Source organism: Rhagoletis zephyria, unplaced genomic scaffold, assembly GCF_001687245.7.
Source record: "Rhagoletis zephyria isolate East Lansing unplaced genomic scaffold, Rhagoletis_zephyria_1.1 Rzeph_scaffold_01340, whole genome shotgun sequence".
NCBI classification, from domain to species: domain Eukaryota; kingdom Metazoa; phylum Arthropoda; class Insecta; order Diptera; family Tephritidae; genus Rhagoletis; species Rhagoletis zephyria.
The window spans coordinates 66,963-134,451 of NW_016158424.1; the positions used below are offsets into that span (position 1 = coordinate 66,963).

A 67,489-nucleotide genomic window follows, 5' to 3' on the forward strand; every position below is an offset into this window, starting at 1 on the left:
TTGAGTTAACTTGTACATCCTTAAAAAATATATTCTGGAATAGAATAATACGCAGCAGTGATACGGAGGTGAAAATTTAGGATATTGGAGGTGGTATTAAGATAATGAATGAGTTCTTTGCTGTTGAATGTTGTCTTACCCCTAGGCTGTAGTAGGCCTGAACAGTGCTGCATTCTTACAGAAGTCTCCAAAGCGGACTTTGGGTTAGGATGTGGAGTCTAGGACGAAGTTAAGTGTTACACTAGGTATTTTTTGACTACTTAGCTATCTGCTCTCATTGTTCAGAAGGGAATTGGACAAACATCCGTTAGGCCACTTCCCCTTTGTCTTTGGAGATAGACCACAGAGAATTAAATTACCAAATCTACTTCGATTTATTTATTAATTGATCATATGAGGCTTCTGGTTACCGCATACGTTGTTTGTATCTACACAAAGTGGAATAAGTATACGATATTTAAATTTTCTATATGCTTATTTAGCGTGAATATTGTTATTGACTTAAGCCTTTTTTACTTTGTTTTTGTTTTTTCAGTACATACATTCCAAAATTTTAAAACGAAAACGCAATTATTTAAAAAAAAATATAATAATAACGTCGAATACATGTTTTTGTGCAAGCCCACTAGCGGAAACAACGTGCCTATGTTTTTTGTTCCATCCGACAAGTCACAAAAGGAGTAAAAATGGGTAAATGTGTGCCGCGTGGAACTAAGTTTGTCGTCAAAATTATGTGCCCTGCATTTGGAGACGGAGAAAATACAAGAATCTCCCCAAATAAGTTTGGCATGAAATATTGAACGGTCCGAAAAAAATACCGGGGGAGAAGTCACGGAAAGTGTCGAGAAGTCTCGAAAAATTCGGAAACATTTTTAAAAATAACAAAAAAAAACATCTGACAATTCCGAGAAGTAAAAAATTAATTAAAAGTCGCGAAGAGTATTGAGAAAATGATTTTATTGTATTTTTGCAAGGCAATTTCGAAAAATATAATTATTTACTTGCCTCAAAGAGAAAATTTTTTTGTTCGAAAATTCATTGACCGCAAGTAACCCATTCTAGCACTTGCCCAGCAGATCTCAGTTGCTAGCACTCTAGCGTGCCACCCTAAGGCCAGTAAATTAAAGCTCGCCAAAAAGTATTAACGTTAGCAAACTGAGTATTTCTATTCGAAGATAATTTTAATTTTTTCCGAACGCTATGGTCACCTATTTAAATTTTTCGTTATATTTTAGGCATTTACAGTCGGTTCTTAAAGTACGATATATCATGTCTTTGTCTCAAAGAGAATTTTTGTCTAAATTTCATTGACCCCAAGTACCCCTCATTCTGCCACCCTAATATACCACCTTAATATCAGTAAATTAAAATTCTCCAAATAAGCATTAAGCTTTTGCGAAGCAACAAGTATTTCGATTATTTCAGCAGATGTATTTAAACAATTTTTTTTTTTGACTAATACACATATGTAGGTGTCACTGAATAATCTCAAAAGACCCTAGAGGTTGTCTAAAAGATATTTTCCGAAATTGCCTCGCAAACATACTTTAGACTTAAAGGTGGACGGCGAACTTTTTGTTTGTACTTGTAAGGTGGTATGGTCTAGTGCACGTGCAGTGGTGGACCTTAGGCGACTCCATGACAATTATTCGTCAGAATACTTATTTTCGTTTTTGTTTTGAAAATTTAAAGGAATAGCGAAGATTTATCGAATGGTAATTGTTGGTGTCAATTATAAAGTATCCATATAACCACATATAAATTAATAAACTAAAGGGTTTTAATCAGGGACGTGAACCGCTTTTGAACCGAACCGGGTTTGAACCGGAAAACCGCTTTTTTCTATTAATTAACTGAACTATTAACCGAACCGAAATTTTCCACAATTGTTTGATCCGAACCGAAAACCGAACCACTTTCTGTAAAGGTTTAAAGGTTCGTTTCAACCAATTTTCAGTAGATAAATGTACCCACTTTTTCTTCATTTTGTTAAACATGGTAACACCTACCATGTAATAATATCAAATACAAAGGCAGCCCATCTCAGTTGACCCTTAACCTTGCGCGTTGTTGCACTTGACACTTGACACTCAAATTTGCGCCTTATTTTTTGGTTTTTCGAACCGTTGAACTGAACCGAAACCCCGGTTCAAAGACCAAAAAAACCGCTTTGACGAACCAATCCAAAAGTGCAACAACGGTTCGAACTGCTGAACCGAACCGATCAAATTTTCGATCCGGTTCACATCCCTGGTATTAATCTATTCCTCCACTTTAACATTTATAGACTGGTTTGGCTTTTCCCTGCAAAATAACATTAAAAGAAAATCTTAGCAGCAAGTCCTCCACTTTGCATTCGTTTTGTACTAGGCCGGCATTAGCCATGATTTATGTATGTATGTTTGTAGGTGTGCCATGTAAAATCAGCTCCAAGGTGACTTATTGTCCTCAGTGTTGCCGTTGAGGATTTTCAGAAAGTCGCAAAAAGTCAAAGACCCCATTGACGGAAAAAGGGTCACCATATTATTTCTGCTTTTCTTTACTAGTAGAAGAATAAATCTGTTGAATTTAAAAATAAAATGGCGGGACAAGCTTTACACAAAACAGGGGTGCAAACATACACATAAATCTAGTTGCTGCAAGGAGAAGAATTGCGTTTCCTTTAGAAGTTTTAAATGATGCATTTTTTCGTACTAACAGGAGGAAATATTTTCGAATACCATGGTTCTGTTGACATTTCCTAAAAAATTTCTGAAAGGGGGCAGAATTCGCACATAATTTTGGAAAAGGGGTAAAAAAACAAAATTTTCAAAAAGTCGGGTCAAAGGGTACTGGCGCTTAAAAATTGTCAAATTGGCCCTTTAGTCGCACAACGGCAACACTGATTATCTTTGACTGTAAAAAAATGCTATTTAAATGAGGTTTTGCTAGTATAATTTGCGTTTGTGTATATACAACAGGGTGGTCCAAAAATGCATGTGAAACAGTAAAGTCGGAATTTTAATGATCTCACCCACTAGGATTGTTCTATAAGAAAAATTATACCAATGTTTTTTATTTTGAATTAAAAAAATATTAAGAATTCGCTCGAAGTTTTCCATGAATTTTATTTATGGAGAAAATAAATTTTCGATAGGAAAACTTTGTTTCTCTTCACGAGACTGCCAGTTATAAACCCCCCTTTTTTTTGGACCACCCTAATGTAAATATCTATGTGTTCTTCTGTGCGCATGTATGCCAGATTTGACGCAGTTGTCATTAACTACACTTCAATATCAATTAATGTTGATGGCGAACACCAAATAGCAGGGAATACCATAAAAGCGAAGCCAAGCTAACGCGATTGATTACGCCATGAAAGAGCACTTTGTCGCGGGCGACCACTTTCTTTTCCTCTCTCTGCTGTGTTTATTTTTTTTTTTTATGTGCTTAAAAGCGAGATGAATTATAAAAACAACAATTACCCACACAATCGCAAATAATTTAACAACATAAAAAGTTTAAAGAAACAGCAATGCTGTGGCGCAATTGCGAGGCAAATGTCTCAGCAATCTATTAAACAACGATCTGTCGTGACAATCAACGTACCACCACCAGCTGCATAGTGATTAGTGAAGCTACTCCTGGCACAGACAGATACACTCAAATACTCTTATTCGTATTTGAAATTTGTATGCAATCAATGTATTTGCACTCCTTTTTGTGCTGCTTGAGTGTGTTTGCTAGCTGTAGCTTGGTCTTGTCTGCCACATGCCACAACAATCTAGTTTCCATCACCAATTCCACTGAAGCGAAGCCACCAATCGAAACTACCAGAATTGTCTGTATACTTGCTATCCGCCAATCAACCGTTCAATTTGTCTGTTTTTCGGTGGTCAACCTAACGTAACGAACGTTGCCTTCGCCTTAAAAATTTGTTGTTATTGTTGGCGAATGCCATTCGTTTTCAATTCCTCCTCTGACTTAGCCACTTGACTGCAGTGTCCACTGTTTGTCCTTAGCAGGTTGGTTTTTTTTGGTTAGATTTCCATTTCAAAAGATTTACATTTTTAGTAAAATTGTTCGCCATATCCACTCAATTTATTCACTTATCTGACTCCCTACCCACCACAATGATGGACATACATATGTACCTACATAAATATATTTCTTCGTATACAGATTACACTTCGTAATGTACATATCAGTACGGATCAGAAAAATTTGTTCAATTTTACAACTCCCACCGAAATATCGAGCCCTAACCGCCAAAATAACGTAAGCGACACTTTTTTCAAAATTTTCTTTTTGATGCAGAAATATTGCTATAACATCTAGATGCATTTCTGCATCAAAAAGAAAATTTTGAAAAAAATGTCGCTTATGTTATTTTGGCGGTTAGGGCTCGATATTTTCTCAACTCAACGTCATTTCATGAAAATATCCTTAGAAACTACGTTCATATGTATTAACTTCCCAAAAAAAAAAGTCTGATAAAATAGAAAAATCTTATTACATTAAACGAGCAATTCTTGCTCAATATCCATAGCGTTCTCGGAAACAGCTCTAACGATTTTGATGCAATTTTGTACACAGATAATGTTTTGGATTTAAAGGTTAGCCGAATAGCCAATATCCATGAGAAGACTCGTATAAGGTTGCCACTTATTCGCAATTAGCTACAAATTAGTTAAAACATCATAATCAACTGGAAGGTATTTTAAAGATCCCTACCTGAAAAATATTTTTAATAGGGTTGCCACTTATTTTGAATCGCATATTTATTAAATTTTTTGTTTAGAAAAAGTGGTAAAATATTACTATTCATGGGTACTAAGAAAAGGTTTTTAAACAATGCTTTCCCTATACACAAAATGTTATCCCTTAATATAATAGTGTAAGGTTGCCACTTATTTTCGATTCTACACAATTTATCTAAAACTTAGCAATATGCATATCAAATGAAAGGTATTGTTGAGAACTTTCGATGGAAAATATTGTCCATCAGAGTTGCCACGCTTCTATGTTATACAAATTTTTATTTTGTTACTTTCAATAATCATTTTTTTGAAGTATACATACTACATATATCGTCGGTACATCAAGACAAGTACCATTCATTCCAGCATATTTCGCAATAGGGTTGCCACCTAAATTTTGGAGTGAGAAATTTGTTTATTATTTTAAAGCTGTCCAAATCTTGAAAACTTTAAAAAGTACGTATATGCACTCCGGGAAAAGCTCGGTCTACCTGGTACTAAACACGAAAGAATACATAACAGAATAAAGTTAAGTAATTATTTCAAAATTTTAATTTTTTGCGAAAACGCAATCCAAATTTGATTAATTCATAAAGGTGGTATCCAAAAAATAAAAATAAAAAACCGATAGAAACACACATATCTTCGCTATTTTTGGGAAGTTTTGGGAATCTATTAGCTGTCCCTGCGGAGAACGGGGCTTGCGATATACCCGAATGGACCGAACGAATCGAAGTTTTTGTAATTTTTGAAATATATCCTGCTATCGAAATATCAAAGTTATAAAAGTTTATCGAGTTATCATTGCTTATTTTATCTTATCACCAGAGTGTATCGAGTTATTAAAGTTTGTCGATAGCTTTCGAAAAATATGGAGCTATCGAAACTAACCAAGTTATCGAAATTTATAGAGGCATTCAAAGTGTAACGAGTTATCGATCATTCAGTTATCGAAATTTGTCGAGCTTTCGAAACGAACACTTATCGAAAATCATCGAAGTTAACTGAGCTATCAAATTTTGCTGAGGACTTCAACATTTTGGAAATACATCGAATATTTCAAAAAACTTTGGACCACTTTGTAATTACGGATTCGTAATTAGCACAAAACATCTATTAAAAACAGCTTTAACATTGTCGCTATTTTTATTTATGTTGGCCATTTACTGGCAACACTGGTTTGAAGCCCAATTCCGACATTTGTCAGAGGTACACACGCAATCTGTTCCACACAAAAGCCAACTGCCACTTCTCATAGATAGATAGATTCTATCTTCCTTTGACTATTGAGTGCACGCTGTCTAACCTTCGCTACTTTTCCAACGACTGCTTACCACATGCCTTGCAAATACTACAAAAGTGTGAACTTAAGAGCGACTTCTGCGGAAAGAGAATTTTCAATTGACTATCGTCTAGTGATTAACTGATTTTGGTCGCAGCACACCCATGTCATGGCACAATATTGACATACATACAAACAGATTACACAACATGCCTCACCACCGCATGCGACTTCACTTCATCAGTCACGTAACGACGGGGCTTTCAATTAGTCAATCGCACATTGAACCAACGAAGCAGCGAACTAGCGAACCAACAAACGTGCCAGCCAACATACATACATACATACTTACTAGCCACCACTAATCGCCTCAATTTGTCAGCTGGCAATAGCGAAGTGATTAGTTAATAAGTTGTGTTGGCAATTGAAGCGATTAACATCGTAAACCAAAATCATTTAATACAAGTGCCCTCGGAGCTATGTATGTGTGTACAAACAAGCCACCACTGCCACAACAGGTAGGTGAGTTAGGTAGAAAAGCGCACTGAAGTGTGTAGTGCACAAATGTGCGACTCATAAGCGCGCACGCTCCCCCCACTTTTTACTTTCCTTTCAAATTATTTTCCTCCGCGTTTCTATTCATTTATTTACTTATTTACTCCCTTTAAGCAGTTTAAGTCATTCGTATTTTCTTTTAAATCGATTTTCCCTAATTTAAAATTGACCCATATTCATTTCAATTGCTATTTCGCATCAACGCCCAAATTCAATGGGCTTCACGCCTCACGACCAATGGCCCTGCTCTGGCCTACCCTGGCGGCACTTACGGCTGTGCCGCTGGGAGTGCGACGAAGATTTGGCTGATAAATTGGTTTAAAAACAGTTAAATGCGATTTTTATTTATTACCATTGGGGGGATTGTCACAGCTGCTGCCGATATGTTTTGGTGTGGCCAAGCCACCACGGTCATGGGATGAGTGTTTTGGTGTAGTAGACCGACCACTCGACTCGACTATTGATTACGCTGTCGCTTTAACAATTTATGTTTTATTTTTTTCTTAGCTATGCTGCATCGCCTTCATCGACTTAATTCCCAACAAATTCTTGCTGTGACGGCGACAAGTTTCCATGTTATATGTAGACACAATGCCGTTGGCGGCTCTTCCACTTTCGAGTGGCTGGAGTCAATGTGATTTACCCACAACCGCTTTTGCCACACTCAACCTGCTCCTTCAACAGCAGATTTCCTTGCGCCAGCAACCACTTTAGCAGTGAATACGTTGTGGCAGGCAACGGTGTTGACATGATTTGTGTTTACTCTCTGCAGACACTATTTTTCTGTGAATTTTTCCCCCTTTTATTTTTTTTCTGTCATCCGCGAAAGGCGGTTGGGTTTTGGAGGTTGAGGAGTACATATATTTGCACCGTTTTCATGGACTATTAAATTGCATATCAAGAGGCAAATCGAAGTGTTTGCATTTGTGTGGATGTGTGAGAGAAAGGGAGAGAGAGAGAAGGTATGCAATAGGGTCGCCATTGACCCGATTTTGCGGCATCATTAACCAAGTGAATTATTTCGCAGGTTGACGGCATTGAGCTAGCAAACATAAATTTATGCATATATATAGGCATACATAGTGGAATTATAGCAGAAGCACACATATTTACTATCTTCTAGAAAATTTATAAGGCATACATATGGGGTAATCAAATCTTCGTAAATCGATTAGGAAACTTTGCGAAGAGGGAAAGTCTCGTCTAAGTTTGCGAATTCCCCGTCTCCCTAGGCCCAGCTTTGGTATAGCCATGACGCAGGATGCGAACAGGTGGCCACCCAGCCTCCACAAAGCGTACTTACTCTTGTACACAGGCAGTCCAACTAAATACTGTAAATAGGTAATAAAGGCCTAAATGCGGCACCTACAGAAAGCTCTGTGAGGGCATCTCCCCGACTGCCGGGTCTGCTCTGCTTCCTAAAGCCTAAGCGAGGGATCACATAGAAATCAGACTAGCAAATCGGTTAGCCCATGGCACTTACTCAGTTAACGAAAAGGAGCGGTCACTCTCCGTGCTTGCTCTCGGCCCACATTCCAGCTGCAGCGTCGATTTGGGAGAATTTCTCATGCCGACGGATTAAACTATTACCAGCGGACTGGAAACTGGCTGCTGATAAATTCACACACTGTTCAGTCCGCTGGGGTTTGGACTCCTTCGATCGGTGCAAGTCCCTTTTGGTTGCTGAAGCAGGGAAAGGAGCTCCTATTTCATCACTACGTTAACATCATGTGGACTAGTCTAGCCGCACATCTTCGAGGTGTGGCGAAAGGCTCGGGATATTTTTGTCCCTTAAATAGCAAAGAGAGACTTCTTTCTTGCTAAGTCCTTCAGTCCAAGAAGTCTAACCTCCTTCTTGCTAAAGACAATGGAGAAAAATATTAATTTTTACATTAGAAACTACACTCTGAAGCAGACGCCTTTGCATCCGGACCAACACGCAATACAGAGTGGTAAGGTCCACGGACACTGCACTGTATGCTCTGTCTACAAAAATTCATGGCTTCTTCGAGTATGGTGAAACATTGCTCTGTGCCTTCATCGGTATTGAGGGGCTTTTGATAACACATCTCATGTTGGTATCGGCCGGGCAATTGAGGAACGGAATATGTCGGAAACTATCCGTAGATGGATAACTCTGGATGGCTTCCTCACACCAGAGTAGCTGAGACCGATATCGGGGACAGCGAGGTAGAGCTGAAAACAACAAGAGGCGGAGTAATATCACCTCTCTTGTGGAGCTTTGTTGAAGACGAAGTCCTTTAGGCTCTTACTGATTATCGCTAGAGCTCGTCAGTACTATATATCTGTGACATAGTTCAAAGCGGACTAAATTTTACAAGACCTTGATGTGTTGGAATGGTTCTGAACATCAACCCTACCAATAATTTTCTGTCTTATTTTCTAGGAAAATAACAGTTCTAGGTATGGTTTGAGGAACGTTACTGTGAACGGGGTCGCCGTAAAGGTCACCACCATTTCAAAGTGGGACACGCTAATAGCTAGCGATAATTTCAATAAAATACATTGCACCAATTTGTTACAATTCCAAATCGAGAAAAAAAAATCTTTTCGACCCTATCTACAATAGAGCAGCTTGAACGCACGTGGCTGCCGAGACACTGTGTTTTTCAAAGTATGTGACAGATGAATTAGTTGCTTTGAACCAATCGAACCGTAACCAATTATAGCATCAATCATAGCGGGAATCCTTAGATGCATCAGAAATCTCTTGAATAATAATTCTGGGCGCCGTTTGTGCTATGCTGGCAACTGCAAAGAAATCAATAGTTTTCTGAAATGGCCTACCTGGGTAGTGCCAAAATTTCTTGGGGACAACATATGACCTTGCTTGGAGGGCGAGGATAGTACTGAGCATTTTCTCCGCAGCTGTCCTTCCTTGGCTAAATTGAAATGGTGTAGTTTTGGGTCAGATATATTGAAAAATGACCAGTTTTTTTATCTTCTTTCTCAATAAAATACATAAACCAGGAACTTTATATCTCTACTTGGATACATCATATGTACACCGATGGCTCCAAAATGGAACGCGGAGTTGAGCAGGTATTTACTTTGGGTCCTTGGGGGTAAAAAGATCAATTCATCTGCCCGATTTTGCGAGTGTTTTCCAGGCAGAAGTATTCGCTATAGCCGAAGGCTGCCGTCTCTTATAACGTGGTGGTTTACGTCACAGCGTATTAAGGACTTGGCGTCTTATACAACAAGGTCGAAACTAATCAAGGCGTGTAGGACGATGTTAAACTCGGTAAGTACTCAACTCGATTTAGATTTCGGTTGGGTCCCTGGTCATCGCAACATTACCGGAAACGTGGCTACAGACAAGTTAGCCGGAGAGCGATCCACATTGGTGTCGATCGAGGACCGTATCTCACCTGCAATTGGAACCTTATATAGAGACATCTTTCTCTACAATCTCCAGAAATCGGATCAAAAGTGGCGCACTGCGGCAAGCTGCCCTATATCCAAATTCTTGTGGCATGTAGGCTTTTTGCGACTCTTACGGGTCACTGGCCGATTGGTATCCACGCGAGAAGGCTGGGAATCGCCTACAACGACTTCTTTTGAAGCTGCAAAGATGAGCACGAGCAGGAAACAGTAGAGCACCTACTTTGCAAATGTCCAGCTCTAATGAGGAGCAGAAACACCATACTAGGAGCATAAGTATGAGTTCACATCACTAGCTGATATAAGTCTCCACCACATACTCAACTTCATCAACCACGCCGGTTGGTTTTAGTATATTCATTTGAAGTATATGGCATCAAAACTGGCACTTAGCTGCTACTTGGGCGTAATAGTTTTTCCACCACCTTTCTAACCTAACCTAACCTAACATAAAATTTACTTGCAGTTTTATGCTATCAAACCCATGAACTCTACGATAACAATCACCACACCAAGCACAGGCAGGTATACATGGTATTTCTTCTTTAGAATATTATTAATGTGCCACTGTCACCACTTAAGTCTGTCAACGCCAAATTATACTTAACATTAAACCAAAATTATCTTTCCCCATTACTAAAACGTTCAACTTCCTTATTGTTGAAGTAATAAAAACGACAAGCTTTCTTAAATTAATATCCACTTTTCAGCGAAATTGTTTGCTTAACTGCCGTAAAAGCCACTCGAAAGTTATGTGTACGCCTATTTACATATATACGCACTGTAATTTTGTGAATCCGACTCCCTTTCTGTCCTTATCGCTAAAAATTCACTAAACAACATTAAACTCAAGTGCAGCGTACAGGTGCCACTGACACCTCAACCTCTTGATAAGTTCATTGTTATCCTAATGTCACTAACGCGCTCCAGCTAACATCCAAATACACAAACATAATTCTGATTGCATCCCAGCACTCGTATTTTCTCATTACCTCTTGCCAACTTTGTTGTTATTGTTGTTATCGCTTTAAATGTATTTCATGATTGTGGTTGAAGACTTCAGCAGCAGCAGCAGCAGCAGCGTAGCTACACTTCCGTCAGCTGGTTACGGCCAATGTGGCATACATAAATGCCACCACAATACCATCACCCTCTGTATCTTTTCGATGCCGCATTACCTACACGGTTTATTTATTCAGTTTTCTTTTCCCAAATAACCACACTACACTGATGTCATTAAGCTGTTTATTGTTATTATCGTTACTCGAACATAAAATAAAATTCTTAAAACTTAATCGCGATCGAAGGAGCGTAAATTATTTGCGAGGCTTTGGAGAGAATTTTATAAACTTCTAACAGAGCTAAACACCAGCAGCATAGAAAGTTAATCGTAGTAGCGGAGGCATGAGGCAATGTTTTTTCTAGCGATGTTTCGAATGTCATATTTTTTACATTCACGAATGCGAATGCTAACTTAAGTCTCGTTTTTATTACTTAAAAATTTTGTAAATTATTAGAACATTGAATGAGGGCTTATATTATACAGTGCTTTAATTTAGTGGTCAAAGTTCAAAAGGGGCATATTATATTTCAAAAAAAAAGTATTTTTTTCTGCCTTTTCTCCCATGAGGCGATTTCTTAGAGACTCGTATTTAAGTTCGGCTACAATGAACATTTGCTCACTTGGAACGCTGGCGGGTGGAGCGCTCCAATATTTGCGGGCCAGATCTGTCAATTTGTCGTATTTTAGTTTAGTTTTCCACCAAGGGAGAGGATTTTAACCGAGATGAACTCGTTTTTCTTTCAGACAGGCCTTCAATTGAACTTTAATTTAACATTTTTTAATGTCTCCCTGGTTAGACAGACTTGTAGCCTATTTCCACCAGAGGCTTAACTGCAGTCAAGAGTCAGATAAGTTCCAAGAATTTCAACTTTTGGGTGATAAGGATCAAAAATTTTGTACGCCCAAGTATGATATACATTAGACTGGGTCGGTCCCCATACAAAAAAAAAAAGTTGCTAATGTCCGCCCCTAAATTTAAAGATTATGTTGAGAGGGTTCTGGAAAAATTTTGTTTTTTTTTTTTNAGAACCCTCTCAACATAATCTTTAAATTTAGGGGCGGACATTAGCAACTTTTTTTTTCGACCCAGTCTAATATACATTTTATTTTATTATATTTACATATTATGTGTTGTTTATAAATGAATTATATTTTTATAAATTATATGTTTTGAGTCATATGTTTTTGTAGTAATTTGAAAATTTCAAGATTACATTTCTCGACTGAAAAATAAGAGATTCGAGCTAACTCGATGGCACACAGTGTGCTTTTTTAACACTGCATGCGAATTAATTGTAGCGATTTCGACAGAAGCTACATTTTGATATAAAACAAAATGGCATTGAAAGCTAATGCAATTACCTTTCACGAAAAAATGTTGCCATTAAGCTACAATTACTTCTTCACCCTAAAAAAATTGGTCAAAAATAGTGTTCTTCGAGAAAAAAAAACATGCAAAATCCACCAGATTTATTCCAAAATAAGAAATTTATACATTTTTTATTATTTTAATATTATAGACTTTGAGATGAGACACACGATTTCACTGTTTAAAATATTTTGAAGGAGGTTGAAAAGAACAAAAGTGAAATTCTCTTATGTGTTTGGCTGAGTTTAGATATGTTGAGTTTTATCGAAATAAATTTCTACTTGCGAACTTTTAATTAACAAGCTACTTTGTGTAGCAAACCGAGCTTAGTCCTTATGGGACACAATTTCATGGTCTCACATGAAGCCAGAATGCTGTTATTTGAGAAGAATTTAGGTAGATTTTGTACTTTTTATTTTTTAATTTTCAACAAGTAAGAAAGTCTAAGTTCGGGCGGAGCCGAACATTAAATACCCGGCGCAAGTATTAAATATATGTTTTCCTCCTTTCCGAAAGCTACCGTTATATGGGATGTGGGCGTGGTTATTGTCTGATTTTAGAAATTTTCAGCCATTTGGTATGCTGTACCAGGACCAACAACTGTGCCAAGTTTGGAAGAAATTGGTGCAGCGGTTACCAAGATATACACATGTAACCATAAGTGGGCGTGGCTACGCCCATTTGCCAAAATTTTGTAATATTCTTATTTTTCGTCTAAAACTCATTGTAAATATCAATTTTGAGTGAATTATCTTCAGTAGTTACTAAAATATCGCAGTTTTCGTTTTTCTTAAAATTACCGTTATATGGGAGGTAGGCGTGGTTATTGTCCGATTTCGCCCATTTTCAATACCATCCGTCCTACGCCCAAAAGAAGTTCACGTACCAAGTTTCGTTAAGATATCTCAATTTTTACTCGAGTTATCGTGTGCACAGACGGACGGACGGACGGACGGACGGACAGACAGTCACCGCTTAATTGATTTCTCTTTTCATTCTGATCATTTATGTATACATTTGTCTATATCTATCTCGATTCGTTTTGCCTGTTACAAACAACCGTTATGTTAACAAAGTTATAATACCCTTGTGCACAAGTGCGCTCGGGTATAAAAACCAGTGGTAGTGCTGAGACGAATCATTACTCTGCATATGATCCCAAGTCTTTCAACCACTGCTACTTTCAGAGTAGCTCAGAGTAGTAGTATGCGTGTATGTATGTACATACATGTATGAACTTGCATGAATTCATTGTTAAGTGCGCTTATTGCTTATTATCTCACATTTTAAAGGCAGCAATCAATGTAATTTGGTTTATTGTCTTGTCAAGCCTTGCTTAAAGCACAGAATGCACACACACACTGCAGCTTCTTTAGTTTTTTGTCTTCGCACATTTGGTGCGGCATAAGCCTGTTAATGATGTCATCAACAGTGTAAACTCATAATTTACGAGCTCAACACAACAGCAATTTTCCCCCTCCCTTTATTTCATCGAACAATCAGAACAACTGCACTATCAACTCGAGGCGTCCTTGCAATAATTCCTTATTGTTCCTCTGACCGAGCAGGCTGAAGCTCAGCAATGCAATTCATTCTGAATTCTTGCGTCCATTTAATCATTCAATTATACAATGTTGGTAAATTTTCAATTAATCAGCATGTTGAAGCCGCTAACAATAAAGTTATACAGAAATAAATAAATTTTCATCGCAAGCGAATACAATTATCATCAGTGTTTTAAGAGCAATTGTTGTTCTTTGTGGCCATTATTATGTTTGCCTCAGCATGTACGATATACATATGTACATTTGTAGGCATACATATGTATTCGAAAACCGTAATGATGTATTTTAACTGATTTATATACTCACGAAATAAGGTTTCATTTAATTAAAGGACATTCACTTAAACTGTTTGCAGCTATAGAACTTAAGAGAAAATATAAGTGTTTACATACATATTATTTACGACTAACCATACACATGTACATATCTATAAATACCTATAAGCTCAAAATGTTTGTCTTTAACGTTACAATCGGTATACTTATTTCTCTACAAAGCCTACATTTTATATAGGTACATAAACTTCTTCCCTATCTTTTGTTGCTTTTAAGACATTTGTATTTTTAAGTAGTATTTAACGTTACATTTGTTGGAGGCGAATTATGTGATTATGTCAGGCACCGTAACATTTACAACTTCTATTATAAAAATCGCTCTTTAACAGTTATTTTTAGACTTTTATTTAATTAATCCTTATTTCTGATTCTTATTCTTTAAATCCAAAATGGCTATTAGTTTTGATGTTTATCTAAATAAATAATAATAGATAACAGTTATTGAAGTCTTTTATTTATAAAAAATCATCAATATAAATCAGTCAGTGACTTTTCATTCAAAAAAAAAAAGTAAATAAATAAAAAAAAGTAGGTGCGCCTGGGCCACACTGGAGAAGTGAAACTTACGTTACATATACATATATCTATTTTGTCTTATAACCAATATACATATGTACATACATACTTCTGCTTTTGCTTAAGGTCATATTTTTTCTATTTTCTATCATAATACATTTATGCTACTATAGTGAAAAAATCGATAAATATCGATAACAAAAACGATAAATATCGATAACAAAATAAATAAATATCGATAGAAAAATCGATAAATATCGAAAACAAAATCGATAAATATCGAAAACAAAATCGCTAACAAAATCGATAAACTTCGATAACAAAATCGATAAATATCGATTACAAAATCAATAAAAATCTCGATAACAAAATCGATAAAAATGTCCATAACAAAATCGATAAAAATATCGCTTACAAAATAGTTAAAAACATCGATTACAAAATCGATAACACATCAATAAAAATATCGATTATTATATTTATAACTGAAAATATCGATAAAAAAATTGATAACAATATCGATAAAAATTTATATAAAAAAATCGATAAAAATATCGATAGCAAAACCGATAAAAATATCGATTATTTTATCGAAAAGTCCCGAAAATCTCTAAAATCCCAAAATAGTTCCCAGATTAAGTCTCTATGTCTCTCTCTATATCCTTTCCTCTTTAATTACCTTTATTTTAATATATCTTCCCCTATCTTCATCTTTACTTTTATCGGTATCCTCATCCTCCTCTTTGTCTTTACTTTTACGTTTATCATTTTCTTCATCTGCATATTCCTCTTCACCTTTGCCCTTATATGTATATATAAGTAAAGCGTTTAAATTTACCTCGGTCTTCATTTCTGCCTTTATCTTTACGCGTCTTTGTTTTTACCTTTGCCTTTAGCCTTTTCTTTATCTATGTACGTAGTCACCTTTACTTTTATTCTTGTATTGGTCTCTTTCTAAGTTTTATTCTTTAACCTTTTATTAGCAAATTTTTGTTAAATTAATACCATATATATAAATACAAGAAGCACTTGTTTCAGCCCCAACCATTTCCGTTGCATCATTTCCGTTGCATCATTTCCGTTGCATCATTTCCGTTGCACCATTTCTGTGTGCAATTTCCTTTGAATTTGCCAATTTACTCCCAATCAACCGACCGCCGCTAAAGAAGTTTCACTTCAAAAATTTGCAAACTCATTGACTTTTTATGCCTTAAAACCAAAAGCCAAAAAGTTATCGACATTTCTCAAAATAATGTACACATGTATGTATGTTTATATGGAAGTCAAAAGTTAACTTAAATTTCAAACTCTTCTTAGGGTTCCAGTAGATTTCCTCTTGATTGGCAAATAAATATTAAATCAGTGGAATTTCTTAGTAATGTTGATGCATATCGTAATAAGCACTATTCCACAAAATCACTTATTTGTTTAGGACAAAGCTTGAGGTGTAACTACAAATTCAATTCTATGATATATTTTAAATTAAATGTCACTATGGAAGTCTGCATGGTACCTACATAGGTATATATGTCAGCACAACACCAACATGCACACTAGATCGGGTCGATATTTATAAAACTAAATAAAAGAAAGGATTAATAAGAGAATAAGGTGTGCTGAATGAAACTCACAGATTTACTTCAACCACAGAGTCTTTGCGAGAAAGCATACTAAAAAAATGCGTCTAATGGGAAGATAGGTCATTCACCGATAGCTACAAGAAAGCTCTTAACTTGCTGTGCCGTGTGGTGAAAGTTTATTTGTACAAAAAACTTAATATATATATATATAGACGGTAAACTATGTTTCCCTATCTGCGCAATGGTAGAAGCTATAGCTACTATTTCGGAGTTCACCAAATCTTTTCATCAGACATCTTCATCTCTGGCACTGGGATTCGACACAGCGACCCCAGCTTAAGTTGATTGTAGTTGGGTTGGCATATGAAAAACTGGAAAAAACAACAACAGTTTATAAGGCGAACTTGGCGTATGAGTAACATTATTTCCTGCACCTACATATTTCATACAAAAGATTATTGCACATTTGGATCACAACCTTTTTATTTATCCATCAACTTTCATCGTTAGTATGTAGCTTGAATTTTTGACAAAGAACAGGTCTGAATACAAATAAAAAAAATATATATATAAGATTTCTTGTCTTCCCTGCAAACCAAAGTTTCCGAAATCTTTAAGAGTTTCCCATTTCTGTAACGATTTTTCACGAATCTTCAAAGAAAATTAAATGAAGGGGTTGACACGAACTCGTAAAGAAATTTCTGAACGAAAATTAGAGAAAATTCTGAAAAAATTCTGCAAGCAATTTTTCATATAGCAGCATTATTTTCATTGCTTTACCGATTTTCTTCCGAAGTTTCGTAAAAGAATAGAAGTGTACACAGTTTATTTCATTTTAGAAAACTCGGCAAAAATCGGATGAGATCTTTACGAATTCTTTAAAATTTCTCTATAATTCAGAATACTCTTAAAAAAAATAGTTTGCAGAGTTTCCAACTTTTTCCTTGCTAAAGTTTGAAATATTCCCATGAATGAAAACATCTTGGGAAAATTACGTAATTGACATTTTCAAAGCAGTTTCCAAAAATAAAAACGTACCATTAGGGAAACTTCATTAGGGAAATTTTAAACCAAATAACAATGTAAAGAAACGGTTTTAAATAATAACCCGATTCGGGAATCCTATAAGATCAAATAAAGAGACCATAAAGAAGATACGGTTTCGATTGTGTTTGATTCTTGGCTAGGGCGTGTATTCTTACAACATCTTAAATTCTCTCTCACGAAGTTATCTTTCAGAGAATAGTTAAAAACTTTCTGCTTGTGATCCTGCCTACTGCATACTCCTCCTCGTCCATTGAACTAGATTTCATGATAGGTCAAACTATACATTAATTTTGGGCACTTCTTCGCCAGCAAGTAAATATGTAACTACTTAAATGAATACTCGCACAAGCAGGCGCATACGCTAAAGTTTATACATCAGATTACATATGGCGGTATGTATGTAGATATGTATTTACATATGTGAATTTAATCAGCAACTAAATCACAGCAATTATTTGTTTGTGCAGCATTATTTGACCTCAGCCAACGCCATTTCAATTGCGTTTAAATACTAAATGTCGAATAGCAAATGCCAAATGTAAATTTCCTGAATTTACTTTGATTGTTCTCTGTACGCATACACTCGTTAGTTATGGCGTTTTTGTTTCTACAAAAAATGTTGCCTTCTGATCGCCCTCTTCTTGGTGTGTTGTGCGTACGTATACGGCAAAGAGAAGGTTGCATTTTTCGGTAGAAACGAAATCGGTATTAGTTAACATGGAATTTTAAACCGGCATAGAAATGTCTACAAACGCACATATCTACAAATGTATGCATTTATGTAACTGCCCATTTATAAGTTTGTACAAAAGTTCATGTGCATATGTAGGTACGCATTTTGCACTGTTTTCATCAGTAATTTGCTTTGTTCGAACGAGGTACGATTGGTCGATTCGATGTGTTTGTAGATAATTTAAATTGTTTGTGTTGCCACTTAATGCCGTCAGCAGTCGCCGATTTGGTCCAGCTCAATATTGGGCTATTGCACGGCACGTGTATGTACTACATTAGAGCGGTCCAAAAATGCATGTGAGAAGTAGAATTGGAAGTTTTATGCTCTCACCCACTACCAAAAAAAATATACCCGTATTTTTTCATTTAGAAATCAAAAAATATTTAGAGGTCAAAATTGTCCATGTATTTTATATGCAAAGCAGTAATTTTAGCAAAAAAACCGACTTCAATTTTAATATAAAAAAAAAAATATATATATATCCAATGATCCAATGATCGGATCTAAACTGGATCAGTATGGACCACCTCTGAGTCACTACCTTTCCGATGCAAAAAGAACTATCGAAATCGGTTGACGTGGTCCAAAGTTATCCGGTAACATACAAAAAAAAAATAAAAATATTCCGACGAACTGATAACCTCCTCCTTTTTTGGAAGTCGGTTAAAAATTAAAACAAAAACAAAGACGCCCAAAGATAAAGGCAAAAATGAAGACCAATAATGTAAATTAAAACACTTTACTTATATAAGAGCAAAGGTGAAGGGGAATATGTAGATGAAGAAAATGATGAACATAAATGTAAAAACAAAGACAAATATAAAGAAAAAGATGAGGATTGTAGTAAAAAATGGAGGATAAAAGTAGAGATGAAGATAGAGGAAGAAAGGTTTAAATAAAGGTAATAATAGAGAAAGAGATATAGATAGAGACACAGAGTCTCAATCTGGGAACTATTTTGGGATTTTAGAGATTTTCGGGATCCTCATTTCTTATCGATATAACTATCTATATTTTTATCGGTTTTGTTATCGATATTTTTATCGATGTTGGTATAGAAATTTTTACCGACACTGTAATCGCTTTGGCTATCGATATTTTTATCGATTTTGTTATCGAAGTTTTTAACGATTTTGTGATCGATATTTTTAGCGATTTTTTATCGTTAGTTTTCATCTATATTGTTTTTGGTTTTGTAGTCGCCATTGTTTTCGATTATGTTATCGACTATTTATCGATTATTTATCGATTGTTTAACGGTTTTATTATCGATATTTTTATCGAACTTGTTACCGATATTTTTTTCGATTTTGTCATAGATTTGCGAATCGATTTTTGGTGTCGATTTAGTTATCAGTTATTTATCCGTTTTGTTATCGATTTTTTTATCGACAATTTTATCGATTTTATTTCCGATATTTTTGTCCATTTTGTTATAGTTTTTCGAATCGATTTTTGTTATCGATTTAGTTATCGATTTTGGCATATATATTTTTATCGATTTTGTTATCAATATTTTTATCGATTATTTTATCGATATTTGTATCGATTTTCTAATCGATTTTGCTACCAGTATTATTGTCGATTTGGCTATCGAAATTTTTATCGAATTTGTCATCGATTATGTTATCGATACTTTTATCGGTTTTGTTATCGATATTTTGTTGGATGTAACATGCCAGAAAATACAAGGGTGGCTAAATAAAAATTTTAGTATTATAAAATGGTTAAATAAACAATTGGGTATTGTTATTGGAAGTCTCGAGAAGAGAACCAGAGATTTCCGATCGAAAAATATTGATTTTCAATAATTCTATATCAATTCTACGATAAGTTATTTTTCCCCATATAAAATAAGTAATATTTTATGATTTCAAAATAAAAAATATGGATATTTCTTTTAGATATAGAACAATCCTAGCCGTGCAGCTTTAAAATTCCGACTTAACTTATTTTGGACCACCCTATTGTACCTATGTATTTATGTATGTAAGTATGCATTAGCCCATTCAATGCTACATACGGACTGTGGATGCATTGCGCGCACTGCTAAGCGGGATCACACGTCAATGTCCTTTATTTAATTGTAATACAAATTCACAGCACAGTGAGAAATTAGTTATGTAGCCTTAACGTTGTGGCAATTTTAGTTAGTTAAGAACAACAGGCATAGAAGAACAGAAGACACTGCGACGATGAAGATATTTTTTTGCTCAGCTGATGAGGTTCATAACCCTGCAACTCAAGATAATGCCAGCTTGCCTAATGAATGCTAAATGTGGTTTAATAAGCGGAAGATTTTCTCATGCTTAAGAGATCGACTTTAGGCGAATTAGTTACGCCTCGGAATTTGGGAATTCCCCTAGTCAGAGATTTTTGTACTTTCTTTTAATGAGAACCAGATCTGTTTTGTCCATCTCAGGCCTTTCCTCTTGGTCCATCTTTCAATAATTCTTAATTAGTCCTACATTTTATCACACCGAGTTTGAGGAAATTTTCAACTTACAACCACCGCAAGGTCGTTAGCATACGGAATGAACTTTGAGCTCATTCCAGGGCCCGTAGCAACTCATAAAATGCCATAAGCCACAGAAGGGACGAAGGAACCCTATCCTGCGGGATTCCTCTGCAAACGTGTCCATCCAGCGATACTCCTAATAGCCGTTGTCGTGCGGGCCACGCTAGTTACGGGTACATATGAGTAGATAGACAGACCCATTGGAGCTGACATAGAAGTCACTGCTTTGCTGTTATTGTTGAAATTTCATCTCTCGCTTTCTCTATAGTCTATCATCGTTCTCTGTCTCTTTTTATACTTTAAAAAATATACATACATACATATGTATGTATATGCACTCTTAACCAGCTATCATCCTATTTTCCTCCCTGTGTATGCCATTTGGCTCCAAGTGTCGATTGCTTTCGCACGCAATGCACTAAAACCGAATGAAATCTGATTTTAATTAAGGTCAACGAGCAGACTATTTTCATTTATTTGATGTCCAATACAAGTACGAAAATATTCTTAACTATCCAAAATGGTGCAAATGACAGAATAATGGGACAAAACAACAAAAACATGTACAAATGTGAACACAAATTTTATACTTTTACGGGTAGATATACAAACATACATACATGCCAAATTGAAAGCCAGTAAAGGTAATATAAGGGTTTTCTTTAGTAAAGTAAAAATTTAAAAACAATTTTTCAAACTTACTTTTTATTTTTAGACCCTCGGATGGGGACAAAATTTGTATTATTTATTGTAACAACTGTGTTTGGACAATGAGCTTTGTGACAGTAAACGTAGGAGGATAGTTTGAAAATGTTGATTAGTATTTACTACACAAATTTGTTGTTGCTGTTAGCCTAATATTTTGGCTATTTCCAGCACCCCATCCAACAGTATCAAATTGATTTGATAATGTTTAAGCAGCAAACTGTGTGTGTACGGCAATTCGATGGCGCCAAAATCAACATTTGTAGTTGTGCTGATGGTGGTAATTAACAAATTTTAGTGTTTATTGAATGTCGTTTCAGTAATTACAAACAAAGTCAACAGAATTTGAGTGGATTGTATAAATGGTTACATGGCAGACCGCAGCAATTGGAAAGCAATGAAGTAGTGGTGGTAGGAACAGAGTGCGAGAGAGAGAGAGAGAGAGAATATAAGCGGGTACATTGAAAGCGTTCATCAAGAACAGTTGTTGATGGTGTCGTTGATTGTTATTTAACGTTATTTTTTCTTAAAAATATACTACCAATATGAAATCTTGTTGGAAGTACGTTTCCCTTTGGTCTTAAAAGGGTTATAACACAACGGCTTCGCCGGCTTGGCCAGTCCCACTGCTGGCGACACGAAAAAAGGAATTTCTCCTTGAGATCGAAATACCAGGTGGAGAAGGACTTGCCGTCACTTGGAACTGAGGTCAATTGGAATATAATAGAAACAAATGGCGTGCTTTATTGGACTCGGTCCAGTCGCTCACACGGACATAGGGCCAACCAAGAAGAAGAGATTAGAAATTTTTACTTAGAAGGAATTTGGCGTTATTATAATTTTAGCGCACACATTTTATCGAATGTTCTACATTCCTTTTTCAGTCAATCTAAACTTTTTAATTTACTCGAATTGCAATGCGTGATTTTCCACAAAGAAATGTGTTTGTTTGTATATGTAAATGTTATGTGTATGTGCAGTCTTATATATGTATGTACATACTATACACATATTTGTATATGTATTCTCAATTCAAGCATTCTTCGCAGTAAATATTCGTGCCGTGTTCCACTTGAACGAATCAACACTATGCGCGAAAAGTAGTAAAACTTCGCATACAACAAAGCTGAAATGTTGAGAATGCCAGAAAAGTCAGCAAAAGAAATGGAAAAAATTGAAATAGTAAGTAATAAAACAACGTTATAAACAGCTAAGATAATAAAAACTAAAGTTAAAATTAGAACTACTCGCATACCAAAAAAAATAAAAATAAAAAAAATAAAAATACAAATAAACAAGTAACAAAAAAAAAACCAAAAGTTGTGAGTAAGAGCGAAAGGCTGTGAAGCGAGACGTCTGTTTGAAACAACGCTGCTGGCACTTCCGGTCCCACTTTCTTTTGCTGTGCATTTTATTTAACGTTTTTTTCATACTAGCACTCGCAGTGTTTTCTTTTCTTGTTTTATTCGACTAATGCAGTGAATGTGAGTTATTTTCGAAAGCTTGTTGCATACTTGCAGGCGCATGGCAACTATAAATAAACACTGCGTGTTCTTTTACAACACTTTTGACGCGCAAAGAATGTTTACTTTTTATTTTGTGCATTTTTTTTTTGCTTTTAGTTTGTTATTATTATTGTTGTCTACTGGCTATTCGGCATACATAAATAAATAATTAAAAGGGAAAAAGTTTTTCGAAAAAAATCACAGTGGTGCAAGTGTACTACTTTGAAAGCTGTGAAAATGAATGCGAAGCATACATAACAAATACATAGACAAGTACTTGTTTGTACAAGCAAAACGCATACGTATTAGACGTCTGCATGAAACGATTCAAAACGGCAAATGAATCATTTATGTATGTAGAAATTATTGAACGAGTTGAATTTGAAATTTTACTGAATTCTACTGAATGTTGCTATGAGTGGCGACATCACAGCATTCAAATAATATGCAAACAAATTTAATGAATATGGATGATAAGTTTTTTTCGTGATGATGTGTTCTCAGTGTGTAAGTATATTTAGTATTAAAGTGCATGCGTTTGCCAATGATATTCAAGTGTAGCTACTTGTCCAGCGCCGTGTTGGGCTTGTTTACGGTTTGTGTTCCAAACTAAATAGTGATTTGTCCGTTATATCGCAATGGGCAATCACTTAAATCACTTAAATATAATCACTTTAAATCTATGTAGTGAGTGCGGTTGTGATAAATAGGGCTCGGAATCTCAAGCAAATGTATGTTTTTACTGGGCATCTTCAAATGGAAATGGTTAAATTATCTTTACGAATCATGAAATTTCCTTTAAAACTGCATTCACTCGTTACTGCATATTTTTGCATATTTTGCAGTAAATGCATGGTTGTGATTTTTTTTATTGAAACCATTTAAAATTTTTTGCGAAATCTCTTGACATTAAAATTACCTGTAATTTTTCTCCAAATAATGATCTGAATATCTTTTCGAATATCCAAGCGGCTATAAAGCACTCCCTTCTACCTCTGTTAGATCTCCATTATTGGAGGACTGTAGGAGAGAGATGGCTTATATTTCTGATCACTCTAATATGTGTCCTGGGACATAGGCTCATTTACGGAAAGGAGGCAGCGGACGAACTACCAAGCCCAAGCAGAGGCGAAACCGTAAGGGATCGTATTTGATTACCCGGCAGTTATGGATGTCCTACGATACACTTAAAACCAAAGCTCTATTAGGAATGAGCAAAGAAGATACCTACCTACTGCAGTGTGCAAAAGGGAACTGGCCCATTGGGGTACATTCAGTCAATCCGATTGCCCTTCAACAGGCGATGACCCGGGCTCAAAAAAAGGCAATCGAACACTTCCTGTGCGAGTATCCAGCCCTCGTAAGGATGAGGCTTAAGGCAATCGGAAAGCCATTCCTGCGAAATGTTTTAGAGTGCAGCTGCTTTTCTCTGTATGACGTCCGGAAATTCATTAAAGCCGCCAAATGGCTGCAGGTTATATGAGCTCTGGAATTAAAATGGCAAACTTGCTAACTGCTTGTCAGCACTGAAACCAACCAAGCATTCATCTGAACCATTACTTAACTGTCATTGTTTTGTATTTACACAATATTGTAACTGTCTGCTTGATTATAAACTAATTTTATACATATGTAAATATGTGTCGTACTTTGAAATGAAGTGTTTTCGTAATTTTCTTGTTAAAATCCATATGTTATATATATTTGCACCGGCAATAAAATATTAGAAAACTATTTTAAATAGCATATTTTACTTGTTTGTAGCGCATATTTTTGAATTTTGAGTGCATGAGATTCCGAGCCCTAGTAAATAATAAACAATTTTTCTTTCTTTCCTCGGTTCTTTTAATTTTTCTTCTCAGGTAGTCTTCATATTAAATTTTTTGTATCATTTAAAAAAAAGGTCACATAAAAGTATTCTTATTTTTAGTCGTAAGCTCACTTAATTTTAATTTATTTCAAAAATATAATCTTACTTGATTAAGTTGATGTACTATTAAAAGAATTTTTTCTTACATGTGGAACCAATGTTCCCATAAATAAATAAATAAATAAATAAAATGAGCTAGAGCGGAGCAATGAAACAAAAATCTTTGCTCTGAAGCACTTTGCCAAACAAGTAGTCAAGTAGACTTGGGAGCGATGTGGGCTTTGCTAATTCATTTGTGTACTTGACTAGACAGATACTTGCCTATCTGCCTAAGTTAATCGCTTGCCATGGCGTATAAGTTATCTCTGAACATCGGCATTTACTTAGACCGGTCGACATGGAAATTTCAAGTTGCTCTAACTGTTCTGTTTATTAAGTTATTGTTACGCTTCAAAGGAAAAAATGAAAAAATGCGTCCCTTACTGAAATTTTCAATTCTATGAGGGGTGAAGTTCTGTATAAATGGCCAGAAATGGTGTTATTATCTTACAAAGTAATCAGAAATAAATTTTAAACAACATATCACACTTCGAATTCGAGTAATAAATAAAACTGCTAAGAGTAACTTTCGCTTTTGGCTGTTTTTAGGACTCGACAAGGACGAAGATTTGTATGACCCCAAGCTCCTCTCAGAGTGTACTTTCAAGCTAGCGTGGGATATATCATTTGTGCACAGAGGTCGCGTGGTCAAGTAGGCAGAGCATTGGCGCTGCATCAGAGAGATCCGAGATCGAATCCTCGGGCAGCGGAGTTTTTTTACCCTTTTTCAAATATTTGGTTTTTACCCCAATCTAATTTTCTTTTAATCGTTATATTTTATTCGTTTGAAAAGAAAAATATATAGATAAATATTTGATTTATTTTTTAGATTAATTTTTTTTTTTAAATTTTGGTGTACATATATTGTTTCACAAGGAACCTTTTTTCTTGATTAAATTAATTTTTAGAAATTTATTTTATCTGTTTACTAATTTCATTTATTTTTTTTTAATTTTATTAGGTAATTCAAAAAGAAAAATATTTTTTTTTTTTATTTTTTATTTTATTGGATTTTTATAAGCTTATTTCATTTGTTTCTATATTCATTTTTTCTTAATTTTATTGTTTTAAAAAGAAAGATATGTATATTTTTTAAATTCATTTCACTTTTAGAAAATAAATTATTATTATTTTTTTCTTTTTTTATTTTTTTAATGCTTACTTTTATTTTTATTTTACTTTTTTATTTAAATTTTTTTTCATTTAATATTTAGTTTTAATTGTTTCAATACCGGTGACAGGCCTATTCTGACAACTGTCTTTCGAATGACAAAAGTCTTTACTATGACAATTGTCAATTCGAAAGAATAATTTAAAGATGTACTTACGATGAGGACTAAGCGTTTATTCTGTCGGTATTTTGGTAATAATTTTTAAAAATTACATGGAATTAATTAGAAAAATTTAAAGGAGCGAAACTAGAAAGAGAAAAATAAATAAAATATGTTTCTAAGAATAAAATAAAATAAAAATAATATTTTTTTTTTTTAATACAATATACAAATTAAAGGAAAAAAATAATTATAAAAGAAAAAATCCGCCGACCGAAGATTCGATTTGGCTTGAAATTTCAATCAACTTATGCAGCGGTCTAATGCGTATGTACGCAGCGCACATACACATCTGTACATAAATAAGCTAAACAAAAATATTTATTTTAAATGCATAGATTTGTATGTACATTTCACACAGTGCTGACCACTACAACTCGATTTGTGCTTAGTTTACTGCACACTTTGCAACCACAAAATTCATAAATTTTTCATTCGTTTGCGGGCATTAAAAATGAAAAAATAAACCAAAGTAATGCGAAAAAATGCGCGCTCAGAAAAACTAAATTGTGGCTTTTTTTTACTATTTCATTGCATAATTGCATTGGCATACTTATTCGTAGCTGTGGTAAGCGCAGTGCGGCTATTAAGCTGCTGCCTTTTACAGCTGACGCACAGTATGTTGTCCCTTCCTGCTGCAGCAACCGCCTAATCTTTTACAATTTCGGTTGTTGCTTTTGTTCTTGTTGTGGTTGTTGTTGTTGTTTTGTACCGTTGGCATGCCACCAACTTTGCATTCATCGAATTCATTTAGGTTGGCGGGCGTAGTCGTCATACTCACCTACTAAAGGCCTCCACTTTAACCCTTTCCATGCCCACATAACCTTTTTTGTTTAATTCATTTGCCCGCTTCAAATTTAGTTAAAAATTTTTCATTTGGCAATTTCCGTTTTTTCGGTATTTTTTCGCTTTTCTTTCTTTTTTGCTACATCACCATCATAAAGCTGAAACCAACGTGTTGAGGCGTATAAAGTTACAACGCCGCAAAGTATGCAACACCAGCTTAAACACACACAATTTCATTAAATATGACTCGTAAATTTGGTGATGGCAAATATGCACGCGTTGAGTTGGCAGCAACGGGAAAAAATTGGACTGTAATAGCTACAGATTCAAGGACAAAAAAAAAGTTTGGAAAACGTTTGAAAAAGTATGCACGCAAAATTAAACGAGAATTATAAGCTGCGTTAATCAAATGCATACTGTTTAATATGCTTATATTGTAGCAGTATAAAAGCCAGGTTCGGACGAAGCTGGTGGTATTGCTCAACGACATCTTACACAGCCATATTAGGTTCGCAGTGATACCAAATTCAGACATCGCGGCATAAAGGCAACTCCTTTTTGTGCTGCCTAAAGCCACTTTTAAATCAACAAATAGGTTATGTATGTCGATCCTATTCGGATCGGAGATTTGTTGACGTTGGCCTTAAGCTTTTCATGCTACGTGATCGATAAGTTCTTAAAGACAATGCTCAGAAGGCTTCTTCCGCATTAGTTGGCTCATATGATTGGCTCTCCCTTCTTAAGCATTCAGCATACTTAAAATTGAATTGGCTGATATACTTTCGTCAAACTCCCTCCCTTCCATTCCTTTAGTTTTTAGGCGCACGTCCCTGGCTGCTCAGATGAATGTGCAAATTGTGGCTACAGAAAGATAGAGATGCTAGTCATTAGGTCTCCGAATGTACGTACGTATATTTGGCATACGTGCCTTCCGTCTATCACAACATGATCAATTTGGTTTCCCTCTTTTTTCGATCTGTAGACAACTACGTAGCTTGATTGATCTTTGAAGACTGGAACCTAGTGCTGCGGAGAACAATGTTTTGGGCCGGTGATAGCCGATCAGCCTTACAAAGTTATCGGACGCATCGTCGTGGAAGATGACTTTTCTTATGATGGCACCAAAGATGCCTTACTTATCCACCCTGGCAATGAAATCGCCAAGCACGATTTTGAAATCCTGATGGCAACAGGGGTCGTAAGTGCGATAGAAGCGCTCATAAAGGAGGTACTCAGTCGCTTTAACCTTCTCTTCCATCGCGATGTTGGCGTTAAGAAGAGATACGTATGTATACATATTTAAGAATCTTGTTTTGAAGCAGATTGTGGCGAGAAACTTATTCGCGGGAGTGAGGGACAGTACTTGGCGATGAAGTCTCTATCCCATCACAAATCCGACACCGTTTCGTGCTCATTCACATGGCATCTGAAATAGGCTTCGCCGGATCGTATTGTATCTTACCTTTGCCAGTTTATCGCACTTTGGATGGCGGTGAAATCTGAGAGTCTACTCTGTTTTGCGATTCGAGTCTCAATGCGATTCGAATATTAGACTCCCAATGATTTGTTTTTCGAATCGCAATACATAGTAGACCGCCTGAATTTCCTCCAACAAAATGGAAAATATACGTCTGAACTGCTTTTGGAAAGCGTTTCTCACTAAACTGGAGCAAGCGAAAAAGGACGAGTTCTACACCACGAAAGGTCATTTGATCTGGTAACACTACGAACATAATACTCTATAAAATAATTTTTACTAGCCAGTCTTTCGAAAGACTTTTATCAATTCTGAAAACTGAAAGCGCTTTACTGTCTTTCGAAAGATTACTTAAAAGAAAAAAATTATAAAATGAAAATAAAGTAAAAATTAATAAAAATATTTAAAAAAATTAAAAGATTTTTTTTTCTTTTTAAAACAATAAATCTATAAATTTAATAAGAAGAAAAAACTTAAGTCATAAATACTAAAACACATAGTGCTTAACTAAAAAATTAAAAAAGAAATATTTTTATTTTTAAAACAAAATCTAAAATTAATTTACAAAAAGACAAAAATTATAATAAGATCCTCAAAATTAAATGAAACAAAGAAATATATTTTTATTCTTTTTAAAACAATAAAATCTAAATACTAAAAGAAAATTAAATTAACAAAACGAAAACAAATTAATTTTTAAAAAAGTAAAAAAACAATATTGGAGTTTCTAAATATTCAATGAAATTAAAACAAAAAACATTTCTCTTCTTTAAACAACAAATCTAAAAATTAAAAGAAAATTAAACTAATGAATGTATTTTAAAAAGAAAAAAATTAATAACGCTCCCTAAAGGTGAAAAGAAGCCAAGTCTACTTTTTTTCAAAATCTAGTTTTTGATGCAGAATGACAGATAATGCCAAACTACATCGATTTTACCTCTCTCCTGAATAATTAAAAAAATGGACTTGGCACCTTCTCACCTTTAGCTAACGAAAAGTTCCTAAAAATTAAATGAAATTGAAAAAAAAATTCCTTTTAAAGAATAACATCTAAAAATTAAAAGGAAATTACATTAAAAAGAAAAAAAGAAAATTAAAAAAGAATAAAATAAGTTCCGATAAATTAAATTAAATTAAAAAATATACGATACATTTGGTAGCTTTTGAATCAACTGTGTACCATCTATGGGTGTGCGCCAGAAAGCTGTATTCATTTAGTTCAAGGTCATTTTGCTCTCTAGTTTGATCTTAGTGGAATGTTCTCTTGACTGTGTCAGAGCGAATGAAGTGGAAGTTGAGCAGCTCTGCTATGTTTTCCCCACCCAATGTGCTTGATATATGTATGTAACTCAACGGATGATTTCTGATCTCCCTAAATTTACACATGAAATGATAAATCAAGTCCAAGTACCCAGTTCAGCGTCTTACTAGAGGGCAACTCATTTCGGGCGTCACGCCCAGTCATTTATGTAAGCTGAAACAGTATTCACTCGCACGTTCTGCGACAGCACGCGCAGAATTGTCAAACCCTATACATACATATATGCAGCAGTTGCGGAAATAAATGAAATTACCGCGCTACCACGCTTGCGCCCACTCACTCTGCAGCAGTCGAATTAAGTAAGTCAGCTTGCAGCAACACATCGCTTGCATTAACACATTCTTTCCGCGTATTCTCCTTTGTATTGATTTTATTTCGCTTTTAACTGCATCTTCTTGATTCACTTGTGTTTCTTTGTTTGTTTACTTTGCAAGTAATAAATAAATAATGGAAAATTTTTAAATACGCCGCGCTGCATTCGCTTCATTTCCCACACCAGCAAGCAGCTACCAACAGCCGCCCATCCGCCTCCGTCGCCGTACATTAAGTGGGCTGATGAATGTCCTACTTGCAATAAGCGTTGACCTCGCCCACCATGACGACGAAGATGCGTTTTGGGAGCACAGCTGTCGTTGGCGTTGCATGCAACAAGCCAGTGAATGCACAATGGAATTTCAATAAGTTTTTTCTGCTTATTCCGTTGTGGCAGCACTGAAGTTACACTGCTTGCAATTTGGTTGGTATGTCAGCGGTCGTTGTTTTCGTTGTTGTTGTTGTTGCTGTTGTGTGCGAATTTAATACGTACACATGTTATTTGCCAACTTCTTACGGTTCACTCGACTTTATTCGATTTCTTCAAAGCTGGCTACATATCCGCTGCGCTCGCCTGCTTTCAGGCTCCCGCACACACACACACACATTTCGCATACGCGCACACGCTGCCAACTGTATGTATTACAAGCCCATATTTTGTTGCCCATATATATAAGTACTCCCCTGCAGGGAAAGCGACTAGATGTGAACTAGAATTCTAACATTTATATATTTTCAAATTTCCTTTTTTTATGTCACAAGCATTTCTTCCCATATGTATTTTTTTCGTGCAATTAGATTTTCATATTTAATATTTATATTTCAATTGAAATAATTATTTTTGCTTACATTGATGTAACTTTAAAAATCTTAACCACCTCCAAGCGGCCTCGAAACTGCGATCTCAGAACCAGAATCAGTAGTCTTCACGAGGCGCCATTAATTGAGTTTTATTTTTGGCTTTGGCCATTCAAAGGCAGATGTCGCTGAATGCTTAAGTTCTGCGAAATTGTCGAACTGGTAGGCATATACTAGTTAATGAACTAGTATTTTTTCTAACTGGTTTAGCTTTTCACTGCAGGGTCGTAGCACTGCTTGCCACAATATGTTGCAACACAGTGACAACGATTGCCTTGTCGACAAGCGATCGCACCGGCATTGGGCGACAATGCCACGACTCCCTGAGCGACCGACGTGGCAGCTGTATAAAAAAAAAATCTTTTAAATCACACATATACATTAGGGTTGTCCTTAAAAATGCCAACACCAAAAAAACTGCAACAAATTTTTGGGGTTCGCTATTAGGTTTGAAAAACTTTAAATATATTTTTTTAAATTTCGCAAAAATTATACAACAGCTTGACTTGAAATCTAAAACATTTGCCATATTATCGAAACTTATTTGTGTAGGTTTTCAAAGTCAAAATTTTTCCGAATTTTTGCGATTTAAATTTATTTTTTTTTTCGTGGCTCTCTTTATTTTGTACGTAGAACAAACAAAGGTGGCCCAAGAGGTTGACATTTAATGATCACCCTAATATACATGCATATGTACATATACACAAATGCATACTCACATATACACAGAAATTATAGTTGTTTTCTGCTGACTCTTATATGAGTGTGTGCATGTATTCGGCATTGCCCGAAAATGGGGCAAGGAAAATACGCAATAACAACAACAAATTGTGTAATAGTCAGCAAATGTGGCAGCAACATTAATACAGCAAATGTGGCATATGATTGACATGCTGTCCACAATGCGCAAATTGTCCTTGACGCACTTGCAACATGCCACATGCCACATATGTATGTATGTTTCTATATACACATGCAAATACATAGCACATGTACTTGTTTATAAGTGCCGCACACTAACAACAACATCGTTAATAGGTATGTGGCATGTAGTTACTAAGCAAACGGTACACTGGGCGCCGCTCTCGAATATTTCGTTTATGACAAGCAACGATAGCAATGCATGCTGTAGGTAAGTAGATACATATGTACACCAGCGTTCATTTACATATACAAAACACATATACATATGTACACGCTTGTGAGCAGCAGCTAGCGCCAAGGGAGCTGTTGCAACATTTTGTGGTAGTTGCCGCTAGCAGCAGCGGGTCATTGGGGCTGTGTGGCCACGCGCTATGACACACCTATTTACGCATATACCTGCATATATGTATGTATGTACATATATCTGTTCGTATGCACCCAATCACCTGCCACAACGTGCAACTAGTAGTAAGTAGTCCATGTTGCACGAATGCAAGCAAATTACCTACGCGCCGCTACTTTGCCACGGTACTTCAATTCTTAATCAAGAGCGCCGCCGCAGCCAGATACTCATGCAACGCATACCCCAGCGTTTGCAAATGTCCGTTCATGTTGTTTTGCAACGAAATTGTTATTGCATTGCAATCGTTGCACTGCTGCCACTAACATGTTTTGCAACAAGCAATTTTCTGTTAGTTTACAAATTCCTCAGCCCTGTGCAAATGTGCGAATTCACATGTTGCAACCAGTCTGCTGCAAGCATTGGCGCGCATGTTGCAACAAATGCGAAATGTTTTGGCACTTACAAATATGTGCGCATGCTTTGAGATTTTGTGCAATGGCGCGCGCCCCATTTTGGTCCCAAACAAAGTTGTGGTGGTTCAGGTTGAGGGGCCCAGTGACTGCTGCCTGCCCAGCTGCGCCTTTGCGCGCTCTTGCAGCACTCATCTCTACGAATGTTCTCGATGTGCTGCTCGATGGGTTGTTTGCTGCGATTTTTGTTCTGTCACTCGGCATTGTTATGACATCTGTTTTATTTGTCAGTATTTGCATGTTGTGAACAATGCCACATTTTGCATACTAAAAGTTTCATGTCGAGCAAAATGCAACATTTGCAACATTTTCAGGCGCAAAAATTAAAAAAGACATGTCGTAGGAATAAACTTGTGTGTAGGTTAATTGAAGAGTCTGAATTGATAATTTCCTGGTGGATAAGGGATAAGTGAATTTAGGCAGTATGGCTGCTGTGGATTTCGACATAATCAGCCGGCAATCCTTTCGTACAGATAAAAATCTACTTATAATAAACTTTGACTTTTCTCTTCGAGTCTTCGTCGCATTGCCTTAAACAACGTTATCAATCCATGCGCAAGATGCATGCACCTACTCATTTGGAGCCTTGGGTCAAGAGCTTCAGCCACTCCAAGATATACGGCTTTAGGCTCCACTGAAGTCTGAAGCATGTTTTTCGTAAACAAGGCGAATCAATATTTAACAATTTACAACAAACATACCATTTTGACAATCAGTACAACCGCAGCGAAAATCTAATTTCGGCGGTAACACCACCGTGTATAAATTCGCTTTGTATTGAGGCAATCGAAAAGGGTCTTTTCACGCTGGCTGCGTTGTATATAATGTGCGCCGTTTAAACAGTAGGATAGCGGTGCAGCTTGGTTATCGCCGAAGATCAACCATGTAGGCTATAAATTTGTCTTCAATAGACGAGTGCGATGATATTAAAAATGTTGACCAAAAATGTTAATACAAAATCGGTATAAAAGAAAATTGGCCATGCGTGTCTATTAATTGCTTAATTATGTAACTCTATTAAAAAGTTCTCATTCTCTTATACACATTACTTTCATCACTTTAGAAAGCTAATTACGGTTGCATACACTGTTAAAAAATTATGTAAATTGTCTACTAAACACGCCAATCAGTGAGGTTAGTTTGGGTAATATTTAGGTTACAATGGATGTACCTCGACGGAAAGTGAGCCATAAATAGACAGGTAGGTCCTAAAGTTTTTTAACGAATTTCGTGTCGTGATTTCAGCTCTACTTCTACGATGTCTTTTAACTTTTTGAAATGAGAGGCCCCCAAGCATGATAATGATAGAAGATGCTCTCCCCGCTATCGACAATTCCTGCACCTGTGCACGGTAATGATATCCATGTGCAGCCACCCGGATATGCCACTTAAGCAGTCCGGTAGCAGCACTGCAATCCTGTCTAGGTAGCCTTAATGGCCACACAAAGTATCAGGGAATAGCCTTTGATAGTAACAAGGACAATTTCATCTAAATATGGCCTCCGCAGCCGTAAAGCCATTGACACACTGCACACAAACCCAAGGCTTCGTACCTATTGGGTAATCAAATATCAGTGAGACTACCAAGAGCGCTATCAGTCTGACTACCGAACAGGCAAACTACGTTCTTAGTTCACTCCAACACTTGTACAACAGTACACTCTTCATCTTCAGTAATTTGTTCATCCTCAGTAGCTGCTGTTGTTGTTGTTGTTGTTGTAGCTTGCACTGCTAAATCTCGCGTATGGGGTTGGTGTCATGCGGGCAGTTTCCACGTGTCGGACTCTCATTGGGGATATTGGGGTCGAGTCTTTACAGGTAGCTGGTGTGGCAGTATCCCGACCGTAACTGGGCTAGGGTAACGCGGATCGCTCTTGATAGTAGAAGCTTCATTTCTCACACGGTGGCGATTGGACTCCTATCACAGCATTCCTAGGCCGGGAGTCGGGGTAAGTGGTCACCTACTCACAACGAATTCCGTTCACAATTCGCCACTATTATAACGAGTTGTCCCTTCTTGTTATTTACGTTATTTGGTTTGACTACGTCGGGTTTTCCTACACACTTTCAAGTATTGCGGCGATCGGTCGAGAATGATCTGACGAGCCTTTGATGTAGGGCTGATTGTTTATCAAACCGTTGCTCTGAAATTTTGTCACCAAATATTGGAGAGTCTGCTCGAAAATTGGCATATTCGATACGAACTCTGACTTAAAATTGTTTGTTTTTCGCGAACCACATAGAGCTACTCGAACTTTTTTTTTTAATTTTTTAAAAAGTAATGTAACTTACAAGAGCGTATGTATATTAATTCATCATTTTATTTTCAGTTGCAGCATTTATGTAAATAATTACTCTTACAATCAAAATAAGTATTTCATGAAATATTCTCGAATATTTTTCAATGTGTAAGCGAACCAATTAGCCGCTTATAACAGCAATTATACAACGTGAACGCATTTCCTTAATTCCTTAATATGGGTGCAAGTTCATACATATGAACTATACTAGAGGGTGGTCCAAAAATGCATGTGAAAAAGTAAAGTCGGAATTCGTATGCTCTCACCCTTAGGATTGTTCTATATGGAAAAATTTACCCTTATTTTTTATTTTGAAATAAAATGATATTTACATAGAGGTCGCTCAAAGCGCTCACAGTATTCCATGTACTTTATATGGGAAAAAAACTTTTCATAGAAATTGTATAGAATTCTTGAAAATCAATCATTTTCTCTTCAGGAGATTCGCAATAATAAGCAATACCCAATTTTTTATTGAGCAATTTTTTCACGTAACTATATTTTATAGGCCAGAAAATGCTATGAGGGGACCAATAAAAAAATCTTTAGTATTAAAAAATTGTTAAATAGAACAATTGGGATTTTTTGCTGGAAGTCTCCTGAAGAGAAGCAGAGTTTTCTGGTCGAAAAATTAGATTTTCAAGAATAATAGGTATAGCATTTCTACGAAAAGTGTTTTTCCATACAAAATACATGGAAAACTTGGAGTGCTCTGAGCGACCTCTAAATATTTTTAGATTTCAAAATAAAGATATGAGGGTCTATTTTTTTCGATAGGGGCAGATTAAAATTCCGACTTTATTTTTTTTTCTTGGTCACCCTAATATATATACATAAGTAGGTGCCCACTGACATATAAATACCTGCCAGTTACTCTACTGCGCATTAACAATCATCCGCGATGCCTAACGAACCAATACATTTTGAAAGCTTCAACCATCTAGCCAATATATTCTACAGCAGCATTGGCCTGGATGCCTACGAGAAAATCGGCGAGCAACGAACGGGAAGACTTGCACAACTGCGCCGTCAATTGCAACGCATATTTTTCTTCATTACGATGGCCAATATGAATGTAACTTTGTTGAGCGAGATTATTTTCATATTTTTGGCTTTCGCAAATGGCAATAACTTTGTTGAGGCAACTATGCTATCTTCATTCGTGGGCTTCGTCATAGTTGGCGATATAAAAATTTTCAGCATATGGCGTCAGCATTCACGTATTAGCTCAATGATGCAAGATCTCTACGCGCTCTATCCAATCTCGGTGCGTGAACAGTTGTTCTACGATGTGAAGGGGCAGCTGAAGTGTTACAATCGATTTGCATATGCTTTTGTTTTGTTGCACGAACTATTAGTTTGGAGCTATAATCTCTTTCCGCTATTCAACTATTTAATTTATGAGCTGTGGCTAGAGGTGCGTACCGTAGGCAAAACGATACCCTATAACTGTTGGACGCCATTTAATTGGCACGATAATTGGCTTTACTATCCAATGTATTTGACACAATGTGTGGGTGGGCAAACTTGTCTCTCCGGACAATTGGCCAATGATTTGCTGCTGAGTGCGGTGGCTGTGCAACTCATTATGCACTATCGCCAGTTGGCCAAGCGCATAGAGAGTCATATAGCTGGCAATGGCGACGGTACCGCGACGCGGGAAAGGCAAAGAATAAGCAGTCTGGAGCGCAGTGAGGTGGATTTACGGTTTCTCCGCGGCATTATAGCCTATCACCAGCAGATTTTGAAGTATATATCTGCTCGCATTAGATTCGTACTTATTCTATGCAGAATTTTAAACCCTTATATTTTAGACTCTCCCAGGCAATGAATGATGTTTTCGGTATATCGTTGTTCATCAGTTTCGTCTCCACATCGCTGATTATTTGCTTTGTGCTCTTTCAAATCACCATCGGTGCTGCCGTAGATTCGCTGATTATGTTGGCTTTCTTTCTCTTCTGTTCGTTGGTTCAAATCTTTCTCATCTGCTATTATGCACATGGTCTCCTGGAAGCGGTATAGTTTTAGTTTGACTACATATAAGAATTTTGATCTTCTGTCTCATTTTTTATTATTCTAGAGCGAATATATCGGCAGTGCTGTTTACAATCACAATTGGTATGATGCAGATTTGCGTTATAAAAAAATGTTACTTGTCATAATGCAACGCGCTCAAAAGGCAGCTAAATTACGGGCTACTTCTTTCGTCATAGTATCTATGCCTACAATGACGGATGTGAGTACCAAATAGAGTTTTTGTGTGGCTTAAATGAAAATCAAACCCCTTTTATTTTAGCTTCTTCAAATATCCTATAAAGGCTTTGCCGTCATTCGTACTATGTATGCAAGAGAGCCAAGAAAGGCTGAAAGTTGAATGTTGAAAATTAAATGGAATTCAAAGAGAGTGTAGTCGTAAATCCAACTATTAATTTAAAATATAATAAAACTTGTACAAAGAAAAAAATGTTGTAGTTTAAAAACGTTGTACCGATTTACAAAAGTAGATTTTTCCACTAAACTTCTCTGCAAACCAAAGTTCGCGAAATGTTATCGAAATCTTTAGGAGTATCTCATTTCTGTATCGATTTTTTTACGAATTTTCAAAGAAAATTATATGAAGGGGTTGACACGAACACGTAAAGTAATTTCTATATGAAAAATAAAGAAAATTCTGAAAAAATTCTGCAAGAAATTCTTTACATAGCAGCATTATTTTCATTGCTTCTCCGAAATTCGTAAAAGAATCTAAGTGTGCACAGTTTACTTCATTTTAGGAAAATCGGATGAGATCTTTACGAATTCTTTAAAATTTCTTTCAGAATACTTTGAAAAAATCGTTTGCAGGGTTCCCACGTACTTATTGTACTTATATATATCGAGCCCTAACCGCCAAAATAACGTAAGCGACATTTTTTTCAAAATTTTTCAAGCGACATTTTTTCAAAATTTTCTTTTTGATGCAGAAATGCATCTAGATGCTCTAGGAATATTTCGGCATCAAAAAGAAAATTTTGAAAAAAATGTCGCTTACGTTATTTTGGCGGTTAGGGCTCGATATAGTAAGTAGTTTTAGGCAATATCGATACCAAAAGTACTCAGAACCCGATTCTCAAAAGGATCGACAGAACTCGATTTTTAAAAATATCTTTACTGAGTAAAAATATCTCTACTAAGGAACTCGATCCTCAAAAGTAATCGATCCTTCCCAACACTAATATATACATACATAGCTTCTGTCCCTTCAAATACCCAGGACCAGTCGGTATAATTCCAGCAATGCTTCAGGGAGTGACGGCAGAAATAGTACTATTACTAGAGATTATTTTCAAGGCTACTAGATTTAACTCTTTGTAGCATTCCAAAAAGCCGGAGAACTGTAAAATCCGTGCGATCATGTAAACATATACCAAGTAAATATATTCGCCATTTTTTTTTAATGTAGAGAATAAGCAACACCTTCAACAAAAAAATTTTCAAAAATCAACATTAAGCCCTGGCTACTTCAAACTTGCACTTTTTACTTAAGTTTAATGAACTAACAAAACGCATACTGAAAACTTTTCAAAGAATTCTTATTAAAAAACACGAAATTTTGATGACTCGAAAACTTCTAATTTTCGTAAAATATTTGAAATTGGGACTTGCTTAGTTTTCGATTGATAACGCACTATACTTTCATAAAAAATTATGAACATTAAATTAAAAAAAAAAAAAAACAATATTAGCCAGATTTAGATTTGTGTTACTTAAAATAACTTATTTTGTTATTTTAAGAAATGCACGCTAAAAGGGTGTTTAAAACTAACATTCATTATTTTTCTACTAATTTACCTTAGTGAGGATCCCAAATTTTTTCTCTTACCGACAGTATCGATACCATCGACTGGTGAGGCCCAATACTGTCGAAAATATCGAATGGTCCAACCATCGATAGATTTTTATCTCCACTGAATCCGCTTAACATCAAGTGGGTGTAATAGAAAAATTCTTTCACTTTAAGGAATACTAGCCAGCGGTTGAAATTCAGTCATTTCAATTCATATTAAAAATGGGCTAAATCGGACAATAACCACGCCTACCTCCCATATAACGGAAATTTTCAGAAATACGAAAACTGCGATATTTTAGTAACTGCTGAAGATTATTCACTCAAATTTGATATTTACAATTAATTTTGAACGAAAAATAAGAATATTATAAATTTTTTGAAAATGAAATTTTGAAATTGAAAATTTTTAAAATCGGACAATAACCACGCCCACACCCCATATAACGATAATATAGAGAAATACGAAATCTTCGATAAATTAGTAAATATTGAAGATAATTTATCAAAAATTGATGCCTGCAACAATTCCTTACCAAGAAATACATTTATGATAAAATTTCGGAAAATGGGCGTGGCACCGCCCACTTATGATCACATACATATATGTATCTCGGTAACCGTTCTACCAATTTGTACCAAACTCGGTATGGTTATTGTGCTTGCCATATAAAGGCAAAACTTTGAAAATTATTGAAATCGGACTAAATTTACGGCTTTTCATATAACGGTAAATTTCAGAAATGCTTGAAATTTCAATATTTCGAAATTTAAGGACGCTAATTTACTTAAAATGTATACACCCGGCTTATCATGTAGCGGTAGCTTTCGGAAAGATAAAAAACATATATTTAATATTTGCGCCGGGTATTTAATGTTCGGCTCCGCCCGAACTTAGACTTACTTACTTGTTACCTTTGCCTTTATCATTTTCTTAATCTATGTACGTACGAACCTTTACTTTCGTTGTTGTATTGGTCTTTTTTAAGTGTTACTTTTTAACCTTTTATTAGCAAGTTTTTGATAAATGAATACCACACGCATACACTCAAGAAACATTTTCCGAGTGCAAATTCCGTTGAATTTGCCAATTTACTCCTAACCAACCAACCGCCACTAAAGAAGTTTCACTTCAAAAATTAACAAGCATTATACGTCCCCCCGCCACTCTCCCCTGACTACGCCCTTGCCTACAAATGTATATTGTACATATATACCTTAAATTGATTTATACTTAATTAGTTATAGTCCTTTAAGCAATTCAATTCAATTAGCGTAGTCAGTGCATTCACGCACAGGCAAAGATATATCATTAGACGGCATCCTCAATTTTTTAAACGCCCACTCAATTACTTGCTCACATTGAATAATCTCTTACACATACCAACATATGTATGTATGTACATACCTACTTCAAAATCAATTGCAGTTATTAATTTGTAGCATGTAATCAAGTAATCAAATATTTGACTACAAAAAAAATAATAATAATTACAAAAAATGCTGTAACAATCTAACCTTTTATTACACTAGTCTACAAATGAAATATGTAACCAAGGCGTGTGCCGAAAATGGATGGCGCCTTAATGAGGCGACTGCAACGTACTCGGTTTAAGGCTCCACTGATGGAGGTGCAGCTGCAACCGGGTGTCTGTCTCGGAGCGCTGCTAGTCACGCCATATAAACCTTAAATCAGCTGAAATTGCGCTAGTTTCTGGTTGAGCGCTGGTTTCAGGTAGCGCCGTGTACAGCCAACTTTCCCTGAAAACAAATATAAAACCGGAGAACAATCGTCTCGTCGCAATCAGCATCAACACTGACTTATTTACCATCTTTTCATTTGACCCACGACAGAAGCGAAGAACGACATATTTAAAAATCTCTTACCAAAGTGTTTAGGGCGCTACTACGAGCTTACCCAACATTCGTACATGGCTCCCTCTGGTACGGAAAATCATAAGCCAAGTCGATCAGGTTGTAATAGCCGAAAAGTACGCTTCCAGTATTTTAGACGGACGTACACTTTGTATAATTTTTCTTGAAGTTCTTTTTAGAAAAAAAATAATTTTTATAGCTTCTTAGTTGTTAGTTTTATAATAATTTTCTGCACGTTTTACCTTAAAACTTTTTCTATTACATTCTTTGCTACCCTTTTTCAAAATTTTAAAAGCTCTTTCATTTTAACACCTTACTTTTTTATTTTTTGTTAATTTCAGTTTTAATTTCAGTTTCAGTTTTAAAGTTTTCTTAAAATTTTTCAGTTTAGAAGTTTTCTTAAAACTTCTTTCCACAACTTTCTTTTATAATTACTCTTGTATTTACTTTTTTAAAGTTTTTTCGATTACAGTCTTTATTGCCTTTTTCAAAAATTTTAATAACTTTTTCTTTTAAATAATTTACATTTTTATAAATTCTTCATAACTTTATTTTTTTTTTTAATTTTTTAAGATAATTTTTAACGTTTCTTTTTTTCTTTTTTACAAAGTTCTAAAAATTTTCTTTTTAATAGTTTATTTTCTTTATTTTTTTAAAGTATTTTCTACAATGATTTTTTTTAAGTTTCAAAATTTTGTTCCCTAATTTCCTTTTGGGGTGGCCGCATTGGTGCGGTGGTTAGCAGGGCGCGCTACCATTCCGAAATTAATCAATATTTACTTCATTCGAATGCGCTTACTGAAACATTTTTTTCCTAAGGGTTAAAAATTTCAACTATGTTGCATAGTGTTATAGCCGAAAGAGTTATTTATGCGCCTGTCTACCCTTTCACCTATTTATACTCGATTATTCTGTCGTGGTCACACATTGCTCGGCGAGAATGCCATCGAACATAATCACTTTTAGTGCTTTCATTAGAAAGGCCAATTTCTGGTACAACTCAAATGGAATTGAGCCCTACGATGATGTATATGATGCCGCAGCGGAGAAATCGGCTGTGCAGGAAAGCATTGCTGCTAACTTAACACGCGCATTACGTCATTATCTCAGCCAATTTTTCTCCCTAATCATTCTTATCAACATGAATTTCGTGCTACTGACAGAAGCCGCATTCGTTGTTGTGAACTTTTTGGAGAATGCAGATTTCATGCAGGCAGCCAAAAATTTAACTTTCCTGGGCTTCGTTTTTGTGGCAGTTTTTAAAACCTGGCATGATAAGCGGCAACGTGTGCGCATCACTTGGCTTATGCGACAATTGTACGACATCTATCCGAAGCTAACGGTGGATCAGCCGCAGTACGAGCTACAGCAACATCTCGATCACTACCAACGCATAACTTTCGCCTATGTTCTCACAATTGGCTTCACAGCTTGGTGCTACAATTTCTTGCCTTTGCTAAATTATTTAATTTTCGAGCAATGGCTACAGCGTGGCACCTGGCAACCAACGTTGCCCTATTACGTCTGGGTACCCTTTGAGTGGCGCAACAATTGGCTTTATTATCCGCTTTATGTATCGCAAGCGCTTGCAACTCACAATTGCTTGGCATCTTATGTTGCCACGGATTTGTTGTTGTGTGCTGCAGCAGTTCAATTGATAATGCATTTTCGGCAGTTGTCGCGTAATATCGAGCAATATGAGCCTAGTGTTGAAAGTGAGTGGAGTAGTGTCAGCAAGGATTTGAAATTCTTGTGCGCCATTGTTTCGCAACATTACCATACGCTAGAGTGAGTTAGAGCATGTACATACATATATACTTTCATACTTTTTAATAAAATTTTTTTTTTATATTTTTACTTACCCCAATTGCAGCCTTTGCCAGCTTATAAATGAAATATTTGGTTTACCAATGCTCATCAACTTCATTTCGATTTCTTTTGTCATTTGTTTTCTGGCTTTTCAATTTACTGTCGGCGTGCCCTTGGGTGCAATGATAATGCTGATTAGCTATATAAATTGCTCGTTAATTCAAATTTATATGATTTGTTGGTATGGACAGGAGCTCATAACTACGGTAAGTGATTGTATGTAAGTACGGGTCTTTTAGTCTTAAAATGTTCTGGATAAAAGGCTCGAATAACTATGACTACAAACAGCACAATGACTGCGATTTATGGACTACACCTAAGATGACATAATTCTCTAAATAGGTTAGGTCAGATTGGGAAGGCTGTTTGTACTCGTATATTTATGCAGACTTAGATAAGTAAATTCATTGTTTGTTCTGATACCATTGAAACGAAGTGGGAGTATATAATAAACAACAGGAATGACCGCGATTTATACCTGTCAGTCTACGACTCCAACATTATGCCCAGAAACTCTTTAGGTAGTTTTTGTGCTGTTAAAACAAGAACCACATGCGCGATATTCTCTAACAATTTTGCCTTCACTTCCTTGGTTCCTAATATGTACATACTTTCAACGTCAACGAATATGTGTAGTGGCAGAGATGAGACAAGCAATCTTCTCTATATTCTCCTACTTAAAGACACTGCAGTCATCAGGCAGAAGAAATGTTGAAACGCGTCAGTTAAATTTTCAGCAGTATTACCGGGTAGTTGAACATAGAAATCGTCAAAATGGTTCTCAAAAATCTTCCATTGTCTTAAAAATCGTCACAACACACAAAACACCAAAATAAACCGTGTCCGAAAAAAAATTAGGGAACCGGTTTATAATGGGGAAAAAAATATGTCTAAAAACCTTTTACGAATTACTAAAATTCACATTACTTATAACAAAAATATATTTAAATGCATTTAGATAAATAACATACATATTATTTAATGAACTAAGCTGATAACAAAATTTCGTGCTAAAAATTTTTCTTTGACCCCTGTGTGTTGGAGGTACTTTGGTAAATACGCGATTTTTGTATCGAACTTTTTAAATTAGAAAATTGCCTTAAAACCTAAGCGAACTTTATTAGTGAAATTTTTTAGTCATTGTATATATGTACGTACATATATGGTGAAGAAGCCCTTTCCCAAAAAACCTTAGAATTGAAAATAAAGACCTGAAATTATAATTTTGGTATCTACTTTTAGAAAACATATGCATGTATGTATGTATATAAAAATCTTTTAAAAGCACAATAAATTTCTGGAAAAGTAAAAAATAATCGAAAAATCACCCCTAAAACAACTGGCAATAAAAAACTGCACACAAAGAAAAAATCGTCATTTGCTTGTCGAAATCGTCAAATCGTCAAGACCATTAAAAATCTTCCAAATGACGACCAAATTCAACCTGGCAACACTGATTTGCAGCTATACCAATGTAACTATAACGCACGAGCTTTAGTACAGCGCTTATAGTTGGGTTAGTTTTGGTTATGTTATAGTGGCTGCCTCCATTGAATTCGCATTTGATAGCACAGTTAAGCAAACGTCTGCCCCTTAGCGATACAGTTTAATTGGTTCCATGTAAATGCCGACCATTTAACAATAAATTCAACCAATTATTATTTTTTAACTGAGCTTTGTAGTTCCCTGGCATTCGTTATGTTTACATCCGCTAATAAAAGTTGCAGACAACCGACGCCTTAGTCTGGCCTGTGCTGGGTGAAAGTATTCGATGATCTCGGAGTTAAAATTTTGCTGCTTTGTTTCGTAATGACACACATCATACACAGTTTTTTCTGTTTAAACATTGCATAAGATCGCTGAAATTTGAAGGCAAAAGCATTTTTTGGTAGAAATAGTATAGAATTCTTACAAATCAGTATTTGTTGATCGGAAAACTTTGCTTCTCTTTACGATAATTCTAACAAAAATACCTAATTATTTATTTTATAATACTTTATAATATTTCTAATACTAACGATTGTTTATGCGCCCCACTTTCCAATGGAAAAATATTGATTATAAAGAATTCTTTACCATTTCTACGAATCATTAAATTAATGTAAAACTTTAAGCGTTTTGAGCGACCTCTAAATATTTTTTGTTCTCGAAACAAAAGCAGCGCTAATTTTTTCGATATAGAACAATCCTAGGGGGTGAGAGTAATAAAATTCGGCCTTTACTTTTTTCACTTGCATTTCTGGACCGCCCTAATATACAGTAAATGTTTGAAATTTTTATATTTATGTATATACATATGTATATGAAGTGAATTTTTACATTTTGGTTTACATTCTTCAAAAGAGCGAAAACGTAGGTCACGCGGTTTATAATCATAACTGGCTAGCCGCCAATATTCGCTACAAAAAAATGTTGACCATAATTATACAACGCGCACAAAAGTCAGCTACGCTAAGAGCCACCAGCTTTGTAAATGTCTCCATGGGGACTTTAACTGATGTAAGTATTATAATTTGAATTAATTTTATAAGTGTTTGCGGACATTTTCAAAATATTATTTCTAATATGAAAAAGTTTTCCAAAGTATTCAGATTATTTCGGTAACGTTTTAATAATTTTATTACCAAAATTTTGGTGTTGCAAAAAATTTGAATTTTTTTTTCTCCTTTTCCACTATATTTCAGTTATTGCAGTTATCCTATAAGTTCTTTGCAATTATACGAACAATGTATGCAAGATAAGAAATTTTTGGGAGTAAGAAGCGATGGAAAATTTCGAGTATGCAAATGATACACTACGGTCTACTTAACGCTTTAGTGCATAACTACGGAGAATTTATTTGTCATACGGCCACCATATGTTGTGCTATTTACCAGCTATATGGGGCATAATTATTTAACTATTTACTTGAGCAAATAAAAATAACCAAAAAAGTTTAATAAAAGCTTTTTCCACTTTAAAAATGAATTCAAAAGGTTTTAAGTGTAACTGGTGTGCTTTGGCCTAAGGGAGCCTTGGTGTCTTCATTTTCTTTGGGTCACGTCGAATTATTTTCTATCGGGTTTTGAGGTTATATCTTATATGTAATACGTAAATTATGCTTACAAAAACCATACATTTTCGCTTATTTTTATAATCTTAGATTTATTGTAAAGCTAATAACGAGTATGTACTTCCTTTTTCTAATACTTATTTGTACAGATGTAAGTATATTTTAAGAAAAATTAATTTAAACCAAAAAAAAATCAGTTTTCGTACTTTTTCTGATTTAAGTTTTGAATATAGACAAATGTAAGTTTAGTAGGCCATAATGGATGCTCCAATTTTTAAAATCAGCCCCGAAAACTATAATAAACCGCTGTTATTTTTTCTCTAATCCATTTGGATTCTAATAATCCATTGAACTAATCCAAAGGGAAAAGGAAGTCGTCGAGTAAATAAAGGAAAAACGTAACCATATTTTTAGGATTTCCAAAATTCTTACGAAAACACATAAAAGCTGTAAATACCTTAGACGAGCCTCTGAAAAATTGCTAACAATCAGATTCGGAATCGAATTTGAAAAAAAAAATTTCAAACTTTCATTTTCAGCACTGTTGTACAGTTCAGAATGTTTAATTTTTTTTTTTTTGTACAGTTAATTTAATTTTTCCTTAATGATTAGAGTTAAAGCAAAACTCCAAAAAAAGTTCCACTACATAACAATGCAAAAGTATACTTTTGTACATATGTATGTACATACATACTGCATATGTCTGTAAAATCTATTCTATTATTGAGCACACGTGCGTTCTAAAGCTCTCGCTCTAAAAGTCTGCCAGAGTCATGTGTTACATTGGTACTGTGATTGTAATCGATTTTTTATACCCGAGCGCACTTGTGCACAAGGGTATATTAATTTTGTTCACATAACGGTTGTTTGTAACAGCCAAAACGAATCGAGATAGATATAGACAAATGTATACATAAATGATCAGGATGAAAAAAGAAATCGATTAAGCCATGTCTGTCTGTCCGTCCGTCCGTCCGTCTGTCCGTCTGTCCGTGTACACGATAACTCGAGCAAAAATTGAGATATCTTAACGAAATTTGGTATGTAGGTTTCCCTTAATCCAAGGTAGGTTGGTATTGAAAATGGGCGAAATCGGACTTTAACCACGCCCACTTCCCATATAACGGTAATTTAGAGAAATACAAAATCTTCGATAAATCAGTAAATATTGAAGCTAATTTATTCAAAATTGATACTTGCAACAATTCTTTACCAAGAAATACGTTTATGGTAAAATTTTGGAAAATGGGCATGGCACCGCCCACTTATGATCACATATATGTATATCGGTATCCGTTCTACCAATTTGTACCAAACTCGGTGTGGTTATTGTGCTTGCCACATATAAGCAAAACGTTGAAAATTATTGAAATCGGACTAAAATAACGGCCGCTTCTCATATAACGGTAAATTTCAGAAATGCTTGAAACTTCAATATTTCGAAATTGAAGGACGCTAATTTACTCAAAATTGATACACCCCGGCTTACCATCTAGCGGAAGGTTTCGGAAAGGTGAAAAAACATATTTAATACTTGCGCCGGGTATTTAATGTTCGGCTCCGCCCGAACTTAGACTTTCTTACTTGTTTTCGTCTGCTTTTATTATTAGGCGAGTACATATACATCGATTGTCCTATGCAATAGTGACACAATTTAAAAATTTATTGTTTTGAGTTGTATAGGGGATTAGGTTGATAAATAATCATATTTTTTGTGGTAAATCGACGTATTTATATATAATAAGCAATCATAATGTGAAAGCTTACAAATACCCCCACACAATGACTGCAAATTATCCACAATAATTATGTTCCAAATCATAGTTTTCCTGAATTATGAAAATTAAAAAATATGCTTGAAAAATAATAAATTCTTAGTTGTGTCGTTATTTCAGAGGTGAAGGGTCCTATGTACATACGTACATACGTATAGCAATGTTGTTATTGTTATAACTTTTCAGATTTTCATCCTGTTATCGTTAACGCTTTATTAGTACCAATTTTATACATTTGTATGGGGGGGGCGGGGGCATGTGACTGTAATCACAGCACTCTTATGGCAACCAAATAAAAACAAAAAACAGATCTGCACATTTTTATCGTCGCAACAAAGTGTAAACACTTTGCCTATCTTTATTCGCACGCTTGCTCTCTAATTGGTTGTATTTGTAATTTTTTGATAGAAATTTCAAAATTTTTTCACGACTATTCGTAATAATTAGGGCAACAAAAAGTTTACATATATTTGCAAATGTACAGGCAGTCAATTTCCATCAATCAATATGGTTTTGTAACGGTAAATATCAACTTTAACCAATCTCGCGATATTCTCTGATGATTGTTTTGCCACCTTTCAAATGCGATGTCAGGTTGATACAATCTATACGGATTTTTCTAAAGCCTTTAACAGATTCTCACATAAAATTCGGTGAATTAAACTTTTCAATCTGGGCTTTCACTCTGTTTTTCTACAATGGATTAAATCTTACTTGTGTGGTAGACAAGGTTATGTCGTTCTTGATGATATTTCTTCAAATGCATTTGTGCCAACCTCTAGTATCCCGTAGGGTGGCATACTTGTTCCGTTGTATTTTATTCTATTTATGAATGACATAAGACATATTGTATGCTGATGATTTAAAAATCTACTATGTTATAAGAAACGCAAGAGATTCAAGAATTCTGCAGGTTGAGCTCGATATGTTGTATCTTTGGTGTACATAAAAAAAATCAATTACCTCCTAACATTAAAGGCCGGTCCACATAGAACTTTCGCGATAATCAACCTGATAAAAAGTTTGAGTAAAGAAACAATGAAAAAAGGCGTAACTGTTTGTAAATGACCACCGTAACTTTTATTGTTATTCTCTATTTTCGCCTAAAAAAATTTATCAACATAAGCGTAGCTTTCTCTTATAATACTGTCCCTCCGAAATTTCCTGAATGTCACTTTTTTTTATTTCCTGGTTTATATATATATTTTTTTTTTGTTAAATAAGACTCTTAAGGCGGTGGCCCAATGCAGGCTTGCTTTGCACGCCTTGCTTACTTTAATTTGGTTTGATTTACTTTGAAAACTTTCCTTGACCAAATGGCGGCTGGGTATGCTGTCAAAGTAACCAGCTGTGTGGTTGAAAAGTCAAGGCCTGCTCCCTTAAGATTAAGAATTATTTTCCTAGAAAACTCAAGAATATTAATAAAAAAATTTAAATAATACAACTCAATCTTTTTAGATTTATCTTTACATGAATGCGAACTGATGTTTGCATTTCAATGAAATGGTAATCATGATACCATAGATAGATATGAATACCGTTACTTTAATTCGTAGAGACACTAACGAACACTTTTTTCGAAACTGCGTTTTTCTCATATGTATTTTGGAAGGATGTCTTAAAATACACCCTCAATTAAAATTTTAAATTATTTTTTTTTTTTTGACACTCCTTTTATAATGTTTTTCGCTTCTCCTGTAAAATAAAAATATGTAAATATGTACATTTACTTAAAAATAATATAACACAAATAAAAACGATTTAATTGAAGAAAAGGGATATAAGGAGTTTTTTTTTAACTCGTGTAAAGTTTGTAAAAGTGAACTTTGAATCTTTTTAATCTACATAAGCTAGCGATATGTTAAATATACATACATACATAAATATGGAAACAACGTACCATGATTATTTCATTTCGAATTGCTTGTATTTTCAACAAATTTATTTAAATTAAATAAGCAAATTTTTGTTTGAACAGTTTGCAGCAGTTTGTTTAGATTCATTTAGAATGGGAGCATAACGCTTTGTCAAAAGCCTACAAAACGGTTTCAAACAAACAAGCAAAGCTGCCATTTGGCCAGCCTTCATCTTAATACATATATAAAAATCCCGTGTCACTGTGTTCGTTTGCGTTAATCTCCGAAACCGCTTAACCGATTTCAATGATGAAATTTTGTGGGTGTGTATTGTTGGTTCCAACTTAAAAGATAAGAGAGTTTTGAACCCGAGAAAAAATATATATTTTTTTCATCGAAATTTTGTTTCTATGCTTCTTGCAACGTTCTTAGAAATCCCGTGTCGCTATGTTCGTTTACGCTAATAACAATATTTTGTGAATTTCGATATCAAATGAAATGTAAGAAACAATATGGTTCTTCACACCGAGCTCGGTATTCGATAACTCGGTGTCCGGTAATTATTTCTAATTTGTTTTGTTTGTGTAAAATAGTGTTACACAAACAAATAAATATATTAAATATATTACCTCATTTGAAAAAAAAAAATTAAGTTTTTTTTTATTTTAATCTTCAATCGTAACCAGTTTTTAAGCTTGCACAAGATTATTTATAGAATAAGAAATCGTGTAAAACTCTTCGGCAACGTGAAAAATTAAAACAATGTGTATGTATGCATATCAAATCGAGCTTTCTGATACTACTTTTTGTCTATTTCCGCGGTGCACGTATCTAGGAAATTTCACTTTCAACTGTGAAGATTATTATCGAAAAGCAATATTTATACCGCTATAGGATAATATTTTCCTCGATCTCCGTGAAAGATTGGCGAAAGAGATATTAAACATTTTTGATTTGAACTTATTACTTCCATCTAAAATTGGGGAATATAATACGCCTGACGAAAAAAATAATGCTATCGAACGCGTAAAATAGCTTGGAAAACGATACGAACTTTTCTTAGAAAAAGACGGTATCAATTTGGAATGAGACTATAAAGCGAAAAGCCATTCCCAAAATCAGCAGCAGAAGTTCTTGGTAAATGCGACAAATATGCTTTTCCAATTATTAACACACTTCTCCGCATTCTCGTCACACTTCCAGCTAGTAACGCTACTTCCGAAGGAAGTTTTTCAACCCTTCGCCGGTTAAAAACATGGTTTCCTTCATGAATGAAGAAAGACTGATAGCACAAGACTAGCACTTTTACACGTACACTTATATATTGAAATTGACACTGAAAGGATAATAGAAAGATTCGCAAAAGGAAAGCGCAAAATTTAATTTGCAATTTAAATTATTACAATCGAAATTCTGAATAAGTTGTTAAGTTACCTAATTACACCCTTCATTTTACCAACATTGTAAGCAAGAAATAAGTATTTATATGTATATATTACATTAAGAAATCCAAGGTATAACTTTACATCTTGTGTTTTTTTTTACAACGCTTTTATCAACTTGCAATGTTGTGCGTCCAGAAACTTTCAATGTTGTGGATCCAGAAACTTTCAATGTTGTGTGTCCGACACCAAAGCAAAGCTTTGAAAAGTTCCTATAAAAAAGCATAGTGCATAGGGCGACAGCTGTAGTGNGTACGAGCACATGTATGTATTCAAGAATGACATGATTTAATAATACAAGGTTCGATAAACTGACAGTCTCCCTCGCACCGCACCCTTAGCAGTGGCTCCGTTTTGCTTCTTTGCAATTTTACATGGAAACAGTGTAGCTTTGGTGTGAAATAAAAGTATAAGCTTTTGTGCAATGTCTTTATTNTCCTTCATGAATGAAGAAAGACTGATAGCACAAGACTAGCACTTTTACACGTACACTTATATATTGAAATTGACACTGAAAGGATAATAGAAAGATTCGCAAAAGGAAAGCGCAAAATTTAATTTGCAATTTAAATTATTACAATCGAAATTCTGAATAAGTTGTTAAGTTACCTAATTACACCCTTCATTTTACCAACATTGTAAGCAAGAAATAAGTATTTATATGTATATATTACATTAAGAAATCCAAGGTATAACTTTACATCTTGTGTTTTTTTTTACAACGCTTTTATNCAAGAATGATAGAATGATAGAAACGTAAACAAGTTGCACAAGTGTAACGTCATGCGTCATGTTATGTGTGTTAGGAGCTCGTGTTTGATCGGCACTGACGTACAGAATTTTCGCGTAGCTATGCGCTGTATTTGGCGACCGAATAGGCATATGCTTTTACGTATTTGTATTTTTTGGTAAGTTTACACCCAAAAAAATTGTGTTTATCTTCGAAGAAGAAAATATAAGTATGCCACTCTGTTTCTTTTTACAAATGCTTTGTTTAAAAAAAAAAANCGAAATTCTGAATAAGTTGTTAAGTTACCTAATTACACCCTTCATTTTACCAACATTGTAAGCAAGAAATAAGTATTTATATGTATATATTACATTAAGAAATCCAAGGTATAACTTTACATCTTGTGTTTTTTTTTACAACGCTTTTATCAACTTGCAATGTTGTGCGTCCAGAAACNCTAATTTTTAAAGCCGTTTTGACAATTTTCTACTTTTACTATTCCAATGTTTTTGAGCATTTATTTTTTTATTCAAATACTTAAATCTAAAGTATATTAGACATTAATAAAAGTTTGATTCTTCTAAATTTTAATCAGAACTTAACTTCAATAATTTAGCTATTAAATTTTTGCTATTCGAAATTTCCTTTCCTTTAAATTTATTAAAAATTACTTTCAGTTTCTTTAAATCAACAAACTAGTATTAGGTTTTATCAGACCACTATTTGAAATTTGGCCTATCCATGTATGTATATGAAAGGGAGATTTTCTTTTCATATTCGCTATGATAAATCCTGCACCTGGGACCAAACGCGTCCACTTAGAAATACAAATATGTTAGAAATGTAGCAGCAGGGAGTCCCCCGAAACCAGAAAAATTCTGAAAAGGGTCTACGAGAAAAAAAGTTCGGGAACCGCTGCTTTAAATCAATATTTTTCGTGATTATTGTTTTCTCAGGTGTTTCATAATTCACCCCGTGTTTGCTAAGTAAACATATACATACATATGTAGCTGTAATCTAAGTATAGGGGTCGGTAACGGTATATAAGCAGCCGAAACTCTACTTAGTTTAAGTTTTCGCATTAAGCACTTCCCATACAACAATCAGTCAAAATGGCCAACCAGTTCGTTTGCTGTCTATTGCTGTTGATCGCAGCCACAAGTACCAATGCTCAATTTATCACTCACTCCGGAATCCAAGGTGGTGTAGCAGCACCCAGTGGCGCCCGGTCATACGTCGTATCGGTGAAGGGCTCAGGTGAATCCATCATCTGTGGTGGTGCTTTATACAATGATGTTACCGTTATTACCGTTGCCTCGTGTTTGGTTTTCCTCAATCCTGAAAAATTGCTTGTAGGTGTAAACAATGGCACTAAGACCGTAAAAGTTGTGGCACATCTTTCCCATCCTGACTATGGCTTCTACACAACCGAACATGATGTGGCCCTCTTGAAGTTAGCAGAATCCGTAAGTGCTGAGTACGTTAAATTGCCCAGCAAGACACCGGTTACCGGTTCCGCCGGCATTGTCACTGGCTGGGATGACAGTAATACTTTGGTAGATGTACCTGAAACCATCATATCCCGTGCCGATTGCGCTTCTGACAAATATGACTACGACGTTTTTGCCTCAAATGTATGTGGTCTTGCTGATAACCAAGCTTGCAACGCTATTGCAGGAGTGCCATTGGTTTCAAATCAAAATCAGTTGGTTGGTTTGCTTTCCTGGGGTGATGCATGTGCCAACAAAGCCTATCCAACGGTATACACAGACGCTTTCGCTGAGAAATCATGGATTGAACGCAATGTAAACAGATTGTAAAATTTCAATAAAGAGCAATAAATAATGCAGCAAATACTTATATAAATATTCATAAGGGTTGGCCAACATGTAGCCTTAGATTCGTAGATTTTCATGGTTGGATTGCCGATAAAGGCTTCTTAACCTTAGAACCGTGACATAGCTATACAACTTAATCTCGTGACTTGGGTACTCAGTGCCCAGTAATGCATTTCGTATGGAAATTTAAGCTTTCTAAGAAGTTTTTTTTTCTAAAAAATCCAATATTTCGCTTACTAATGCACATAGTTTAATGAAAATTTTTTTTATTGTTAGAAACAATGGCTTTTTTTTATAGAAAAAACATAAAAATCATATAAAGTTTTAGTTTTAAACCGCTCAGATGGGTGAAATTCTCCGATGTCTTTTTGATGCATTTTGGTTTGGTGTCGACGTTATTGGAGTACATTGTCCGCATCATCATGAATATCTGAGTCCGTATCAGCATCGGCATTATATTTTTCGAAATAGCACTTATTACATGCTCTTATATAGTGTTTGGTGCATGTCGTAGTAAGGCACTGGTCACAAACCGCTGTAGTTTTGTTGTCGGTTTTAGAAGCTTTGCATGTTTCACACCGCCGTTTCAAAGTGCTGATCTGCCGAAGGAGAAGAACGTTTTAAAATATATTTGAAACTTATACGCTAACTTATAAAATTAATTTTGAAAGCCTACCTGTATTGCTGGACGCGATTTCGGTACTTCGGGAGCCTGTTGGAAATCTATCAAGTCCATAGCAGTTTTTGTTCCAGAATTAATTTTTGTTTTACAACGGTTGTGGAATTGTTTTTGTGTTAGTTCCATAAAGAGCTCGTTCAAAAATATTTTTCGCTTTTCGGACTTATTGGTATTCCACATAGGGTGACTATGCTCAAGAAGCCTGAAAATAAATAAAAAATCAAAAATAAATAAAATAATGCCATGGGCCAGCGGTTTGTTTTTATTTTACCAGTGAATCTACGCAGCATTTGGTCAAATGTATCAACACCACCTTTATGCTTATTATAGTCATGTATGACTTGTGGTTTTTTTGTTACAGGATTCACACCTTCGCTGAAATGGGCAGTTGATGCAGTTGTAAAGCTTACTAATTGCATAGATTTTGAAAATCAAGACACTGATTCAAACACACCCCTTTTCTTTGCTTCTTCCAAATATGTAAAAAGTTTTGGCAATTGCGGCTTAAATATTGCCTCTTATTGTGCCCACAATGGTAGTATTTCGTACAAGCAATTCCTCCGCCAAGTCATAGCTTGTGAAAAAGTTGTCCATCGTGATATTCACCCCACCCTCATCCAAGTATCGATCGCTGAGTCGCATTACGAGATTGCGCGCAATTCCAGTTGACCTTTGTACATTAGGCTGTGAACCCAAATATACTTCGCCTGCAAGTGGATAATTGGAAGTTGCGCCAACAAGCCAAAATATTTGTATGCCATATTTTTCAGGCTTGGAGGGAATGTATTGGCGGAAACTGCATCGGTGTCTTGCCAATATCTTAATTTGTTCGATACTGTTTGACGCATATTTGCGTGAATTACCTTTTTAGCTTTCCAATTTGCCTCAAGTGCAATACATTCAACAAGTGACACTGGGAAAACGCGTATGAAGGCATCTCTTTTTGAAGCTCGGAACACTTTGACGACTGCAACTTCACGACGTAACGACAGCGAGATCATTTTGTCGACAAATGTCGCCTTGAAGCCAGCTTCTTAAACATTTTGAAGACCTCAGCGACATAGCAAACAGCTGATTTTAAAGTTTGACATTTTGGTATATTTATTTCACAAATTGTGTATTTTTATTTAAGTAAATAAGAAAAACATGAACAATCAAGAATATGTGATTAATTTTGCGACAATTTAATTTTGCAGCACTACATCTACTCATTGTCGCCGGCAAAATTAGAAATAGATTTAATTTGGCGACGTCGACAATTGCAGTCCTGCAGCCAAGATGTCGTGCTGTCGTCAAAATAATTGTGTCCGTAAGAACGTGTATATTTAAAATTTGACAGATGCTGCTTGTCGCTTGCTGTCGTCAAAGTGTTCCGAGCTTGACTCAAAACTTTCCGTGCAGGTTGAAGTCGATTGTCTGCGCATTTCCAACGCCAGTTCTGTTCGCCGTTTTTCAGTTTGGCTTGGCATTGACCACCATATGGTTTTGTCGTTCCTTCCTTGACCACAATATTTTTCGCCACGATTGGCCTCAGTAAGCGAAGTTGACAAATCAAGTATGTTTTCATCAGGATCTATATCTACTGCAGCTACCTCGTGAGCATATTCTTCGAAACGTGGATTATGTGCCACGACGTGTTTCACTGCTTCGATTCATTTTTATTTCTTTTCATACCGCAGAAATTTGTGTTACTTTTTATATCAGCCCAGGTCCACGTATTAGTATTCTTCTTCGTTTTCTGCTCGTCTTCGCATTATCTTCGGATTTGTGCATAAGTTAGTTAAGAATTCTGAAACAGCTAGCAACTCTCCTAAATATAGTTAAGAAATAAACAAATCTCTAGCGTCTGATATTGTGACACCTAAATAAATATTTCATGCGCCTGATGAATTAAGTTAAATTAGATTTTTTAAATACGTGACCGCGCTCCTAAATATCGTTCAGAAATAAAGCCTTTTTAAACCCATTTCATTTGATACCAATATTTTTAATAATCGCTTTAACTTATTAAATAATTTGAGTTTTCCTTTTTAAACTGGTGGCAAGCCTCTTTAATGTTCTAAATATTAAAACTAAGGATATCTTACCAGCTTCGTTTCACGTCATATTTTAATATTTCATTTAACTTATGCTAATTCTAATTTTTAAACAGGTGGCAACCCTATTCAAAATATTTTAAAAACAAAACCTTGTTAAATCTCTTTCGACTGACACACATATCAAGACACATATTTAAATTGTGTAACTAATTCCCTAAAGTCAAGTGAATTTAATTACTAAAACATATGGCAACCCTGTTAAATAAAGTTCCAAAAAAAACGTGTTTAACCCATGTCAATTTATACTTATTCATTTAACTTATTAAATAATTTGAGTTTAAATTTTTACACAGGTGGAAACTCTGTTTAATGTTATAAATGCTCAAACTATGGATGAAACGATACGAGTAAATACAAGTACATATTTACTCCCTACTTTTCGTTCGATACCATCGATACTTTTGAACCAAATACTGAGTAGGTATCGAAAAAAAAGTACTCGTATAGAAACCCGAATTCAAGTTAAACTTTCCTCTGAAATTTTTTCCTCTACGCTTATGCCTAATATGAATCGCCCTGTGCTTTTTGGCAACTTAATTGCCAGCGAAAACCGCGAGAAGGCGCCAAAGTCGACATAATGCAAAGTATACACGATCCAATTGCATCACCAAAGTCGATCGTTTGCAACGTTTACACGGCCAATTGTTCGAGTGGAAGTGTGAAGTGGATGAATGTTCAGTACAGACATTTGAACGCGATGTAAAAGTCACTGAGTAACTGTATTATTCTTCACGCTGTAAACATTAGCGGGCAATACTAAAGGTCGGGGCAAATAGCTATGTTATTGGAGAAAAGAAATAAAGAAAAAGGTTGACTCAAAATGCAAAAAAAAATTCTTAGAAAACACTAAAATATTAAATGTATCCCAAGCCCAGAAAACTTAAACGCTACCTTCGAGAATCTATATCTGTAGAAAATGTATATATATATATATATATGTGGTTAAAAAAAACTCATTTTGGAAACTCATAAACGCTACATCAAAATATTGTTGTTTGTGAGACAACATAGACGCGTATTTTTTTTATTTTGAAAAAAAGTTGGAGGTCGCGCTAGTCGGTTTTTTATAAAAACACTGATGTTTTAAATTTCGGAAAATTCGGAAAATAAATAAAACTAAAACATCAGCATTTTTATTTGCAACAGTTTTTTTAACCGACTTCCAAAAAGGAGGAGGTTATCAGTTCGTCGGAATATCTTCTATTTTTTTTTTTGTATGTATGTTACCCCATAACTTTGGACCACGTCAACCAATTTCGATAATTCTTTTGCATAGGAAAGGTAGTGTCTCAGAGGTGGTCCCATACTAATCTGGTTTAGATCCGATTATTATATCATGATATATATATATATTTTTTTTTTTAAGTCGGTCTTTTTTTGCTAAAAATTACATGTTGAATAAAAAAATACGTTTTTATCCAAAGCAAGAAATATGTTTGTGATAAAATTTTGGAAAATGGGCGGGGCACCGCCCACTTATGATCACATATATGTATCTCGATAACCGTTCGACCAATTTATACCAAACTCGTTAGGGTTATTGTGCTTGCCACATAAAAGCAAAACTTTGAAAATTATTGAAATCGGACTAAAATTGAGGCCGCTTTTCATATAACGGTAAATTTCAGAAATGCTTGAAACTGCAATATTTCGAAATTTAAGGACGCTAATTTACTCAAAACTGATACACCCCCGGCTTACCATGTAGCGGTAGCTTTCGGAAAGGTGAATTTCATATATTAAATACTTGCGCCGGGTATTTAATGTTCGGCTCCGCCCGAACTTAGACTTTCTTACTTCTTTGATTAAGAAAAGTTCAGAACTTGAGTCTCTCAGTTTTCGAGATATCCGAATGAAATTTTGTAAATGGGTGTATTTTTATATTGTATTAATCATTTGTCGGAAGCGAAAGAAATGGGACCACTATAACATATAGCCCCCATACAAGTCATTGTTCAGATATGAGATTTTTCGTTATAACTTCTCCATTTATGCAACTAGGAACATGAAATTTGGCAATACTTGCACGCATTTTCAACAGAAAACTTAGAGTGAAAATTACAAAGATCGGGTCACTATAACCTAAAGCCTCCATATAACTGATTGTTCAGATATGGGATTTTACTGTAAAACTCCTTTATTTGAACAGCTAAAACCGATAAATTTCGTAAACTATTTTATAAATAATAATACAAAGTCTACTGAGAAAATCATTAAAATCTATGCTGTATAAGCTTTATCTCCTATAGCACTGATTGTTCAGATACCAGTTTTTGCGATATAACTCCTTTATGTAGGAAGCTAAACCCATTAAATTGTGTTACCGGTTTACATACCGATCACATAGCAGTGAAAATCACTTAGATTGGTGCTATATAAAGTATATCTTCTATACCTCTGATGCTTTAGATACGAATGCATGAAAGGTATGAAGCCTTCGGCATAGGCGAAGACAGCGCTGCTCTTATTCTTATTAGTTCATTTAAAGAAAAAAAAATTATGCGTGTTACCATTGCAGTCATTTCAAAATTGGTCTAAATTTGACCCTATTTTTTACATGGAAGGAGAAAAGGCTAATTGGTAGTAGTTAAAAACTTTTTCTTTTACCACATTAGTAAAATGTAATGGCCAAAAATGTTTAGTTAGTAACAGTGGTAAGAAATGGGTTAAAATCTTTTGTGGCTTTCCTTAAGGAATAATCAATCAAATAAAAAACGGCAGTGACTTATTGGTTGGCACAGCTTTTTTTATTTATGGGGGTTCACACTTGTATGGTGTTTACATTCGAGATTCGGCGGTAATGTATCTTTTAACTTACATACACTTAATTTCGGTTTTCTAATAAGCAAAATAAGCAAAATAGATATCATAATGCGTCAGCACCGCCGTAGTCCTTCAAGAAACATATAGACGTACACCTGTACATACATATTTACTGAGCATGTGTATGTATGTATACTATATATGCACATTAGCCTGTATCAAATAAAATGGTTTTTTTCTTTCAGCACTACATATCTATGTATATGCAACTTTCGTTGTTGGTCACAAAAAATATTTGTAGCAAAATTTTAGTCCTATATCTTCGTTTTTAAGTTAGCACTCGTAATAATTAAATTGTTAGGAGTAAAATTAGAGTTAAATCGTTAAATAATTAACCCAACAATTTTCGAGGGTTACCAATGAATAAAAAAATGTCAAAAATGTTTAATTTAAAAATAATTTTTGAATATGTATGCAAGTATGTAAATATGTAAATATATACATAAGTATGTTCATAGAGAGAGTGGTGCCTTCTTAGTTTCCAATGGTGCAAGCAAAATGTATTTAACAAAGTGTGATTGAATTTGACATTGCTTTCAGAAGAACCATCCTATAATGTCAAATTAAAAAAAAAAAATTGTATGAATTTTGAATTGTTTGTTTATAATTTTTGACATAGTATTTAATACCTTAAAAGACCTTGGGTGCAAGACATTGTCTGGTTTAGGAATATAAAAATTTAACTCTGAGCTACTTAACTCTCTATTTATATATTTAAATCTGGATGTTCTGCAAGTGGGCCTAAGTGAAAGTTTTTTGTTGAAGTTTTTGCTAATTTTTTCCATATAAACCAGTCGTTGAACACACTTTGGACGGAAGAAACTGACTGCCACCGATAACAAAAAAATGCACAAAAATCAACGGTAAGTCCTACCTACTTCAAACTTGCATCAGTTATACTAAAATTTAATAGGCTAGAAGATTCTGAATTGAAGGTGGTGTAGCAGCAGCCAGTGGCACCCGGTCATACGTCGTATCGGTGAAGGACTCAGGTGGATCCATCATCTGTGGTGGTGCTTTATACAATGATGTTACCGTTATTACCGTTGCCTCGTGTCCTCAATCCTGAAAAATTGCTTGTAGGTGTAAACAATGGCACTAAGAGCGTAAAAATTGTGGCATCTGCTCCAATCCTGACTTTGACTCCGACACAAGTGAACATGATGTGGCCCTCTTGAAGTTAGCAGAATCTGTAAGTGCTGAGTACATTGAATTGGGATGCCAATAATTCTTTGGTAGATGTATCTGAAACCATCATAGCCCGTGCCGATTGCGTTTCTGGCAAATATGACTACGACGATGATGACGTTTTGGCCTCAAATGTATGTGGCCTTGCTGATAACAAAGCTTGCAACGCTGTTGCAGGAGTGCCATTGGTTTCAGACAATCAGTTGGTGGGTTTGCTTTCCTGGGGTGCTGCTTGTGCCAACGACAAAAATCCAGCTGTCTTCACAGACGCTTTCGCTGAGAAATCATGGATTGAAAGCAATGTAAACAGTTTGTAAAATTTCAATAAAGAACAATAAATATTGCAGCAAATATATAAAAATTGATAGTTGGCAAATTTGTAGCCTTGGTTTCATAGATTTACATGGTTAGAGTGCCATTAAAGGCTTATTAAGCGTTTTAGCGGCCTTCACATAGAAGTATCTAAGAAACTTCAAACGATTGGTCTAAAAGACGCAGCAGGTGCATTGAAGGAAATCATAAAATCAGAGTGTTGCCCATAACAATAACTATTTTGAATTAAAATATTTTTTAAGTGTAAACATCTTAGCTCCCGATATGGGTAAAATTTGTGAAAATCCAGCAGAAAATGTGTAACTGTTTCTTGCATAGCCCAGAAAAAAATTTGTGATTGCTTCTTGTGTGTGCAAATGAACATTTCTGGTGTAGTTCAAGGCTAGTTTAGGCCCATTTTGGAACTAATTCACGATTAGTTAGGTCCATTTTGAGCGCAGCTCGGAGTCGTTTCTGGACTCTTTTGAGATCTGTTCAGGACAATTTCGGAACTGTTTCGGCATCATTTTCGGCTGAGTTCAGAGCCATTTCTTCTTAAGAGTTGGCTCAATAGATCTCGCTAGGTCGCACCGATAGTATGCCCTAAAAATCATAATCCAGAGGTACCACACTTCCGTTTTTAAATAATTGTATTTTTAACGCGCTTTCGTTAAAAAATGAGAACTGAGAATCCTACTATTTAAAGTGAGTATTATATGTGAATATGAAAGTGTGTTAGTCAGTGCGTCTGCGAGTATGTTTGTATGTAGCTCTTCATCGCTGAGAGAGATGGTCGTAAGTACATATGTATGTCTTCTTCTTATTTGGCGCTGTAACCACGTAAGCGATTTTGGCCGAGTTCAAAGCACGCCATGTCGTTTTTAAGCTCATCCTTCCATCGTCTGCGGTGAGCGCCGTCGGCAAGGCATAAGGCCCGAATAACTTCCGCAAAATCCTCATCTCGCATACTCCAAGAGTCGGCTTATCGGATGTTGTCATTTTCCATGCTTCTTCACTATATACTAGCTTGGGCATGTTGAGTAACTTATAGTAACTTTTGTACGTCGAGAGTTGACTTTAACTTGCTCAGTCCAAAGTAGGATTTGTTATCAAGAGTTGTTCTGCATATGTATGTATGTCAATGAAATTCGGCACAAAGATAATTTATAGCTTTGATTGCTATTTACATAGGTAATTTATTACAGAGTTGGCATTCCTTTAAAAAGTTAAAATCAATCAAAAAATAAGTTAAATAAAATATCGCAACACTCTGCGTTAAGGAGGGTTGCTACCTGCTCAAAAGTGTAAATCCAGCACGATCTTTTGGGACCATTTTCTGCAAAAGTATATGTTATGATGCAGAGCATCAAGTATCATTCGTAGTAAACAAATAAAAATATAAAACAGTAAGAAAGATTTTCAGTACCATAAATCATAGGAGACATAAACAATTTTTCTTATTTAATTTAAGAACTCCTTATGAACACTACTTTTAATTTTTTGTTGCGGTGTAGAAGCATAAATACTATTCGAACATCCCACTCGTGAGCATCCGACATATAATCACGTGTCAAAGTACAGCCTCAGAGAATACTGAAGACTTTTACGTAAATTAAAATGCAAGGTATGTGGGAGTAAATGGGACTCCTAAGAGAAACACATTTTTTGCCGCATCCAGTAATAGCTGCAATTACTATATTGGTCACCATTTTCTTCGCTGCCAATCATGTTTCATTATTAAGGTTAGGTGGCCCAAGTTACCGAAAGAAGAATGAAATGCGCTTTAATTTTAATTTGTTTTCCATTAAGCTGTATATTCTTAATGGGTCCCCAAGGTTATGGTTTTCTGAATGTACTACATCTATAGGAAGTACCGTGCCGCTGGTAAACACTCACTCTCTTTCAGTTTACTATAAACGCCACGCCCTCTTGTGTAAACTCATTTGTATACCATAGATACCATAGATCTTCTCACGAAATTTCAAAGTCATGTGAGTTAGGGATCCGAAGATATAGCTAATGTAAAATTTCACGTCTATGGGATGTGATACGCCCCTTGTAAAAACTCATTTATATTAATCCCACTAGAAGCGCCTACCCTGGATATATCTTCATACCAAATTTCATATTCATATGACGTATGATTCCGAAGTTATGGCTGATTAAAAATTTAAATACCTATAGAATGTGCCACACCCCTTTTATAAAAGTATATCTCCTTTACCATAAGCATCTACCATAGATATATATGCCAACACACCAAATTTCAAAGTCATGTGACTTACGGTTTCGAAGTTATTGCTGATTAAAAATGTCATGCCTATGGGAGGTGCCAGGCCCCCTTACCAGATCCTATCTTTTTATACTCTATGTTATGTCCGAGGTTACTGTATAGATACCAGTTAAAGCCCCATGAAAATCCATTCTGTTGTTCCGGAGTTTAGTGAGTTCAAACAGACAAACAAACAAACAGACAGACAAAAATTCTAAACATGGGTCCTTATGTATTCTATTATATTCCCTGCATCACCTTCGATCATTCTTTTAAAGAAATTTTCAATGTACAGACACGACTTTTCTACACTTTTATTATTGTATAGATGTATCCGAACTGAAACAATTTTTTTTTTCTGAAATATTTTATGAAATGAAATGATCAAGTGAATAATTATTTATGGACTTTGTCTAATTTTTCAGAAATCTTTCCGAAGACACTTATAAAATCAATTTGTGTATTAAAATCCAAAATAAGCTTCGTGAAGAGCCTTGCATAGAGTATCCCTCCTTGAACAAATAAAATTCATAAAAAAGCACTCAAATTCTAAGTGTTCAAGTCCCAAAATGTCTACGTGAAGGGCAATGAAATGAATAGAGTATATTCTCTTTCATTCTCTATTCAAGTCTGAAATGGTATGGTAAAGAGTGTATTCACGATCAGTTTGAAGAGGAATCCAACTTCGATAAGCGGAAGAACAATTAATCTACACAGAAAATTCATAGAGATATAAAAGTTCAAAAACAAATATTTTTTTCTTATTCAGCGAAATACGAAATGGTATAACTGAAGAGCATTCATGATCTTTCAAAAGTGGTAATTTTCTAGTTTGAAAATATAATCTTCAAGAAAATCATTTTTTTTTCATTATTTGCAAATAAAAATTATGAATTTATTTATGTAAAAAACCTAATTTTATTTTGAGTTGTGCCTCTTTTGAAGAGAGTATGCGGTACATATGTATTCAGTAGATTTCTAAATACTAAAGAATTCAGAAAAAGAAGGAATAACGGATAATTTTTTTTATATTCTAGGGATTGAAAATATATTGAAATTCTTTATGGTTTTTTCTTGGGAATTTTTTGCGCAGCTTTTTCGTATCTTTACAGAATTTTCGGAATATTCTTCGCTTTAAGTTTTTCAGAACCTTAAGATATTTTTCGGAACTTTCCAAAAGTTGTTTGGGATTTTTCAAGTATTTCTTAGGAAATTTTCAAGATGCACGTGTTTTAATTTTGGGCCTTTTTTAAGAACTTTGGGGATGTTTTCGAAAATTCCTCTTACTTTTACAGGATTTTTAAGGATACTTTCTGTTATATTCCTCTGGATTTTGGCCAAATTTTCCGAGTATTCCTTAAGATTATTTCGGGTGTTTTCTTAATCATTCGTGCTTTATTTTGGGGATTTTTTAGGAAGTTTGGATATTTTTCGAGACTGTTTCTTTCTTTGGGACTTTTTGGGGTTTTCCTGTTATGTTTTGAATTTTTTCGAATTCTTTTAAGATAATTCGTATTTTACTTTTAGTTGTTTTTTAAAAAGAGTTCTCTTAGAAAATTTTCGCGGTTTTTCGAAATTTTTCCAGATTTTCTTATGATTATTTCACTTAGGTCCGCTTGTCAAATAAGGTTAAATAGTCTACACAAAGAAAAAAGAAACACGATTTTTTCAAACAGCGTAATTTTCGGGGTTTTTATTTTGGCGATTTGAATATTTTGAGCAGAACACATTTTTTATAAATAATTTTCACATTATCATAGTTTACTGCTCATTCGTAGTTCATTAACAAATCAAATAATTTTGCCGCGTAAAATTTGTCAATAAATGTGAAATTTGCGAAAATTGAACTAGTTTCAAAAATTTGCTATCATAATTTTAAATTTTTTAATCAGATTTTTTAGAAAAGTGTTAAGCATGCATTTTCATAGCAAATTAAATTTCAGTATAATAAGGTGCATTTTCTTCGATATAAAAATATGAGTACTTTAGAATATATGTATCTATTTTGTCTGGATGAAAACGGTAAACGTCTCCAGCCAAACAAATTCCAAAAAATCAACGTGATTTTTTGTACTGAAATTGGATGAGCTCAAGGCGAATTTATATAAGGTGGTGTTACTAGCTCAGCTGATTTTGTGTATGTGTTTCGCCGCACGGCTTCCGATATCAAATTGAAAAATTTTGTTTGAATTTCTACACATACTCTTACAGATTTTGACAGTTTATGCCGCCAAAGCAAAAACAAAATACGTGTAAATTTTTGTTATTGTACTCCTGCTATCACCTCATATTAATTCGCCTTGGATGAGCTAAAAAACTTCATACCCAAAAACTTCTGTCAGCCTGGTACTACGCAGCCATGTTTTTAAAACCGGCGAAGGGTTGAAAAACTTATTTCTGAAGTAGCGTTAGTAGCTTGAAGTGTTATCCTGTCGGAACTCAGAGCTTTTGGCTCATTGCGACCGTGCTTTTATATGGTATTTCAGCTTAAAAGTTGTACTTTTTTTCTTTGATAGGGGTATCCTCGAGCATGGGTTCGCTATCGTGTATAGCTGTTTTATGGCACGCACATTTTTCCATTATTAAAATGCAGTCCAAAGGAATCAAAGTAAATTAGACAAAATTGTGTGGTGAAAAAAATTGGCAGATTAATTGAGGTGAAAAAAGTGCATAAAATACATCGCTAAGGGAGCAGGGGCTCTTAGTAAAAGTCCTGTTAAACTCAAGGCCTGAAAAATCATCAAACAGCTAGGGCATGTAAGGAGGGAATGTACTCATACTGTGGAGACATAAGTCCTTGGTTTCTCTTGAATTTACTACAAATGGAATCGCAATCGACTAGGAGGTGTCCCTGGCTGAGTGGTAGAAGCAATGTTTTGACCAGATACTTAGTCTGTGCAACTTACCCTTCGCCGTACAGTGATAAAGGCTCCTCAGATCTGGTAACAGAAATAACGCGATTTATACATTTTGATATTTACAGTGGTGTGGTTTGGCTCTTTTTTGTATTGAGCTGAGCTCATTCTCGATAAAAATTTCGAGGCAACATGTGGATGAGTTTGATCTCGAAGCAACAATTTTGATGCTGGTCAATTTACGAAACTTCGTTTAGTTTTTGAGTAAAATGCCAAAAATGAAAAATTGTACAGATTAGAAAAAAAAATTATTTTTTACGAAGCTTTTCCGACGAAAAATCGCATATTAATGAAGATCTAATTCATCTGACGGCAATTGAAATTTTCACTAAACTTGCTTGCTTAATCTCAGAATGAATAAGAATGAAATTACATATTAAATTAGGACACATATTTTTCACATTGAAAATATATATCTGCTTGTATAAAACTTTATGCTTATTTGTATAGATAATCTATTACTTTTTGTGCTCTATTGAAATTTTAAAATTCGTTTACACTACTTTCAATCCCTGATTTCTCAGCGAAAGTGTCCACGAAAACGGCAGGCTTGTCGTTGTAGGTACAATCGTTACCCCAGAAAAGAAAACCAAACCAACTGATTGTAAGAAACCAATTGGACTCCTTCAATAGAATTGAAAACTTGGTTCTTAGCAAGCCCACACAACATTGAGTCAAAACGGCCTGCATTTTCATAGTCATTTGCCAACGCAATCGTCAGCGGTCTACCAAAAATTTCTTGGCATCCCAACCAGTGACTACACTGGTGGAACTGGTAACCGGTTGCTTGCTGGGCACTAACGGGTTCTACTAACTTCAACAGGGTCACATCATATACAGTTGTGTAGAAGTCGTAGTCATCATTGGAATCATATTCCACAATGTTTATCCACTTAACGCCATTGTTTACACCTACAAGAAAATCTTCAGGATCGAGGAGAATCAAACACGACGAGGCTATGGTTGTTTATGGGCGCTACTGGTTGTGGTTACACCGCCTACAATTCGAGCGTGATGGCTAAACTGAGCATAGGTACATTTGGCTGCGATCAACAGCAATAGACCGTATACAAACTGGTTGGTCATTTTGAGATAAAAATCACAATGATTGATGGATGGATGGTTGTATTACAAGTGCTTAATGCGAGTGCTTAAACTAAGTATGGTATGGTTCGCCATCTTTAGATTAGAGTTAGCGACATAGCTAACACCGAGCGAGTATTTATCTGTTTCCGAAGTTTCTTGACGTAAGGGGCGGTGCTTTCACCGTCAAATTGTGAAACCCCATGAATAAAAAAAGCTATACCAACAAAGAATTCATTTTGATTTTGACGTAGAGTATGTTGGTGTTGTTGCTGTACCGGCACTACTATGCCCCGCCTAGTACGGTTTGTCTATCAATCGTTGTTGTCAAGCTCAAATTACGGTAGGCTCAAGATACGGACTGTTTCGACGGGGAGAGGGGTGTTAGTTGAGTGGGAGTGAGCTGGCATGTGGAGAGGTGATTGGTCGCCTTGCTTAAATTTTGCGATTTTTAGAGCTTCACAAAAACGCTTATTGTGTGAGAAGTAATGACGCGATTTTGAAGCAAGACGCATCGCTTCAAAGAACAAATCCCAAATTTTAGACAGGTTCATTTTTGTGAGTTATCTGTTCGTTTGCTGTCATGGAAATAACGGTAAATATTGGCTTATTTTGGGGTAAATTTTTGAACATATAAAATTCATTTCCGGAATATAAGTTCTTAAGAGAAATAAAAATTTTATTATGTACAAATCTTCCTATACTTACATATGTGTGTATGTATGTAAAGTAAGGCAATATTTTAGTATATACAATAATTTGAGTTAGAAATTTTTTTGAGTATGCAGTTTTGTAGCACTTTCAATTTTAGTATAATAACTAATATAAATAATTCTAAAAAAAAAAA

The 67,489-nt window shown here is 35.1% G+C and overlaps 3 protein-coding genes and 1 long non-coding RNA gene across 6 annotated transcripts; 3 read left to right on the forward strand and 1 right to left on the reverse strand.

The window, feature by feature from the left end:
• Positions 1 to 11,687: 11,687 nt before the first annotated feature.
• LOC108363701 (uncharacterized) lies at positions 11,688 to 33,632 on the reverse strand. The gene is made up of 3 exons (XR_001847648.1): positions 33,622 to 33,632; positions 20,797 to 20,802; positions 11,688 to 11,781 (listed from the first exon to the last, which is right to left on the reverse strand). It is a non-coding gene; the product is annotated as an uncharacterized LOC108363701 (long non-coding RNA).
• Positions 33,633 to 35,909: 2,277 nt separating this feature from the next.
• Positions 35,910 to 37,259, forward strand: LOC108363699 (putative odorant receptor 85d). The gene is made up of 3 exons (XM_017617144.1): positions 35,910 to 36,757; positions 36,823 to 37,024; positions 37,089 to 37,259. Exons 1-3 carry the CDS (start codon positions 35,910 to 35,912, stop codon positions 37,257 to 37,259), a joined length of 1,221 nt encoding a protein of 406 aa, XP_017472633.1.
• A 4,390-nt stretch (positions 37,260 to 41,649) lies between these two features.
• Positions 41,650 to 45,445, forward strand: LOC108363700 (putative odorant receptor 85d). Its single transcript, XM_017617145.1, has 4 exons — positions 41,650 to 42,497; positions 42,583 to 42,784; positions 44,922 to 45,077; positions 45,263 to 45,445. The coding sequence occupies exons 1-4, from the start codon at positions 41,650 to 41,652 to the stop codon at positions 45,317 to 45,319; spliced, it is 1,263 nt and encodes a 420-aa protein (XP_017472634.1). The 3' UTR covers positions 45,320 to 45,445.
• Positions 45,446 to 52,509: 7,064 nt separating this feature from the next.
• LOC108363702 (trypsin alpha-3-like) lies at positions 52,510 to 60,406 on the forward strand. Of its 3 annotated transcripts, none has more exons than XM_017617148.1 (2): positions 52,510 to 52,975; positions 60,094 to 60,406. In XM_017617148.1, the coding sequence occupies exons 1-2, from the start codon at positions 52,546 to 52,548 to the stop codon at positions 60,375 to 60,377; spliced, it is 714 nt and encodes a 237-aa protein (XP_017472637.1). In that variant the 5' UTR covers positions 52,510 to 52,545; the 3' UTR covers positions 60,378 to 60,406. The 3 variants fall into 3 exon arrangements, with proteins under 3 accessions (XP_017472637.1, XP_017472636.1, XP_017472638.1); XM_017617147.1 differs by having other exon boundaries at positions 52,510 to 52,968; positions 60,087 to 60,406; XM_017617149.1 differs by lacking the exon at positions 60,094 to 60,406 and having other exon boundaries at positions 52,510 to 53,276.
• Positions 60,407 to 67,489: the final 7,083 nt, after the last annotated feature.

Bases quoted from the DNA above. Each gene is read 5' to 3' on its own strand.
- LOC108363699 (XM_017617144.1), top strand. From the start codon at position 35,910: ATGCCTAACGAACCAATACATTTTGAAAGCTTCAACCATCTAGCCAAT. The intron at 36,758-36,822 runs GTATATATCTGC...CTTATATTTTAG, and splicing joins TATCACCAGCAGATTTTGAA to ACTCTCCCAGGCAATGAATG. The intron at 37,025-37,088 runs GTATAGTTTTAG...TTATTATTCTAG, and splicing joins CACATGGTCTCCTGGAAGCG to AGCGAATATATCGGCAGTGC.
- LOC108363700 (XM_017617145.1), top strand. From the start codon at position 41,650: ATGCCATCGAACATAATCACTTTTAGTGCTTTCATTAGAAAGGCCAAT. The intron at 42,785-44,921 runs GTAAGTGATTGT...ATTCTTCAAAAG, and splicing joins GACAGGAGCTCATAACTACG to AGCGAAAACGTAGGTCACGC. The intron at 45,078-45,262 runs GTAAGTATTATA...ACTATATTTCAG, and splicing joins CCATGGGGACTTTAACTGAT to TTATTGCAGTTATCCTATAA.
- LOC108363702 (XM_017617148.1), top strand. From the start codon at position 52,546: ATGGCCAACCAGTTCGTTTGCTGTCTATTGCTGTTGATCGCAGCCACA. The intron at 52,976-60,093 runs ACAGTAATACTT...TGAATTGGGATG, and splicing joins CATTGTCACTGGCTGGGATG to CCAATAATTCTTTGGTAGAT.